The sequence below is a fragment of the Cotesia glomerata genome, linkage group LG5 (assembly GCF_020080835.1).
Source record: "Cotesia glomerata isolate CgM1 linkage group LG5, MPM_Cglom_v2.3, whole genome shotgun sequence".
Lineage (NCBI taxonomy): Eukaryota > Metazoa > Arthropoda > Insecta > Hymenoptera > Braconidae > Cotesia > Cotesia glomerata.
The window spans coordinates 12,599,023-12,668,011 of NC_058162.1; the positions used below are offsets into that span (position 1 = coordinate 12,599,023).

Genomic DNA, 68,989 nt, shown 5'->3' on the forward strand with positions numbered 1-68,989 from the left:
GAATGATAATACCTGCAGGTACTGCTGCTGCTTATCGGTGATGTGGTTTCTTACAAATTAAGATTCGACCATCGCGAACCACATCTCGGGAAGTTGTTGGGAGGCCACTACCGTCACCGCATTGCCTCCATTTAATTCCGCGCCGTTAACCATTTTAATTTTAATATATCGATTACAAATTTAAGAAAATTTAATCACACGCGCACAAAATATTCACTTAATTTCCACAACGCGAATCACCAGAAGAAAAGAAAATTACGCGATATAAATCTGATTTAAATTGAAATTTAAAAAACGCGAATTATTATTCAAAACTAGGAGTCACCTCTTTGAGAAGTAAGAGCGTTGATTATTTAAGTGAAGTGCACGGAGATATTTTTACAATACTTTATTTAAAGAACTTAAATTTACATGCGTGTACGAGGTTGCTAAAAATGCGGTATGAAGCTAAGGGGTCACTCGGTCGAACTGAATTTCTCAAAATGTTCTTGTAGCAAACGAAACTCTATCAGTTGTTTGGCATCACCAAGTAAATTATAATCCGGTATAATTTATGGTGATGCGACACAACTGAAACTTTTCTAACAAAATACCTTAATAGCGTTGTAGAAAATCTAAAACTCAAATAATAACTATAGTAATTAACTATTACTAATGAATAATATGAATAATTAACGAAATAATTATATAATAATAATAACAATGAAATAATATTAATAAACATAAATCATACTCATTAAATAATATAATAATACTAATGAAATAATATTAATAATTATAAATAATAATAATTAAATAATTATAAACAATTTAGTAATAATAATAATGAATAATTATAAATAATAATAATTAAATTACCCAGGAGTGGGTGGAAGATATGACCCCCACACATAAATCTTAATTTCTACTCTACTACAATTCCGACTTTTAATCTTATCATAATTCACAAAATCTTCAGCAAAACTCTTCACATATCATTCGGTTCTACTAAATTTAATCACTCATAATTTTCTTACAAACTAACTTCATTTCTCAAATCTTCTTAAATAAATTCTTACACGATTATTCTTAATTAAACTCAATTTCCAGATTAACTAAATTTACTAAATTAACCGAACCTTCTTATCGAATTTCTCTAATAAATTATCCTTAATTTTGATCAATTTCTTAATAAATTCATTTAGCACTTTTCTAAATTAATGTAGACCGTAAAGGATTCCTTTCAGGAATGTGGAACGCTTCACGTAATAATTACCGTAACTCCTATTCTTTCCCGCTTCACAGCATTATTTATATTTGTAAAAAATGCTTGCCGTAAGATGGACGGTGTGGCTTAATGTATATAGAATAAGCGAAAAGGAAATTTAGTATAGACCGGATAGCTCAAATGGTAGAGTAGCCGACATGTCTTCGGAAGGTTCTGGGTTCGAATCCCAGTCCGAGCTATCTAATAATTTTTTCTCGCATATTCTATAAACTCACATTCAGATGATCCTTTCCACATTCTTTTCTCAATCCTTTCCTACCAATATCCTGTTACTTGAACGTGAAATGCTTCACGTAATAATTACCGTAACTCCTATTCTTTCCCGCTTCACATCATTATTTATATTTGTACATTTTTACAAATATAAATATAAATTTACAAATATAAATAATGCTGTGGAGTAGGAAAGAATAGGAGTTACGGTAATTATTACGTGAAGCGTTCCACATTCACGTAACAGGATATTGGTAGGAAAGGATTGAGAAAAGAATGTGGAAAAGATCATCTGAATGTGAGTTTATAGAATATGCGAGAAAAAATTATTAGATAGCTCGGATTGGGATTCGAACCCAGAACCTTCCGAAGACATGTCGGCTACTCTACCATTTGAGCTATCCGGTCTATACTAAATTTCCTTTTCGCTTATTCTATATACATTAAGCCACACCGTCCATCTGACGGCAAGCCTTTATTTACAAATATAAATAGTGCTTTGAAGAAGGAAAGAATAGGAGTTACGGTAATTATTACTTATAATTATCCACAGATTCGGTAGAATCTGGCGCCAAGTTCCGTTCAAATCCGTTGTAAACGGAGCGCCAGACTACCGAGTGTGTTTACTGTAAGCAGAACGGTATTTCGAGGTTGCAAAATTTTATTTAATTCGCCAGTACTTCTTGTTCCTAAATTTTATATTATAACAGTAATTCATACTTTATTTTACTGATATCAATTAATTATATTCAATTATAACCATTAATTTACTTGAAATTATTAAATTTTATCAGCACAAACTATAGCAAGCTCAAAAATTTCGATCCTGACTTTTTTTCAATGTAAAAAGTGACATGCCACAGACTAAGTAATTCGAGAATGCATGGTAATCCTCCAACAGATGGGAAACTACAGTTAAAAAAATAAATTTCACAGCTTGCATCTACACCCGCCAGGGTGCGCTGCAATTATTTTTACATAAACTGTAGCTTCAAGGGGATAGTTTGCTATAAAAAATGCAGCCAACTTGAGATTTAAGTTAGTACCAATTGCAAATTTTTATTTCTGCCCTCCGGCCGGAAAGTGGCAACTTTCTGGCCGCTGCGCTAAACAAAGTTGCCACATTCCGGCTACGTCGAGCAGAAAAATAGTATACACACATTGGCCAGTAAATAAGAAAGCCTCAGATCACATGTTTGCCAACCTCGGCTTCGCCTCGGCCAACAATTACATGTGATCTGAGACTTTTCTTATTTTACTGGCCTAGGTATGTAATATACTATTATCATTACAAAAAATACTGAAATCCGAACAAAAACAGTTTCACTGTAAAAAAAATCGCGCCAAGTCCACGTTCATAAGACTATTAAGAAAAAAAAAATTTTTTTTTTTTCTTTACAAAAAGATATAAAATAGAAAAATTAACAAATCCAAGTAACCGATATGATTGTATATGATTTTCGGAAATTAAAAAAAATTTTGTTTTAAATTTAAAAATTAAGAAAAAAATTTTAGAACGTACTTGGTGTGCGTCATTGTGTATTTAAATTTTTTTAAAGTCCTAGTAAATAGATTTTACGAATTTCATTAAAAGTAAAATATTTTGCAACCACGCACACTAAATATGTTCCAAAATTTTTTTTTTTAATTTTTAAATTTACAAAATTTTTTTTAATCTCCGAAAATCATATACAATCATATCGGTTACTTGGATTTTTTAATTTTTCTATTTTATATCTTTTTGTAAAGAAAAAAAAAAATTTTTTTTTTCTTAATAGTCTTATGAACGTGGACTTGGCGCGATTTTTTTACAGTGAAACTGTTTTTGTTCGGATTTTTATAATTTAGTAAACTGATATTTTATTATTCGTGATAAGAAATAATCATTTTAAGTATACAAACATTTTCGAAACATATTTATATTTACTTTTGATACCGGCGGTTTTCTCATATCGCTTATCTTGCTACTTATGTAGTCTTTAATTTTTTTTAACTCTACTTGAACTTTTTCAGGAGTTTTATTCAGTGACTCCAAATAGTGTTGGTAAATACCTTAAAAAATACAGTAACATTTATAGATTAGATTTTTAAAAAAATATCTTCACTTGAAAATCAATTATTACGACTAAAAAATATTTGTTAAATAAAAGTCAGATAAAATGTCAAAGTAGTTAACATACTTTTTACTACCAACAAACGGGTCGGATCTAAAGGTGGTTTTTGCGTCTCTTTCTTGTACCGATTTGATTTACCCCCACCTACACTGGAATCTAATAATTCCTGAGGGGAAAAAATCGGAATCAACATTTTCTTCACAAATTAAGATCCTGTCTTGGCTTTAAATTTTGCTGCGTCATAAGTAGCATTAGGAATATTAAAATATGGTGGATAAAACTTGTATCCCGGGTCAAAAAATTTAGTCTGTTTTATGATTAATAAAAATTTTTAATATTTTTCATTCAATTTAATTTTATTATGTGTATCTATTTTATATAAGAATTTAATCTGTTTTTGCCCGTACTATTCCCAATTCAGACCAATTTCAGATCATTTTTAATGTTATAATAAAATTATTTTCTATTGCTTCAAGACCAAAATCAGACTTTTTTTGTCATAATCATTTAACTGGTTTTGATCGCATCAAGGTCAAAAACAGACCAAAACGTTGCATAATTTTTAGTCAGTTTTTGATCTCCTGTAGACCAAAAACAGACCTTTTACGAATTAGATAGTAATAATAATAATAATAATATATTTATTTATTATTATTTCATTCATGTCCTCGAAGATCCTCTACAGGGCACAGCTTTTCATTCTCTGAAATTGAAATAGTGATTATTCACTATTTCGTAGTGCAATGTATATAAAGCGGTATTCTTTGCACTAACAAATAGTAAATACCGCTCATTAAATGATGCGTGAAAGTATAAAATTTAACATTAATCTTGTCATATCTTGTCAACATTTTAATCTTGTCGATGTATTCACATTGTAATAATTTTCCTGTAGTGACACGCAAAATCGTGAAGCGTTCCACATTTTTATAAATATAAATAATGCTGTGAAGCGGGAAAGAATAGAAGTTACGGTAATTATTACGTGAAGCGTTTCACATTCACGTAACAGGATATTGGTAGAAAAGGATTGAGAAAGGAATGTGGAGAGGATCATCTTAATGTGAGTTTATAGAATATGCGAGAAAAAATTATTAGATAGCTCGGACTGGGATTCGAACCCAGAACCTTCCGAAGACATGTCGGCTACTCTACCATTCGAGCTATCCGGTCTGTACTAAATTTCTTTTCGCTTATTCTATATACATTAAGCTACACCGCTGTACCCCAACTTGACGTCTATACAACGGCTTCTAAGTTATGTTAATTACTCTACTCGGCAAAACATCAACAAGTAGAGATCGTTACAAAAATTCTTAATCCTACAGTACCCTCATATGGAGCGTCTATACTGCAGTTTCTAACTAAGTCGCGCTGTCCACCGGACTCTCACGCTCTATCAAAATTCTTATTCCTGACGGTACCCTCTTATGGAGCGTCTATACCGCAGTTTCTAACTAAGTCGTGCTGTCCACCGGACCCTCACGCTCTATCAAAATTCTTAATCCTGACGGTACCCTCTTATGGAGCGTCTATACCGCAGTTTCTAACTAAGTCACGCTGTCCACCGGACCCTCACGCTCTATCAAAATTCTTAATCCTGACGGTACCCTCTTATGGAGCGTCTATACCGCAGTTTCTAACTAAGTCGCGCTGTCCACCGGACCCTCACGCTCTTAGACTGTCTGAACTACTCTACTCGGCAAAACATCAACAAGTAGAGAATGTACACACTCACACACACATATCTCGCACGATCTTCACACACATAACCCGCTCACACTCACACACACTGGCTCTACTTAACTTTTATTTTTGATTTATAAAATTAAACTCCAAAAATTACAACATTAATTTTTACTAAAATTTTCAGTCATTAGCTCGCAAATAAATCGTAAACCATTTTCACAACTAATAATTTAATTCTCAAAAAATCTACACTAAAAACCGATGCTTGAATTTATTCCAAATTATCCACGAGTTTAATACTCAACATTAAATAAATTTTTAGGAACAATATCGACGCAAAATTTTATTCCAATTTCAACTCGTAATTTTATTTCTTAAATCTTGAATGAATTCTTAAGAATATTTCTTAATAATATTCTGACTAATTTTTTGGGACTTAATCCACGCCGTTAAATATTTTTATAAATAATTCCAATAAAATAATAATTTTAGTCTTCAATAGTTCAATGTATAAATGACCACGTGGAATTTTTCGATTTATAAATAATTAATAAAACAAATTATCTCAATGTAAAATAAATTCACGAAAAATTATCCACGGGTATCCAATCTTATTTGCGTCGAAGTTCAGTAGCCAATTCTCAATAAATTATATTAAATAAATAATACTTTCTTGTAAGAATTAATATTAAATAATAATAATTCAATTGTTCTTACTAATAAATTATCACGTGAAATAATTGCCAGGAATTTGCGCGCTCAAAATGGACGCCGATGTTCGTTAGTGCGTAGCAAGCCTTGACCTCGGGTATACGAGCGGCGCTTGCCCGATTGTGAGCTGCCGATTGGAATTATTCTCGGTGTTCAGAAATTAATTAATATTTTATTAATAAAAAATGAATTTATTTAAGCCAATCTAGGATGTTAATGATTATTAACTGGCCGAATCAATAATTTAATTTCTCACGACTCCTAAACCCAAGAGGTCTAGAACATTTCTCGGGTATAAAATCCCCCAAGAGGAATGCTCACAATGCTAACGAATCAAATCAGTTAAAATAATTAATTATTATTGAGCAAATTATTATAAAAAATTGAATTATCAAAATTTAATTAATAATGAGAAGTAGTAAAATTGATGAGCCGGGTATACGACCCCCTTGGTTCATCAAAAATGTAAAAGTCTCAATACCTGGTTAAATTTGTGCTGAGGAAACTCTTTGTTCAAAACTGACTTCCTTCTTGAACTTTTTGGCTGCTGATGTTGTTGAACTGAGCACTGCACTACTTCTAACTCACCGCAGCTACGCGATCAGCCAAGAAACCTCAGACTTACCCCCACTTAACGCTAATGGGTCCCGAAGACCGAGACGCGCCAGTGCTGCGTCGAATAATTATCATGCGTGATCGGTTTTACCGATACAGGGTAAATTACCCTGTTACAATGTTTAGAAAAATAATTTGTTAACTAACAATTTTCTTCAATAAACAGTACCGAAAATTAATTTGTTTCATTAAATTCATTAAAACAAAAAAATTTATAAATATAATAATTGTAATTAATTTCTGTTTATTGTAAACTTTTTCTTTTATTATTTTGAAATAATGTTAAACTCAAAAATTTTTGGTGAATAATGAGGTATATTGAGTTAAATCATTGATAAGTTGAAATAATAAATTTTGTTCTATTATTAATTAATTAATTATTTTTTTCCTCCTATTCGGCCCTCTGTAACTTCATTTCTGTTGAGTTTAAAAAAAAAATAGATATCTACAATTTTGTAGAGAATTAAATATTCTGTAATATAGTTGAGACCGAAATTAAAAATAAATTTTATTTATGTAGTTATTTTAAAAATAAAAAAAAAGAAATTTCACAATGTTATTTAAATGGGAAAGGAGACCCTTACCCTCCTTGCGCCTACTCAATTTTTAAGATATTAAGCTTAAACTTTAGGAGAATTTTTTTTTATATTGAAGAAACTTTTAAGATATCAATACTGTCATTCTAATACGTCGTATCCCACATTTAGAAAATTTTACAGCAGACGGTAAAAACGATTCATTTTTAGCATTGATTAAATGGGATTCGACTGACGAAAATATTCATTATCAAACTATTTGACCTTTAATAGTAGATTACACTCCTAGGGAAGTAAAGTAAGAAATGTCTCAGATCACATGTAATTGTTCGCTGAGGCGAAACCGAATTAGAATGGCATCATTGACATGTTTAATAGAAAAAAAAAAAAAAAAAGTTATTTTGACACAGTCTAATATACATTTTGGTATTGAGAAGGATTCAGAAAAATTCACGAACTCGAATTCATATTAATTAATCTCAAGTCAACGCATAATCGGAAATGTGAAACGTTTTTGGTATTGAGAAGGATTCAGAAAGATTGAAAACTCTCAATTCATTTAAATCTTTTTCAATCCTACTCGTAACCCGAAAATGTGGAACTTTCTTGTTATTGAAAAGGATTCAAAAAGATTAAAAATATCAATTCATTTGAATCTTTTTCAATTCATGAGGAATTCAAAAATTCTTATATTATTTTAAGCGTTATGTAAAGATTTTTTCTTTACACATTTAATTAATTATATTAAAAAATTGATAATAATTTTCTTTTATTTTTAATTGTTATGTCCGAATTAATTATAATTAAATAATTATTGGTAGAGTGGGCCTTGAGGAGGCTCGGACACATTTTCAAATAGAGTTTCTCTTGTAGACAAGCTACAAGAGTTTTATTTTTATTGTGGGTTTCGAACGCCTCCCGGTAACCAGGAGTTCCAACGGCGAACTTAAAGGGAAGTCGATAACAAATACTGAACTCACAGTCGTCCTTTATGAATTTTTCACCTGATTTGAATTTAAATTGTCTGATCGGTAAGTCCTGGATTGGCTTCTCCTCCTTCTCTCGTGGTGGAGATCGGAGTAGTGGAAGAGGTTCAGGATCTTAATTTAGAATGAAGTGAAGCACGAAGTTCTGGTTTTTATAATTTATTAAATTTCAGTAGAACCTCGTTAAGTCGAACCTCGACAAGTCGAAAACCTCCTTAACTCGAAGAAATGTTTCATCCCCTTCCCTCCAAGCCCCAAAACCTCCGTTGCTCGAAATTTTTAACCTCTATAAGTCGAAATGATTAGTGAGTCCCTACAATTTATTTATGTACATATTTTCCCTCCATAACTCGAAAAATAAAATTTTACCTCTGTATCTCGAACATAGCAATGTTTTATTTTATAACATCTACAACTTGATTGTTTGAGACTTTTAATACCTTTAAGAATTTGCCGACAGTGTAAGTATACACTGATAAAAAAATTAATTTGACTCAAGAGCCACGTTACCTCAAAATTTATAAAAATGAATCTCAACCTCTTTATGTCGAATCAAAATCTGCCTAAGTCGAAACCCTCTATAACTCGAAAACTCTATAACTCGAATTTTTTTGCCTCTCCCTTGGAGTTCGAGTTATAGAGGTTCTACTGTATTTGCCCTATGGGCGAGATGCACTCAATGTACACTATTTCACTTATGTACACTATGCACACTCAATGTACCCGTACTGAAAAAAAATATACGCCGCATATACGGGGGCAAAAAATAGTATGTGACGCATATATTTTATATGTGCGACGTATATGTATTTTTGTCAGCATATATGCGCAAATATATTTTTTCACTGTGGGTACACTATTTCACTTAAACTATACACTTATAATTATGTTTTAACAGTTTTGAATGTTTATTAATAAATGAGTTCGTGACCGGAGTGACGACTCCGGCAGACACTTAAATTCGCCGTTAATTAAGTAATAGATCGAAAGTTTATAATTTGGATAAATGTATCACTGCGGACAACGGGGCCCTCGATACGGCTCGTAAATCACACTGTCGTTGTTCGTAGAAGATATAAATTAAAAATCGAATTGAGATCAATTTAGATTTTGTATACGTGACCGAGTGCTGTATACTGCTTCATACGTAACACGGTACGAAGACACACACGGGTTCTACGAGGATACTTTCCCTCGTATTCTTTGATAAAAGACTGAACATTTGATCCGTGGTGTTTGGTGGTTTTTATACACCCGGATCGTGATTTTTGGAGGGGAGTTAAATTTTGTTATTGGTCTAAAATTGCAAATTTGACCAATAACGTGGGTAGTGTGCTCATTTCTTAATCAAGGTGTTGTCCGAGTGATTGCCAAAATTTATAAAGTGCAAGAGTTGCACTTTTCGTCGACAGGGGAGAGACCCTGTGTGTTATATGAGGCAATGCCGGATGTAACATAATTATAGTATAAATTTTTCGAGTGTGAAAATTGTCTCTCGTTTGGCTCTTTGTAAGAGGCCCGGGGAAATTCCCGCAATAAGTTTAGGGCCCAGATACATTAAAGGCATTAGAATCCAAATAGATAGAAAAAAAAATTAGGAAAACGGTTGACCCTGAAGGCCATCCCTGCAACTTCCCGCCAACTCTATACCTAAACGCTTGAAATTGCACTTATGACGTTTTTGAGCTCTTCGAGCTCATAAATACAATTTGTGTGTTATTTTGAGCTCTCCGAGCTCAAAAAATAGCTTTTGTATGCTTTTGAGCTCTTCGAGCTCAGAAGTTTAATAGAGGTTTGATAAAATACTATTTTTTGAATTTTCAAATCGCAATAACTTATGAATGAATGAACCGGTTTTCACGCGGTTGGTAGCATTCAACGCAGTTTCTTAAGTTTCATGAAGAATCTTTAAGTTTAAATTGATCGAACAAAAAATTTCGGAGTAATTCCGAAAAAACACTTTTTTCGGTTTTCTTTCGTTCACGCTATCTCTCGAACGAATCAACTGAATTTGACCAGATTAGCGATGATCAATATGGTTTTTCAAGTTCAAAGGCGGATTAGTTTTTGGAGTTGATCGATGAAGCCGTTTACAAGTTATTCCAAAAAAACCACTTTCAAAAAAAAATTTTTTCCGATTTTTTTTTAGATTTCTCATAATTTCTCAAAATCTATCGGTCCGAATCGATTCAAATTCATAGAAAATCTAAGTTTGAGGGAACTCTTTAGACCACCGTTTGGTAGATTCCGATCGGTTCAATCGTTCAAAAGTTATAAGCGATTCACATACTTACACACACACACACACACACACACACACACACACACACGCACACGAGCGGAGATATGGGCAGACTTATTAAAGCAGAAGACCTACCGGCGAAAGATCGCAGCAGTACAGCGGCGAGGCGCTCTCAGGGTTGCCTGTGCCTACCGCACAGTTTCCGAAGCGGCTGTATTGGTCATTGCAGGAGCCGCGCCCATCGACCTATTAGCGTTCGAAAGAGCAAAACTCTATGACGCTAAAGACAGTGATGATAACATGAAGGACGCAAGAACGAGGATAAAGGCGGAAACGCAGCAAGAGTGGCAGGACCGATGGACATCGGGAGAGACGGGCAGATGGACGGCGCGCCTGATCCCAAACATCAACGTCTGGCTCTCTCGGAAGCACGGGGGTACGGACTTCTTCCTGACCCAGCTATTGACGGGACATGGGCAGTTTAATGCCTATCTTTTCAAGATGGGTTTGCACAGCACACCAACGTGTAAATACTGCCCGGATAAAATCGACGACGCCGAACACACATTCTTCGAGTGTGCTCGATGGAAGGACTACAGAAGAAGCACCGAAGAGATCATAGGCACCAGGCTCTCCCCCTCAAGCCTGGTGACCTATATGATCAAACAAGAGGAAAACTGGTCAGCTGTTGCAGTTTATGCACAGCACCTCCTGAAAGACAAAATCGCAGAAAGGGACCAGTAGCCAGGAGTAGGCGTCGTGAGACGCAGCACGACTGGATTGAAGTAATGCTAACGCGGTTCCAATCCAGTCCTCCCCGTACCATCTAGGGATGTTTTTTTTAGTGGGTAAAAATCTCCACACTACCGACTATCGATATCTGCCGGAAGATGGGCGGCAGAGTTAACGATACCGGTGTCTTTTGAAGATCTTTCTTTGTACGTCTTTACAAAAAAAAAAAAAAAAAAAAAAAAAAACACACGCACACACACACACACACACACACACACACACACACACACACACACACACACACACGCCCGTCGGAAGAAGCCAAACGCCCACCGGGCGCGTCCCCAGGTAGCGGATATGGGGGGTCCTAACCGGTCGTAAGATCGGCAGATTGGGGCGAAATAAAATAGCCCTCGCGGACCAAATCAGGCATCGGAGCTGAAGAGTAACAGCCACCGTCCGTGTATCCTTGTGAGTCGGAGAAAGCTCGCTGTTTTTCGGAGCAGAGGGTAAGAGCGAAATAAAATAGCTCTCGCGGTAAAAAACGAAAGCTCCCCTTTCAGCAGCAAAGGTTGGTCACACCATCTGACCTAGGGTCACGTACGCAAGCGGATACGGTGACGCTGCTCGAAAGAGATGTGCGAAATGATCCTTATAGCGCGGTGTACGTGGTAACTCCCGGCATCTACGTGCCGCACCCACGGGAGCAAGAGGAAGCCGATGAAGGAAGCAGGTGCAGGGTCGAAGCGGTTGAGATTTCCCGCTTCAATGACCGAAAGCTCTTATAGCAATGGAGGTAGCTGTAAGAGTGATCACCCCTCCTCTTCCGGAAGCATCGCGTTCGGAGACGACCTTTTGTTTTGGAGTATCACTCAAAATCATGGAAGAAACAAAAAAACAAGAAAAGGACAGGAGTAATAGTGGGCCTCACGCCCAAGAAGCAGCGATTACAGCAAGCGCTGAGATGAAGCGGACGCAAGCTCTGGAATGCCTCGAAAAGCTGACCAGCGAACTGCATGAGTTTGTCCAATCAAAGGTCAATATCCATAAAGAGGTAAAGGCCAAGGCAACCGGGGTAGTTAACGCCCTTCGAAGGTTTAAAAAACTGGACGAAGAATGGCAGTCACCTCGACGACTCACTCCTCGTCTTACGCCGGAAAAGAGCAGTCAACTTACTGTGGAGATCGAAGAATCAATGGACACCGGAGGTGATGGTGATGGTGAATATGATGCTAAAGACGAAGGTCATACTTCCAACAAGTCTAACAAGAGGAAGGACCGAAACTCCCCAGATGGAATAGATGGGCGATTGACGAAGAGAAAGGACTTGAAACCAAGTCCTCCGAAAAACGTGATGAAGCAGAACGCCGAAAAAAAAGACGCGACTGATTGGAAAGATGTTCACACAAGGAAAGAGAAATGGAGGCTAGCCAAAGAACAACTTCCAAAGGAGCCTTCAAAGAAGCCCAGGCCGGAGCCTAAGCACAAAAAACCGCTCAAATGGATCAGACCCGACGCACTGATCATCCGCCCGGCCGAGAAAGCAAAGTACGCCGAGATTCTACGTCGCATAAAGAAGGACATCCCTAATGAGCAGGTTCACACAACGGTGGACAAGATCAACAAGACCAGAAGCGGGGACTTGCTGATTACGATTTCACGGAAGAGCGTGGACAAAGGCCAAGGCCTGCAACAGACCATCGCAAACATTCTTAAGGAGGAGGCCAAAGTGATCTGCAAAGGACCAGAAGAAGACATCGAGATCCGAGACCTAGATGACACCACAACAAAGGAGGATATTCAGGCTGTCCTGCATACGGTAACCAAGGATCTCTGCGAAATACCACCAGAGACAATTAAGATCCGCAAAGCCTACAGAGGTACCTAAACCGCTGTCGTGACACCACCGGCTGCAGCAGCTCAGAAGATATTAGAAGGAAGCGGTAAAATCCGAATTGGCTGGGTCAACTGCCGAATTAGAGCCACGAGGAAACCTACCCAATGTTACAAATGCTGGCATTTCGGGCACCACGGATCCCAGTGGAGAAGTAAGACAGATCGATCCAAGCTATGCATCAGATGCGGCCAAAAAGGACACAAGATTGCGGACTGTAAAAACCCAGCGAAGTGTGTATTATGCGCGGAAAATAAGAGCGCAGAGAACATTGCCCGTCACGCTGGCACATACAGGTGCCCGGTATACAAAGAGGCACTCCAGAGAATGACAAGCAAGCAAACATGAGGATATTACAGCTTAACCTCAATCACTGTGAAGCCGCGCATGACCTGCTCGTGCAGACCGTGCGTGAATTAGAGCTTGATTTAGTAATAATAGCAGAGCCATACAGACACCTGAATAACCAACCTTGGGAAACTGACAGCAACACCAAGGCTGTCATCTGGTCCTGTGGCAAACTTACTTTCCAGATCATAGTGAGCAATGGACGTGGTCCTTCTCAACATCGGTGAGACACCAACATATACCAAGGGAGAGGCTAGTTCGATAATAGACCTCACATTCGTCAGCAGCAGCTTATTGAAAGGAAACTATTTTTGGGAAGTCTTAAACACCTACACCGCCAGCGACCATAGTGCAATACTTTGGGAAATATCGGCCAGAAGTAACGGACGCCATTGTAGCATCTGATGAAAAAAATAATTCTGAGACGAAAAGTCCTTAGCCATTTTTTAATTAGACGCATAAATAATTAATTATTAATTAAAGTAACGTCGCTTTATGCGTTAGAGAGAGAGCGTCAGTGTCCAGTAAAGTATGTGGCGAACAAAGACACAACTAACTGTATTCCAGTAGCTGTGTCTGATATCGGAGAAAAAAGGGCAGCTCACAAGGAAATGGAGCATAGTCTCTTTTTCCATCTGCTGGCAAAACTGGCAGTGCTTTAGGGGTCTTAATTTGTGCAATGAGCGATCTAAAAAAATTTGGCAGGCGTATTTGCTGGCGAGGTGCAACTGTACCAGAGGTTTAAGTAGATGGTGAGGTGTGGACTCTAATTCTCGCAGAACTTTGTATAGAGGATAATCCAAAACAAATTGACAGGCACTCGAGCGTTTGTAGCGGAGGAGATCTAGATCTTTATGATAGTTTTTGTACTTGCTTAGAAGATATTATTTTCGGGTTTTCCAGTGTGTGGCATCAAGGTTGCTTAACATTGAGGATTCTTGTATGCAATCGAGAACGTCCTTTATTTGCTGGACCCAGTTGTGGTGGCTGGAGTTGAAAGTGTCTTTTAGTGTATTTAAGCGATGAAAACATATTATCGGAAGTCTGGAGTTGTCCATCTCAAGGATTTTTATCACCCATTTTAATGCTAGATTAAAGATGTCCACCGCGACATGTTGGATATTTAGTTCGAGTCTGATAGCATAGTTTGGAGTAACCGGTCACGGTTTCTTTAGAGAATACAAATTCAAGTATGGACATACGGATAGTAAATTCTGCGACGAGTGTAGGGAGAATGGATTAGGAGAAAGGGTCGACAACGTGGAGCACTTAATGCTCAAATACCATGAGTACGAGCCTCAACGCGAGGTGCTCAAGGACATATTGGGTGGGAACGCGGAGTGGGCGAGCGTTGCACGTGCGATTGCCACATCCCAAAGTAACTTCAAGCTTTTAAAAGGTTTCAGTAAAGTACTAATGTGCTGCAAACTCCAAACCCAACTAGCTAACGACAACGCGACTAGGGACGAGACTCAATAGACATCCACCTAGGTAGAGTCGGAGCGCCTAGGCACAAGTGATATGCTCCACACAATTGTGAGGACAGTATAAAGCTTTGGATGACTACCGTAGAATAAGTTAGGGAAATGACCACAAACAACACAAGTGCCCGGGCACCTCACACACGCAAACACTTACACGTAGAATCATATTTTACACCCAACACATTATACAAACAACATGGTCTTCTATCAACTCCGCCTCCCCGTGGTCCCCGCTGGATACTACTCATATTCTGTGGGTACATCTCGATGTGCCCACAGGGAATGAATTGCCAGAGGAGTCGATGAGAGTTGCACACACAATTGTACGCAACTCTTGCAGCTGTTCAATGAATGTGTATAAACACAAGAGAGCAGCGGTTTTTCCTTGTCCGCGATCTTGGCTGTGTTTTCGTTATGGTGAGGGTAGAACAAATATACGTGCGTGTATAGCTCTTTTGAGCCCAGGAAACGGCCTCTTCGGGGGTAGGCGAAAGCCTCGCCATATATTCTTCTATATAGATTGGAAGTGACGAACCCAGTCTTCGATCAAAATATTGCACTTTCTGGGTGAGAATCTCCGGGCCGAGTTCACTGCAGACCAGAAGTCTGAATAGTTAGGGAGCCAGTGGGAATTTAGGTATGTGATCTGCTTATTGCTGCCGATTATACAGAATGAAGTTTACGTCGATACTAGTAAAGGACTTCATCAATCTAGATAGCTCTGCGTTTGTGAAGAGTCGAATTTCTAAATTACAAAAAAAAAGAGCTCTTGTAAACAATGTGTTCACATCTGCAAATTGTAACACGTAAACTTCAAATGAATTTTAAGTCACTCATACAAGTTGCAGACATTGGAATTTTTAGGTAGATTTCTAAAGAAATCTAACTATTGCATTAGTCCTCAAGGTGAAATTTTCACCTGATTTTACTATCATATGTTATAATTAGTCGAGTAGGTTCCAAAAATACAATTGGTTGAAAAATTTATATATATATATATACTAGCAGCCACCCGCCCGCTTCGCTGGGCACACTATTAATTTTAATCTTTATTTCTTATATTAACTAAAATATGTATATTTTCTTATCGATAAATGAAGTGAATTTTCAAAATTTTTAGTCAGGAAAAATAGTACCAGTCAATGCATTTGTCATACACAGATTTCCGCATCACCCATGAGGTACTGTGTATTGGGATGCGTCCCCGTTATTTAACGTGGCGGAATCCCCAGGAGGCCTACACCACAAAAAAAAACTCAGCTTTTACTTTTTACAAAAATTTATTTCTCGTAATGAACACAAATGTAACAATCACTCAATACTTATCAATGAATAAAATTAACAGTTTTATACAGTTACTAACTTAAAACTTCCTTGTAAACAATGTTTTTCGTCTTTTTTTCTGGTTGAAGAATAATCAAGTTGTCCGGTGAACTGACTCTTGAGCATGCCACGTAAAACTGACCATGAGAAAAACAATCATGTCTCAAATCTACACCAGCTAATTTTAAACTCTGCCCCTGCGCTTTATTGATAGTCATAGCATAGCAAACCCTAACAGGAAATTGTAGACGTTTGAAGTTGAAATGGAAGTCAGATGGAACCAAAGGAATTCTTGGAATAAATACGACTTCTCCTTTATGTTTACCTGTTAAAATTGTAGCTTCAATAATATTTTTATGTAAATTTTTCACTTGTAGTCTGGTACCGTTACATAGTTTTGGAGGATTCAAATTGCGCAGTAACATTATTGGTGCTCCAATTTTAAGATTGAGAATATGAGATGGTATTCCAGGTGGATTGAGTGTATGTAAGAACTCGACAGGATAATGGACAGCATCATCAACTTCTACGACTGTATCAATAGATTTATACTTCATTTGATTAGTTGATAGCTTTTCCAGAAGAAAGTTGTTAATGCTATTTGCTGAATCATTCGTTGGAGTCAGAATAGCTCTTTCTTTTAGCCATGAAGAGTGATTAACTCCAATTTTATTGATATCTGGGTATATTTTATCAGTTAATGTAGTTAAATCATCAACAATATCACCTAGGTTATCCGGAATACTTATTCGTCCGTCAACTTCTGAAATTTGTCCATTCCCTATATCAATGAGTAACTTTGAAAATTCTTCTGCTCTCAAATCATGTTGCGTATGAACGCGCATATTAATTTTCAAAGACAGTACGTTAACATGAGGCCATAAAACTGAGGATTTGAGACAGGCTTTGACTTCATCTGCACGTGTACCTCGTGGTACAACAGGTAAAGTTTGTCTGAAGTCACCAGCTAAAACAACAGTTATTCCACCCATTATTCGGTCACTATTTCTTATATCCTTAAGAGTTCTGTTGAGAGCTTCAATAGCATTTTTGTGAGCCATAGTGCATTCATCCCATACTATCAGTTTTGCTTCTCTGATAACGTGAGCCATATCACTCTGCTTAGAAATATTGCATAGAATATTATCAGAATGATTCATTTCAAGAGGTAATTTAAATGTCGAGTGAGCTGTTTTGCCTCCGTCAATTAAAGTAGCCGCAATTCCTGAAGAAGCAACAGCAATAGCAATACTTTTTTCACTTCTAATTTTCGCAAGCAACAAATTAATCAAGAATGTTTTTCCCGTTCCACCAGGAGCATCAAGGAAGAACAATCGTCCAGAATCAGAAACGACACTATTCAATATAGATTCATATGCTTCTTTCTGTTCTTTATTCAGTATCGGAACACTTTTTATCACTTCTTCGGTTAACTTAGCAGTGTCATAAGCTAATTCATTTGAATATTGTTGATTAATAATAACAGATTCTTGTTCTCGAGATGGTGAAGTGAGTCCAAATTATAAAAGAGTCTTACCTTACATAGCAATGACCATATCTTCAAGATTAATCAAACATTGATTGTAAACAATATCAAGATCTAACTCAGAGTTTTCACGATTCCTACTCATTCGTTTTTTAATGTCGTCCGTAAAATTATCTCGATATTTATCCCATAATTTAATCGGATCTCCAACTTGGCAAAAAACTAACATAACAGCAAACAATTCACGTATTTTGTACGATGAATTAGAAATTGAGACTTCTGCTAAAGTTTGATCCCAATGAGCATCGTCTTCGAGCAATCCCATTACTCTGCAAGCTTCTTGAAATGTAGGATAGATTACATCTTTTATAGTTCTTAAAGCCGTAAATGACTCTGGACCGCGAACTTTATGCAAAAGAAGACGGAGATAATAACATTCAGTATTGGTAGAATGGAAAGTATACACTCTGCCTAAAACATGATCTTTTTTTATACCTAAATAACCTGGCACAATTTTTCCTTGTTTTCTTCTGTGAAACTGGTATTTTCTCCAGACATAATAAGCTGGAACTTCACAATATAATAATTTTTTCGCAAAATTGTCCACTTTACAGAGTCAAAAAAAGCCATAAGTGTTGTTTTGGAATTGTTGATCTGATTGAGTATATTATTTTCGTGAGTATATTATTGTTGACGTTTTGAGGTCCTAGGAAGTCTCCCCGAATGTTTCCGCGGTGATGTCCATATATCTTTATGTATGTGTGTGTGTGTGTGTGTGTGGTCGTATGTAAACCTCTTATAACTTTTGAACGGCTCGATCGATTTGATCGCGGTTGGTGCCATCCGAAAGGGCTCGACTAAACTAAGATTTTAAATACAATTTAGACCGATTCGAACCGGTATATTTTGAGAAATCTCAAAAATACTACAAAAAAAATTTTTTAAATGTGGTTTTTATAGAATTACTTTTAAACGACTACTGATCAATTCCAAAAACTCATCAGCTCTCAACATCAAGAAACCACGTCGATCGCCGCTAGCCCGGTCACAATCTATTCATTCTTTTTAACTTCCCGCTAAAAATCTCAGATTTTCAAAAATCGGGAAGTTATTGTTTTCACCCCGTTTTGCAAAAATCGAGTTTTCATCAGATCTCGACGTTTGAAGGTCACAGGAAGCTTCCCTGACTATCCCCGCGAGGTTGTCACTATGTCTGTATGTATGTGTGTGTGTGTGTGTGTGTGTGTGTGTGTGTGTGTGTGTGTGTGTGTGTGTGTGTGTGTGTGTGTGTGTGTGTGTAAGTATGTGAATCACTTATAACTTTTGAACGGTTGAACCGATTTCATCGCGGTTGGTGCCATTCGAAAGGGCTTCGCCAAACTTAGATTTCCTGAGAATTTGAACCGATTCGGACCGATAGATTTTGAGAAATTTTGAAAAATCTCAAAAAAAATTAGAAAAAAATCATTTTTGAAAGTGGTTTTTTTGGAATATCTTTTAAACGGCTCGATCGATCAATTTCAAAAACTGATTAGCTCTTAACGTCAAAAAACCACGCCGATCGGCGCTAATCCGGTCAAAATCGGTTGATTCGTTCGAGAGATAGCGTGAACGAAATAAAACCGAAAAAAACCGAAAAAACTGTTTTTTTCACATAACTTCGTCATTTCTCCTCGGATCGTTTTTGATGATATAGAATAATTTCAGAGGTTAAAAAACCGCGTCGATTGCCGCCAAAAACGTGGAAATCGGTTGATTAGTTCGAGAGATATCCTCGACGAAATATTTGGAAATAAGGATTTTTTCAACATAACTTCGACATTTTTTGGAATAACTTTCAAACAGCTCTACCGATCGATTCCAAAAACTAATCAGCTCTTAACATCATAAAACCACGTCGATTGCCACCAAGCTGGTCAAAATCGGTTGATTCGTTCGAGAGATATCGTGAACGAAAGAAAACCGAGAAAAGTGTTTTTTCAGAGTTACTCCGAAATTTCTAGTTTGACCAATTGAAACTTAAAAATTATTTATAAGGCTTAAAAAACTACGTAGAATGCCGCCAACCGCGTAAAAATCGGTTCATTCATTCAAAAGTTATTGCGGTATGAACTTTCAAAAAATAGTGTTCCATGAAACTTCTATCAGACTTTTGAGCTCAAAGAGCTCAAAAGCATAGAAAAGGTATCTTTTTGAGCTCGGAGAGCTTAAAACAACACACAGATTGTACTTTTGAGCTCGAAGAGCTCAAAAAAGCGGCCAGGTATTAACGGAATCAGCGGGAAGTTGCAGGGATCGCCTTTAGGGTCAACCGTTTTCCTAATTTTTTTTTTAGTTATCGTTGTCGAAAAAAAAACAGAAAAAAATGTTTTTTCGGAATTACATCGAAATTCCTACTTCGATCGATTAAAACTCAAAGACTCTTTATGAGGCCTAAAAAACTGCGTTGAATGCCACCAACCGCGTAAAAATCGATTAATTCATTCAAAAGTATTTTGGTTTTAAAATTTAAGAAATAATGTTATATTAAACTTTTACCAGATTTTTGAGCTCGGAGTAAGTACAATTTTGAGCGCTTAAATATAAAATTAACGGGAAGTTGCAGGGATAGCCTAGAGGGCCAACCGTTTTTCTATTTTTTTTCATAATATTACTTTTTTAAACCATTTTAGAATCTTACAATTATGGGTTAATTTTGACCTATAACTTTCAGAAGAAAAATGATTAACTAACCAATAGTTTAGACTGAATCGACCTGGTAGAAAATTTGAAATCAAAATATATTTGCCTAACATTATATAGAATAATACTGTAGATGATTTATAGAATATTAGTATTTAATAACTTTCTACTTTTATTCTAATGATTCTTCTGAATTTAATTGACAACTGAATTTGTTATTACAATTTATTCATTTTGACAGTTATTATAGCATCGGTTACCATGGTAATGGTAACCATAGTAACGGTAACCATGGTAACGATAACCATGGTAACGGTAACCATGGTAACGGTAACCATGGCAACGGTAACCATGGTAACGATAACCATGGTAACGGTAACCATGGTAACGGTAACCATGGCAACGGTAACCATGGCAACGGTAACCATGGCAACGGTAACCATGACAACGATTACCATGGCAACGGTTGTGGGGGAGGATACAGTGGGGTTGAGTTCTATAATTGATAGTTGCCACTGATGGTTTCTTAGATTGGAGAATCAAAATGATATTTTTCCCCAAAAAAAAAAGAGAGTGAGATAGGGAAGGAGGAAGAAGGCACGGGAGGGGAGGGCAAGAATGAGAGGGAGGGGAGGGGGTAGCATACGTGATGGTTGACGAAAAATCAAATTTGGCTAGGAATTGCGCAAAATCCCTTCTTATCTCTCGTCTACGGTGAAAAAGGAGTACCTATGCCAAATTTCAAATGAATCGGTCCAATAGTTTCGGAGATCTGGTGATGAGTCAGTGGTATTTCGCTTATATGTATATATATATATATATATACTAGCTGATACCCACCCGCTTCGCTGGGCATACAATAAAATTTTATGTTGTAACCTAGATGAAAAATATAAACAAAATGATTAATTTCAAAAAGATAATTAATATAAATTTTGAATTAGAGAAAAGTGATTGTTTATGATAACCGGTGTTAGCGAGTATTAAATATATGAGAAAAGTATTTTATTATTAATAATCAATCAATCAATGGGTCAGTTAGTCAGTAAATCTGTCATTAGACAGATTTCCGCATCACCCATGACGTACTGTGTAGTGAGATGCGTTCCCATTATAATAATGTTATCCTAAACATTTAGTCTAGACCGGATAGGTCAAATGGTAGAGTAGCCGACATGTCACCGGAAGGTTCTGGGTTCGAATCCCTGTCCGAGCTATCTGAATTTTTTCTCGCATATTCTGTAAACTCTTATTAAGAAGGTCCTTCCTATTTCTTTCTCAATCTCTTCCTCCTCCATTATTCTGTTACGTGAATGTTGGAACGATTCACGTAATAATTATCCGTAACTCCTATTCTTTTCCGCTTTATAGTATTATTTAATTTTAAAAATGTCAATAACTTTTTTAATTTTAAAGAAATGTTAATAATAAAATACTTTTCTCATATATTTAATACTCGCTAACACCGGTCATCACAAACAATCACTTTTCTCTAATTCAAAATTTATATTCATTATCTTTTTGAAATTAACCATTTTGTTTATATTTTTCATCTAGGTTACACCATAAAATTTATTGTATTCCTATCGAAGCGGGCGGGTATCAGCTAGTTATTAATAAATTCATAACAAATTAAGTGGTATTAAAAAATATATTTATTATTACTCATTTTATTAGAAATTATCTTAAATCGACCGTTTTTTATAATAATTTAACGATATCGTTGTAAAATTTTAGAGAAGACGCATCAGACACAATTTACCATTTTAATTTTAATCATTAAAATCAGTATAATCATTTAACAATATCAACTTGATAATATTTATGTTTAATTTATCTGTGTTATGATATAATCGAGTTCATCCTTCATGATTATTCCAATACATATAAGTTATTTCAGTTATTAATGATTTAGCTATTCTTTCTTAAAAAACGTATGATTATGAATTCCTACTGTCCCAACAGTCAATCGATAAAATTTAAAATCAATCATTTTGACAGTTATTATAGCAACGGTAACCATGATAACGGTAACCATGGTAACGGCAACCATGGTAACGGTAACCATGGCAACGGTAACCACGGCAACGGTAACCATGGCAACGGTAACCACGGCAACGGTAACCATAGCAACGGTAACCATGGCAACGATAACCATGACAATGGTAACCATGGCAAAGGTTGATTAGCGTGGGTGGTTGTAGGGGGGTTGAGTTCGATAATTTACGGGTGCCACTGATGGTTTCTTAGATTAGAGGGTCAAAATGATATTTCGCTCCCAAAAAAAGAGAGAGATATAGGGAAGGGGAAAGATTATAGGGCACGGGAGGGGAGGAGAAGAATGAGAGGGAGGGGAGGGGAGGGCATATGTGATGGTAGACGAAAAATTCATTTTGGCTAGGAATTGCGTAAAATCCGTTCTTAGTGAGCGTCTACATCACGAATGGAGTAACTATGCTAAATTTCAAGTCAATCGGGCGAATAGTTTCGGAGATCTCGTGATGAGTGAGTGGTATTTCGCTTATATATATATAGATTTAGCTATTCTTTCTTAAAAAACGTATGATTATGAATTCCTACTGTCCCAACAGTCAATCGATAAAATTTAAAATCAATCATTTTGACAGTTATTATAGCAACGGTAACCATGATAACGGTAACCATGGTAACGGCAACCATGGTAACGGTAACCATGGCAACGGTAACCACGGCAACGGTAACCATAGCAACGGTAACCATGGCAACGATAACCATGACAATGGTAACCATGGCAAAGGTTGATTAGCGTGGGTGGTTGTAGGGGGGTTGAGTTCGATAATTTACGGGTGCCACTGATGGTTTCTTAGATTAGAGGGTCAAAATGATATTTCGCTCCCAAAAAAAGAGAGAGATATAGGGAAGGGGAAAGATTATAGGGCACGGGAGGGGAGGAGAAGAATGAGAGGGGGGGAGGGGAGGGCATATGTGATGGTAGACGAAAAATTCATTTTGGCTAGGAATTGCGTAAAATCCGTTCTTAGTGAGCGTCTACATCACGAATGGAGTAACTATGCTAAATTTCAAGTCAATCGGGCGAATAGTTTCGGAGATCTCGTGATGAGTGAGTGGTATTTCGCTTATATATATAGATAGATATATATATATATATATATATATATATATATATGTAATATAACCAGCCTTGTCATCAGGATATCTCAAAAAGATTTCAACCGATCTTGATGAAACTTGGTACACATATTCTTTGGGTAATTACCGAGGTCGAGTTTGAAGATGAGCAAAATCGGTCAATTAGTTTATAAATGGCGGCCATTTAAAATTTTCAAAATTTTGTAAATTTTAAGTTTTGTAACTTTAACCATGAATAACTTTTGACTGACAGAAAAGAGCTCATTTCTGAAAATTTTATGGTGAAGATTATTATATCACCTTCAATTTGATCTATAACACTTATACTTTATGAAGATTTTTATTAATTTTATGGGCCATTCAAAAATTTTAGAATGAAAACTTTTTTTCAGGTTTCGTTTTTTTAGAATGACTTTTAAACAGCTTTACCGACCGATTTTAAAAACTAATCAGCTCTTAACATAAAAAAACTACGTCGATCGCCGCTGGACCGGTCAAAATCGCTTGATTCGATTATGAGATATCGTTGACGAAAAAAATCGAAAAAAGCGTTTTTTTCAAACAAATTCCGAAATTTTTTATCTGATCGATTCACGGTTCGAAATTCATCATAGAATTCAAAAAAACTGCATCGACTGTAGTCAACTACGTGATAATCGGTTAACTCGTTTAAAAGTTATAGCGGATTGAAAATTTAAAAATCACATAAACATTTATTATTCAACAAATTAAATAACATAGGGTAAAAGACCCCATTAGTGGCGGGGACCCCATTACTGACACTTGCTTTGATTTTGGTACTTATTCAATTAATTAAATCATTAATTTCAATAATGAATAAATTATTTATAATCTTTAAGACTTTTAGATCAAAAAAATTTTTAATTTTTATTCCAAGTAGTGCATTTTTTCATTTAAAGAAAAAGTGCCCCTAATATGGGTTAAAGATGCCACTGATGGGGTCTTTTACCTTAAATAAATAAAATCTTATATCACATGAAATCTACCTTCCATTTTGGGTGAGGCCGAATGGCATTTTTTTTTTTTTTATTATTTAGAATTTCTTACAAAAAAAAAAAAAAATAATGAATTAAATAATGTGCTCATCCATATAGTTTTTTCTATGTCATCGTTATGATGGTTAATGACTATAAATGAAGTTTGCAGACATTTTGATGCTGGGTTTTCAACTTAGTGCTAAGAAAGTCGAGAATTTTCAAAACCAGGAAGTTATTGGTTTTACCCCGTTGTGCAAAAATTGAGTTTTCATTAATCTGTACGTCTGTACGTCGGTATGTGTGTGTGTGTGTGTGTGTGTGTGTGTGTGTATACGTGAGTGTGTGTATGCGTGAGTGTGTGAGTGTTTGTGTGTGTGTGGGGGGGGGGGGGTATGTATGTATGGATGTATGTAAACTTCTCATAACTTTTGAACGGTTTGACCGTTTTTATCGTGGTTGGTGTCATTCAAAAGGGTATGACTGAACTTAGATTTTGAATATACTTTGGACTGATTCGGACTAGTAGAAATCTAGTAGAAATCTCAAAAAAACTACGAAAAAAAAATTTTTCAAATGTTTTTTTGAAATAACTTTTAAACGACTTTACCGATCGATTCCAAAACTAATCAGCTTTTAGCATTAAAAAACCACGTCGAACGCCACCAAGTCGGTCAAAATTGGTTGATTTGTTCGTGAATTATCATTGACGAAAAAATACCGAAAAAAGTATTTATTCGGAATAACTCCAAAGTTCCTAGTTCAATCAAATTCAACTTGAAGATTATTTGCGAAGCTTAAAAAATTGCGTCGAATACCGCTAACTGCGTAAAAATTGGTTCATTCATTCAGAAGTTAGTGCAGTTTAAAAATTAGAAAAATAGTGTTTTATTAAGCTTCTATCAGACTTTTGAGGTCGAAGAGCTTATAACCATAGAAAAGCTATCTTTTTGAGCTCGGAGAGCTCAAAATAACATAAATTGTATTTTTGAGCTCAAAGAACTTAAAAACTTAATAAGTGCAATTTTGAGCGCTAAAGTATAGAATGAGCGGGGATGGCTTTTTGGGTCGACCGTTTTCACAATTTTTTTTTCTTAGTATATAAAGCAATATAAATTGCATTATAAAATTAATTAGAGATAATAATTTAATTCATATTGGTTACTCAATTAAAAAATTAACAGCTTAATTTGCAAAATGATTATAGTGTCAAAAATGTCAAAGTGTCAAAAATCAATTATCATGATTCCCTTAAACTGTAAACAAAATAAAGACTAATAGAAAAATTTCAAATTAAATTCTCAGATTAATAAATAAAACTTGTTACTGACTTATGGACTATCTTATAAACAAATTATGGTACAAATTCCGGTTTATTTTAGATTTTTACTACCAATAAAACGATTGGTACTTAGTAAAGATGTTTATTATTGATTTTATAGTCAACAAGAAAGTTACAAATAATTGTTTTTGATAATATTGTTGAAATAGGAATTTTGACATTTAAAAATTCTATAGAAATGATTTTTAACTTCCTGCTAAGAAAATCGAAGATTTTTAAAAATCGGGAAGCTATCGGTTTTACCCCGTTTTGCAAAAATCGAGTTTTCATCAGATCTCGATATTTTGAGGTCACAAGAAGCTTCCCTGACTATTCCCGCGATGGTGTCCGTGCGGCTGTATGTGTGTGTGTGTGTGTGTGTGTGTGTGTGTGTGTGTGTGTGTGTGTGTATATGTATGTAAACTTCATAACTTTTGAACGGCTCGGCCGATCGCATTGAAATAGGTGGTGATCCAAAGAGTATCATTGCCATTAAATTTCGTGAGAATTTGAATTGATTCAGTTCGCTAGACTTTGAGAAATCTCAAAAATAAAATTTTCAAAAAATCGTTTTCTTAGAATAATTTCAAAATGGCTCATCGATCACTTCCAAAAGCTATTCCGCTTTTAAGTTTAAAAAACCACGTCGATTACCACCAGTGTGTGCCTTTAGGGATGGCCTTTAGGGTAAACCGTTTTCCATATTTTTTTGAAAAAAACAAAACGACTTTTGATTGATTCATCTTTTAATCTTTCTTTTTTTCCTCTACTTCAACGTCTTCCATACAAGAGGGGTCAGCAAATTCAATACTCCAAGAAAAACCCGACATAACGCCGTTAAAATCTCGTGTCGTAACTGCACACAATACTCCGCGTTCCCTCCGCTAAAACACCGCCTAAACTCCGTCGGTATCCCGAGAAAACTCTATGACGGAGTATACTCTGCAGAAACACTGTATTTTATCCGAGTTTTCACAGGGTCATCAATACCGTTAGAGTACAGAGAATTGCGTAGGACCATATTAAATACTCTATCCATAAAATTAACCCAATAATTAATTAGATGCAATAAATATATAATTAAATATTGTTATATATAATTATACATAATTATATATGATTAGATATGATTATATTTGGCCATTTTTCATATATAATCATATATAACCAATTTATATATAATTATACATAAATATTTTTTCTCGGGGAAAGATTTAAAATCTTTTCAAATGCTTGAAGATCAGTAATTTAAAATCAAATAAAATAAATAGAACATAATATACGCGCGCGCACGGCTGAATACAATGTAAAATTACATATTTTTTTACGCTTATGATATATTTGACCGATCACAATACGAATAAATTGATGCCACATACATTTTATCTCAATTTTAGGATTAGGTGATCAAAAATTAAGAATATTTAAAAAGATTTATAAGGATTACAAATCGAATACTTTCAATATTCCAAATCGTCCTTGTAATAAGTGCTTTGTGTGTTTTGAATGGTTCAATGACTTATGGTTGATTTGAAAACGTAGTCTTAACCTTTTGTCGGTTGCGTAGATTTTTCAGCGGAGTTAAGTTAGGTAGTGAGCGTCACACTGCTGTGTTATTTAAATGGGACAGCAGCGACATATAGTCGTAAAAGATAATAGTCCCTAATATTGACAGGGCCCCATTAATGAGACCCTGTTTAAGTTTATTATTTAATTATTAAAATCTGTTAATAATCACAATTGTTGATATTTCATGGCAATTTTACATATTTTCAAAATTAAAACTTTGAATTTTTGCGCTGTCAATAATACATTCGACCTGTTGGTTTTAAGTTGGTATGATAATTATTAAATTTATTGCTATTTAGCCGGTCCCATGGCTAAGCAGTAAGGTGCTTGCTTGGGACCGGTAAGGCGTGGGTTCGATTTCCACGCCGGGCTGTACAGGCTTGGGTTATTCGATGGTTTCCCCAATCCCTGTGCAACCGGTGGGGCATAGGCAAATGCGTGCAGTTTCCCCAAAGTCGGGCCATCGCCGCATTACTCTCCAGGCTGAAAAAGTATGTAATACCGCCAAACTTACTCTGTCAAATTTAATGTATCGATAAGCCTGGAGTCCCCCTTCCGGTCTTGGCCGGACCTCCATCGAGACAAAGTCTGAAAAGCAGGGTTAAAAAAAAAAATTATTGCTTTTTAAATTAATTAATTAAATTATTTAAGTGAAAACGGTAATTAAAGTATCCTATAAAAAAAAAAAGTTCACAATATTAATTTGAAACACGATAAAAAAATTCAAATATTCATGATCACTCTTAGTGTCAATAATGGAGTCTTTTACCTTAGCAGAATTTCAAAAAGTCCTTATCGCTCACTCACGTCACGGGGCGCCGCGCTCGCAGCTCGACCGACAGAGGGTAAAATGTAAAAAGATCGACCGTGTAGGCATCTTGAATAATTCATATTGTTTATCATCTAATCATAATAATTTATATGAAGTTTCTAATTTCCTAAATGAAAAACATTTTTTCTAGCTTGCGAAATTATTTATTTTCCGAGCTTGTATCTGTACTAATTAAGCTTTTTTTTTTATAGAGAAGGAGGATCCTGTGGACGGATATAATTGTCGATAAGTAAAACTAGCAAAAATATCGAAAGAAACTGGAAGAAAGAAGACGATAACAATGAATAAGAAGGAAAGGAGTAAAATAAAAACGAAATAAAAAAAAAATTTTATTAAAATTGTTAAGTGAATAATCAATGTAAATATAACAAACGTTTTCAGAATGTAAATTTGATAACGATTGAGTAATCACAATAAATGTCTTATAGAGCTATGAAATTTTCTATGACCTGCCCCTATAAATGACTAAAATAGTGCTTTATACAGATTAATAATGTTCCAAATGCAAGGTTTTTGACATATAAATTAAAAATTCAATTAATGTAATTGCTCCTCTTTGACAAGATTATTCTACTAGAAAATAATTGTAGATTCAATTCGTTGACCAAATGTTATATTTACTTTATACATTTTTCACATTACATTAATTTTGTCCTAATTGACTTATTACCCAATTTACAAAAATCTCTAGGATTCTTAATGATATTCCAATAATTAATTGAGAGCCAGAAGAGGATATTATAATACTTGATTGATCAAAGAAGCTACTCCTACGTGACTGTTTGGATCCTTTATAGAGTAGAAAAAATATGGAAAACGGTTGACCCCAAAGGCCATCTCTGCAATTTCCCACTAATTCCATATCTAACCGCTTAAAATTGCACTTATGACGTTTTTGAGCTCTTCGAGCTCAAAATTATAATTTGTATGTTATTTCGAGCGCTCTGAGCTCAAAGATTTCGCTGTTCTAAGCTAGTCTGATAGAAGTTTAATAAAACAGTATTTTTTGAATTTTTAAACTGCAATAATTTATAAATGAATGAATCGATTTTTACGCAGTTAGCAGTATTCCACGCAGTTTTTCAAATTCTATTATATAATTTTGAACACAACCTGATCAAACCGAAAATTTTTGAGAAATTTGAAAAATTCACTTTTCCGAATTTTATCGACAACGATAACTCACGAACCAATCAACCGATTTTCACGTTCTAGGTGGCGATCGACGTGGTTTTTTGGGATCTAATGATTATTTAATTTCATCAAAAACGATCCAAAAAGAAATGTTGAAGTTATGTGAAAAAAACACTTTTTTCGAAATTTCGTTTTTCGTTTTTGATAACTCTCGATCGAATCAACCGATTTTGACGGGACTGGTGGAAATCGATGTGGTTCTTTAAATTTAACAGCGGATTAGTTTTTGGGATTGATCAGTGGAGCCGTTTAGAAGTTATTCCAAAAAAACGATTTTTTGAAAATTTTTTACGAAATTTAATAGCAATGATACTCTTTGGATCGCCACCTATTTCGATCCGATCGGTCAAGCCATTAAAAAGTTATAAGAAGTTAACATACACACACACACACACACACACACACACACACACACACACACACACACACACACACACACACACACACACACATACATACAGCCGCAGGGACACCGTCGCGGGAATAGTCAGGACAGCTTCCTAGGACCTCAAAAAGTCGAGATCTGATGAAAACTCAATTTTTGCAAAACGGGGTAGAACCAATAACTTCCCGATTTTAGAAAATCTTTGATTTTCTTAGCGAAAAGTAGAAAATTATGCTAATCGCTTTTATTATCAGCATGTAATTATTGTAATTACCACACCCCCAAACATTTACCAAAAATGTATCATATCTTACCCCTAACTATTAATTTTCGATTAATTATCCCTTTCACACATATAAACACCTTTTAACTCTCGATGACGACTCAAATTCTTCACAAAGTGCAACAATAATTTAATCATTACCCACTTTTTTATGCTAATTCACACACACACACACACACACACACACACACACACACACACACACACACACACACACACACACACACACACACACACACACAATGGTCAGGGAATTTTTGAATATTACTTAAATCTACAATTGCTCATTTATAATCATCAATAGTATTTTTGAATAGTATTTATCAATAGTATTTTTGATATGACTGTGGTTATAATAAAGTCCGCGATAGAATAATTAAATACTTCATTTCTCTCATTTTAAATTATTATTTGACAACGATTTCAATTATTATTTTTATTCTGATACCCAGGCAACATATGCTTGAGCAAGATTTAGGTGCCAGTGTCTTGAGCAAAACCCCTAGTTGCTAGTGTCTTTTTCTACATATGGGTCTTGCTCGAGTTCATGTAGAAAGAACTGGTTCAAGTTTTATATATAACTATCTCAAGACATCTTGTGCAAAAATATGAGATAAGTCTAATGTAAGGGGCATTGAAAAACTTTCTGACGCATTCTTTGAATCAGAAACTCACAACAGACACTTACCCATGACTTGCTGAAGATTTGCTCAAGATCCGTAATTCTCAGTAATTTGATCATTTATAAAGTGTAACGAGGGTGGTTAGCCCTGTCTAATTGTTCACCCCTTTCCTCTTTGAAAAGGGCGCCACTGGAATTTTAGACAAGGTGTCCCAGAAACTGGGGAAGCATGAGAGGGAAATGACAGAGAGGGAAGTTCGAGAGGGCTTCGTTGATGATCTGATGATCGTTGATGTAACTGATAAGGTGATCTAGCATAATTCTCTCCTGGACAGACATAGCGCACAATATTGAGATGGGCTGCATGTCCGATGGGGATTGAGGGTTGCGTACCTTTGGTATTGGAGTGACAAGCGATGATTTCCAGAGTCTGGGGAAGGTGCTGTGGTTGATCGATTTGCTGATAAGATCAGTAAAAGTTGGAGCTAGCAGATGCTTGAATGTCTTCAGCGCTAGAGTTGGTAAGCCATCAATACCCGAGGCGTTTGAGGATAGGTTACTCAGGTGCTTGACCACTTGTGGAACGGTTGCCTGCATGAATCTAAACGTCGGTCCATTTTGCGCCTGATTTAGTGTTTTAAGTATCGTCTCAAGGGCAGGGAGCTTTGTACCATGTGCCACCGTGCTGTAATAATCATTGAGTATAGTGAGGTCGAATTTGACTGGGTCTTTCGACTTTGTTGATGATACCGTGAGCCCAAGTTTATCTATTTGATTCCAGAATTGTTTAGACATACTTGATTTATTGAAAACTCTTTCCAGGTAATCTACTTGTTCCTTTTTCCACAGCAGTTGCGCTTGTCTACGTAAGATTATGTAGCTTTGCCATGCTAGAGAGTGTCCACCTCTTTTAAATCTTTTATAGGCTTTGTTTCTCTCCCTCCTGATGTCTCTTAACTGCTGCGTAATCCACGGCGCGGGGCTGTGCTTTGCGTAGAATTCCCGAGTGGGGACACACCGATCGACAAGCTCTTCAATAAGATTATTTAGCTTGTGTAAGTGTACATCAGATGCATTAACTTCATCAGGGTCGCCGCTGAGCTCATCCATCCGCGAATTCACGACCTCGACTGCTAATTCATCATTAATTTCATTCTATGCCAGATAACGAACATATCGCCTTGTAGGTTTAGGGGATTTATACTTAAGACTGATGTAGATAAGGTCATGAGATAACAGGAACGGCTGTCGTGACTGACCCCACGCATCAAGCTGCAGCATTTGGCTGACTGCACATAAGTCAATCCAAGTGTTGGCCTCTGCTGTGTGGTTGGTGGGCTGCATCGGGACAATATGAAGTCCAATTCGTGTAAAGAAGTTCTTCAGTCTGATGACTTTATCATTGTTAGCCTGTAGATCAGTATTAAAGTCCCCTAGAACACAAGCAAATTTGTAATTGACTAGTCTAGCTGAATAATCATCTTCGAATATATGCATAAAACCTGATTTAGGAGGAAGATAGACGACAGCAACTAGAATTTTATATTGTGAAGGGCCCCAGACCTCAGCGATAAGGTATTCTGGAAGTATAGTGTCTCCAGTAGCCACAGATGAGCTGATTAGTTATGCACAGAGTTCTTTCTTAAAGTAGATCGCAACGCCTCCACCACGTTTATTGTGACGATCAACTCTGAGGAGAGAGTACCCAGGCGGTTCAATTTGTCGATTTCCAATTGGGTTGGTTAGCGAGGTTTCAACCACGCCAATGACGTGATATGGGTTCAGCATATATTTCATATATCTAAGTGTGTTCTTGTATTGGCAATTGGAGTAAGAAACCTAGGTAATTATAATGAGAGTTGCTGCAAATCAGTGGAAGGTAGTACCCGGATCGGCCGATCTACTTGCGATTTCCGGATGTATACCGCTGAGTTTGGGATTCACACGTACTTACGGTCAACACGAGCGAATGTCTTTAGGAGTTTATCCCTGAGTTGATGCAGTTGCGCTGGCTGGCACCGGTTAATGAAGAGTTTAGTGTCCGGAAATGCAGCATTAACTTGCTTGGCAGTAATGTTGGGTTTGTTCTTCTTGGCATCAATGACCGCTGAACAAGTGTCAGGTGTCTTCAGTCCAACAACAATCGAACGTGACCCACCTGACATATTGCCGTGACGTACAGGACCACTCGATGGTTGAGCTCTTCCGATTCTTCACGCAAAGACAATTTCAGAGTTACTATGCTGAACTCCTAATGCATTGAGGGTAGATCTTACTAGGGTTCTAGTGTTCTCATTCTCATTTTCCGGCAATCCATTCATTATTAACTGATTAGTCATCTGGTCGCATGCTGCGCGAAGTAGCACAAGTTCGTCGGCTGATGATAGTTGCGTTCGTGCTTCATGTATCCTTGCTTCAACATCAGTGAGGCGGTCATGAAGATCAGCGAGCTTGGTATCTGTAATGGACTGTGTAGCTTTCAGTTCTGCACACTGGGTGCGGACTGTTGCAAGATCTTCGGCAATTTGGTCTATTTTGTCGATAGCACTCTTCACTCTTCATTCCATCAAGTTTGTTATTCATTTTAATGAGCAAACCTATTACATTCATGTCTGTGACCTCACAGGTTACGCATTTGGTACGAATAGCATTCTCAATCTCCTTATTCGTATCCAGCTGTAATCGCGTTGCTGCACAGCAATAGTGATAAGAGTGTTTACATTAAGCTCCTGTGGCAACAATCTCTTTAACACTCTTGAACTTGGTAAAACAGAGTGCACATAATGAATCAGACATTTTAAATACGGAGAAGGTTCTCAGAGTGGGCACAAGATGTCAGCGAGTGCTGATGTGATAAGTCAGGACCCGTATAATTTGTTATGCTGCGAAATTAAGGTTAGGTAAAACCCTATCAAAACACCACAATAAAAACGTAATTTTCCTGGACTAAATCAATTTTGCCCGACTGATTTTAATTGTTTAGAATATGCAGCAGCTCTTAATACGTAGTTCGGTTAATTATTGTACACTGTAGGTCTATATTTTACCACTAAGTCAACACGAAAGTAAGCGATCAAAAAAAAAACGCGTGCAGTATGTACTAGCATAATAATAATAATAACATATAACACTTATTTAAATAATAAAATAAATAATAATTTTACTATTAGGTAGTAACAGAGCAGACCAAAACATCTCATAGAAAATATAACAAATTTTGTATTTCAGAATTATTTAAACGTAATTAAAAACATCAATTTATACTTTTTGTGATTACCAAAAAAAAAATTTTTTTTTTAAGAAAAAGTTTTTTTATATGTAAATTATATATAAGCATATATAATTATATATGGGACTATATATAATCATGTATGATTATGTATAATTATATATGTAACTATATATAATTATATATACTTATATATAATTGTATATGGAACTATATATAATCCAGCATGGCTGTATATTGCTCCATATATAGTCATATATAATTATATATAATCTTATATACAATTCCATATATAATCATGTATGATTATATATAATTGTATGTTATTATGATTATATATAATTATATATGATTATATAGAAAAATTTTTTCTCGGGTAACCAAAAACTAACAGCAAATATTGAAGCGTGACTTACTCAAGATTTTTTCAAGATGCATGATGCATTATATATTTTATAGAACTTTTTCCTCTCCACTACTTGAAGATGTATTAATTCAGTGGTGCTCATTTTAAAATAATTTTGTCTTGATCGATAAAACAGTAGGTCTATACTCTAAAAGGTTAAGCTGAATGAGATCCACTGATCCTATAGAAAATATAGGAGGGTTAGAATGATGCAAACGGTCATTCGAAAACATTTGCCTTTGAGCAAGTCTTGCACAAGTATATTCAGCATGCTTCTGTGTCAGTCTTTCTCAATAGTTGATATAGTTAGTTTATCGATAAGCATTTTCAGATTTTCTCAATTTTTTTACACGATTTTTGAGCTATAATCTAGCCCAAAGTTCTTGTACAAAGCAAGTTCAGTAGATGCTGAACTGCTTGCTTAAGCACGTTTGCTTCTACATACAAAGACCTGTAAGTAGAAAAAAACACTAACAACTATCGAGATTAAGACCAGACTTGCTCAAGCCTTGAAAAAGATTACACCGGCACACAAAAAAAAAAAAGTTGTCTGTACTTGGGACGCGCCACATATATTCCCATGTAATTTGACCCGCTGAACCCGAATTTGAGGTCCGTTTGGCCCCTACACCCTAGGATTTTGAGAAAACTGTAAAAAACCGAAAAAAAACGGGAAAATTGGGGGTTTTGGTGATTGAAAAATTTTTTTAGATTCTAACTATGCATGATTTTCATGTATTTCGATCTGCTTTATACTTATCTGAAGTGTACTCAGACCAGCAGCCATTAAAAGTCTAAGTAAATCCCGAAAAACCCATGAAAATTGCGAAAAAAACAAAAATTCCCAATATTGTGATAAAAAATGTATTGAGCTAAATATATGATGATTTTCATGTAGGTTTATCGACGACATATAAATCTCCAACTTTTATAACTCAGACGTCTCGAAAACATCAAACAAATGTGCAAAACCCCGAAAATTGGAAAAAAAATCATATGTAATATAATAAAAATCGAGTTATTATTCAAAATAAATAAAAAAATCATATCATTCGATCTGTGGTGCATAAAAAGTATTTCGTCCTAAGACTTAAAAAAATTAATTTTTTCGGAAAATATCATCAAAACCCTTTGGATTTGAATTTTAATTCGTTCTCCGCTTATATCTCACCCTTTTATCTTCAAACGTCCTGCATAAAGGGTTTCTCTTTCGTTTCCTCTCTTCTTCGGGTAAATCTCTCTTCAGAGTCCAACAATGATCTGCCATCATATTTACATCCCACGTTCCTTGATATCGTTTTTCCATCACACTAATGTCTTGATGGAATCTCTCACCTTGCTCTTCACTAAAATCACCAAGATTTTCAGGAAAGTGTGAAAGATGAGAATGTAAATAGTGCAATTTTGTATTCATTAAGCAACCTAAAGTATTATAGTTGTATAACAACTCGTCAACTAAAGTTGCGTAGTTATCACTTTTCGTATTCCCTAAAAATTGCTGTGATACTTCCTTAAAACTTCCCCAAGCTGCTCTCTCAATCTCGTTCATCTCATATTCAAGATTAGCATCCTGGAATAGAGTCCGAATTTGGGGTCCATCAAAAATTCCTTCTTTTAATTTAGCGTCACTTATAGCTGGAAATTTTTCGCCCAAGTACTTAAAACAGTTTCCATCTTTATCCAGAGCTTTGACAAATTGCTTCATAAGGCCAAGCTTGATATGAAGTGGGGGCAGCAAGTACTTGGAAGGATCAATTAGAGATTGTCGCGTAACATTGTGAGAACCAGGATTCAAATTTGTTCTTGTTGGCCATTCTTTTTGAATGTAATGATTCTTTCGGTCTCGGCTATCCCACAAACATAAGAAGCAGGGGTACTTTGTGAACCCTGATTGTTGGCCTAGCAATATTGTTGCAATTTTCAGATCACCACAAACCTTCCATTGATGTTCTGAATAGTTTATTTTATCTAATACAACCTGTAAATTGTCATAAGTCTCCTTTAGTTTAGTCGAATGAGCTACTGGAATCGGTGCCAATAAGTTTCCATTATGAAGAAGCACAGCTTTAAGACTTCGCCTAGAGGAGTCAATAAAAAGCCTCCATTCTTCGTCTTTGTAAGTGTTTGGCTTCAACTCATCGATCAGTCCTTTTACATCTGAACAGTACACAAATGAATTTTCGCTGTCTTTTGTAAAATACTTCCGGAACTCTTTTCCCTATCACGATAAAAATAAGCTGTTGTATTTTTAGCTAATAAATTTTTTCCTTAAAGCTGAGGCTAAATGTTCAGCTTTTACCTTAGATAGTCCTAAGTCTCGTACAAGGTCATTCAATTCAAGTTGATCGAAGACTTCAGGGTCTTTACTTCTAGGAACACCACTCGGGATGTATTCTTCATCCTCAGAATGGATCTCTTCGGGTTCAGGATCGATTTCTTCAAAGTTATCTTCAACTTCCATCTCTTCATGTTCATTCACTGGTTCAGGAGCTGCAGGTTCTTCGACATTCAAAACTTTTTCTGCTGGCACAACTGATGTTACGTTGGCATATTGAATTTTATGTTTGGTTGTCGAAGAAAAACCTGAAACTTCCGTCGTGCAAAAATAGCAGTTTTTGACTCGTTGGTGCAGACCAAATCACAGGTTTTGAAAATTTCAAGCACTGTTTACTTTTCGTCTGCTCCCAACGAGTAAGCATCGTGTGACACCGATTGCAAAGTGAATGTGGTACCCAAGTTGCTTCCCAGTTCGTAATCTGGATACCGAAGCAGGTTTCGTAGACATTTTTCAATTTGTTTGAAAAAGATCTACGACTTTCGTTACTTCAAATTCTCCACATATGTAACAGAAGCAATTGGAGTTTTGTTACATATGTGAGAGACACTTCTTGTCATATTAAACGCTTCAGAAGCCAAGTCACCCACTAATGAAGAGCTGCAGTCACTTGATGACGACGCCTGCGAGCCTGCTTTCTCACTCTGACCAGACGCCGATACTGGGATTCCGGGTCCCTGCATCGTAAAACACTTATTACTTGTGCCTGCCATGACGGCATTCAAGCCGTTAACCCAGGGACTATGCCAGACGGTCCTGTTGCCCGCCGTCACCACGTGGAGGTGCCCTGGTTACAGGCACAAGCATTTAAGCAAGAAATCGATTCTGAGCCCAAAAGTTCCTAGAAGTGAAAACCCTGAAACATCAGCTTAAAGAAAAAAAATTTATTAACTAAAAATACAACAGCTTATTTTTATCGTGATAGGGAAAAAAAAATCTGATAACATTTTTAAAACGGCGAAAATTCATTAGTGGACTGTTCAGATGTAAGAAGTTTGATTGATGAGTTAAAGCCGAACACTTTCAGGACGAGGAGTGAAAGTTTTTCATTGCTTTGTCTAAGCGAAGTCTCAAAGCACCGACTCCAGTAGCTCATTTGACCAAAAATCATTGAAAAGTTTGTGGTGATCTGAAAATTGCTACACTAGTTAAGCCAACAATCTGGTTCACAATATATCCCTTCTTGTATGTTTGTAGGATAGTCACGATCGGAAAATTCCCTACAGTAGAAAAAGAACGGCCAACAAGAAAGAATTTGAATCATGGTTCTCACAACGTTATGCGAGAATCTCTCATTAATCCTTACAAGTACTTGCTGCCACCACTTTATATCAAGCTTGACCTTATGAAGCATTTTGTCAAAGCTCTCGATAAAAATGGCAACTGTGTTAAGTACTTGGACGAAAAATTTCCAGCTATAAGTGACAATAAATTGAAAGAAGGAATTTTTTATGTACCCCAAATTCGGACTCAATTCCAGGATGCTAATCTTGAGTATGAGATGCACAAGATTGAGAGAGCAGCTTGGGGAAGTTTTAAGGAAGTATCTCGAAATTTTTTAGGGAATGTGAATACAAAATTGCACTATTTACAATCTCATCTTTCACACTTTCCTGAAAATCTTGGTAATTTCAGTGAAGAAAGAGAAGAAACATTCCATCAAAACATGAGTGGATGTCAATATGATGGTAGATCATTGTTGGACTCTGAAGAGAGATTTACCCGAAGAAGAGAGGAAACGAAAGAGAAACCCTTTATGCAGGACGTTTGAAGATAAAAGGGTGAGATATAAGCGGAGAACGAATTAAAATTCAAATCCAAAGGGTTTTGATGATATTTTCCGAAAAAATTATTTTTTTTAAGTCTTAAGACGAAATACTTTTTTTTATGCACCACAGATCGAATGATATGATTTTTTATTTATTTTGAATAATAACTCGATTTTTATTATATTACATTTGATTTTTTCCAATTTTCGGGGTTTTTGCACATTTGTTTGATGTTTTCGAGACGTCTGAGTTATAAAAGTTGGAGATTTATATGTCGTCGATAAACCTACATGAAAATCATCATATATTTAGCTCAATACATTTTTTATCACAATATTGGGAATTTTTGTTTTTTCGCAATTTTCATGGGTTTTCGGGATTTACTTAGACTTTTAATGGCTGCTGGTCTGAGTACACTTCAGATAAGTATAAAGCAGATCGAAATACATGAAAATCATGCATAGTTAGAATCTAAAAAAATTTTTCAATCACCAAAACCCCCAATTTTCCCGTTTTTTTTCGGTTTTTTACAGTTTTCTCAAAATCCTAGGGTGTAGGGGCCAAACGGACCTCAAATTCGGGTTCAGCGGGTCAAATTACATGGGAATATATGTGGCGCGTCCCAAGTACAGACAACTTTTTTTTTTTTGTGTGCCGGTGTTATTATATGGGTGATTATTTCTCTAATTGTAACTTATGATTAAACTCTTCACCCTTACCTATAAATTTAAGGGGGTATTCTGGTTTAGAAATTCGAAAAAATTGATTTTTTTTTTCATATTTTCATAGTATAACCCTTCAAGGAAATGTCCCTAAAAGGATTTTTCGAAATTCGAATTATTTTCGGAGTTACAGCTCATTTTGTGACGCGCCGACAAAACCGTTTCGCAGCCGGGTCGCGCGAGCGAACAATAGACGATTGGCTAACTCTGGCGCTCTGGCTGCCAAGGTCTTTTGTACTCGATGTATTTTCTTCACTCGATGTATATTTCTCAGAATTCACAATTCGGAAACCGGGTGATCGTTTTAATCAATTTAGTTCAAATATATTTATACTAAGTGCTCAGTTAAGTTCATTTTTGTTTCGACTATCTCGCTGTACAAACGTAAGTATTATGAAATCAGTGACGTGAAAAAATATATTTTTAGTGTAAAATTTAATTAATTGGTGCGAAATGGATAGAAAATATAGTCGAGGTACGAGTCTTCGTGCATGTAGAACGAGGAAACGTAAACCTCCATGTAATCTGGGTCGTCGGAAGTCGGATACTAGCTTTGCAAGTGCCTCTGCAGCTAAGCTACACAAGGCAACGACAGAAGATGTTATAATTGAAAATACATACGGGTATTGTATCTTGGAATTTTTTTCAGTGTTTACGGCTTTATCTTCAGTGATTGTGTGTAGTACATGCAAGAAAAGTATAAATTTTTCGCGAACTGCAGCACGTGGATTGGGATTCCAGATCACATTGAAGTGTAGTTGTCCAAATGAACATTATATCAATTCATCACCATTTATCAATAAAGCTTTTGAAATTAATCGTAGAATTGTTGCTGTAATGAGGCTTTTAGGGGTTGGGAGAGAAGGTATAAATATCTTTTGTAGCATGATGGATATTTGCCACGGGGTATCAGTAAGTATGTATTACCTTTGTATGGACCAACTGTATAAGGCAGCATCTTCAGTATACGAATCTGTCATTTCCAAAGCTGTTGAGGAAGAAAAAGAATTGATGCAAAAGCATGAACCTGATACTGACTCCACGCATCTTACTGTGTCAGGTGACGGGACGTGGAAGAAGCGCGGTTTCAACTCACTGTTTGGAGTTACTACTCTAGTGGGAAAATACAGTAAAAAGGTTATTGATACTGTAGTAAAATCAAGCTTCTGCCAAGGATGTAATTTATGGAAAGGTAAAAAAAATTCAGACATTGAGGCTTATAATGATTGGTACGAAGAGCATCAAGATACGTGTACTATCAATCATAAAGGAAGTTCCGGTAAAATGGAGGTGGACTCGGTCGTTGAAATGTTTAGTCGTTCGGAGGATAAACATGGGGTAAAGCTTGTCAAATACATCGGTGACGGTGACTCTAAAACTTTTAAAGGGATTCTTGATATAAACCCATACGATGGTGATCCTGTAGTCATAAAAAAAGAGTGTGTAGGTCATGTCCAGAAGAGGATGGGATCCCGTTTGCGGAAAGCAAAAAAAAATAATACCGGTATTGGTGGTAAAGGTCCTGGAAAGCTAACTGATAAAGTTATAAATGAGCTAAGTCTCTATTATGGTTTAGCCATTCGAAGAAATCCAGAGTCCGTAGAAAATATGAAAAATGAGGTATGGGCTACTTATTTTCATAAAATTTCTACGGACTCTAATCCACAACATCACTTTTGTCCGCAGGGTTCATCGAGTTGGTGTAAGTGGCAGGTCGCTGAAGCTGAAGAAACTTTGGATGAATTTCAGCATAATAATCCTCCTTTAACTGAAGCAGTTCAGAAAGTTATTAAGCCAATATACGAAGATTTGTCTTCAGAAAGCTTGCTGGAAAGATGCTTGGGCTCAGAAACTCAGAATAATAACGAGTCTTTAAATTCACTTATCTGGACCTTCGCACCCAAGCATATTCATGCTGGTACCCATACAATTGAAATTGCTAATTTCATTGCGGTATGTATATTTAATGAAGGATTTTTACCAGTTTTAAAGATTTTATCATCAATGGGAAAAACAATTGGGCCAGAATCTCACGCATTCGTGAACAAACGTGATCAAGTCCGAATTAACAGGTCCGAGGTACGAGCTACTGAGGCTTCCAAGGAAACTAGAACTGCTAAATCATCTGAAAGAGCTTCACTAAACATGACATTTGAATTCGAAGAAGGTACTTTGTACGGAGCAGGGATAGCTGATTAATAACAAGTAAGTATAAAACGTCAGTAAACGACTCCGACTGCGCGCGATTAGTCCTCAAACTTTAAACTCGTTTTTCTCGTAACTACTTTTCTGGAAACGGTGTGCATGATATCTTTAATTCTACTCAACCGATTCACTTGAAATTTTACACAGAGCTTCTTTATACATTATAGTATCGCACTACGAAGAGTTTTCAAAAAAATTTTTTTTTTTGTATTTTTAAAAAATTCCGAACGACAAGAAAACAGGGAAAATACGAAACTTTTTTTTCAAACCACCGCCATTTTGTGAAAAAAAATTTTTTTTTTCAAAAACATTTCGTAGTGCGATAACTACACCCTTCCTCTTTACGAATTATTCATGGATTTCCATTTCAGGTCATGGGAAGGATTTATATCCTGCGCACCAGCACAAGCCATTTTTCCATCAGTCCCTACTTCGCCGACCTGCAGTTTTTTGAAATTCAATTTTTTTTCTTATATTATTAATGTTTTGTATTCTTAAAATATCAATAAAAAGCTTATAAAAAATTGGATACTAAAAATAATTTTTGTTTTTTTTTTATCGCGTCCGAAAAAATACCTAAAATTCGGGCTTCTAAACCAGAATACCCCCTTAAAGTATCATTCACTTATCACGTAGTCTAAGAATCAATTACTTAATTCCAATGACTGAAATGGAAAGAAACCTGGCAGTAACCGAGATTTCTTTGCACCTGGTGAATCACCTGGCTTTAATAAAGATGAACATAAAAACGACAATATGATTGAGTACCTGGACATTAGGGTGCTTCATTTGAGACGACTATTTTTTTTTCTCACTCCATTGAGGAAATATTGTTCTTTACATAGAAAAAAAAATTTTCACCGAAGGAGAGTTCTTAATTTCAATTTTAAGCACTCGCTGGATGAATTTAAAGTTTTCTCATGTAATTAACCCGTTAAAATCATTTTTTTTGCTTAAATTATCTATAGCATAGCGACATTTCATGATATTCATTTGACCATGGGCGAAAGTTTTAGAGGGATCCTTCCTCTTTAAAGGCTCTGACAGCTTATTTCCAATTTATGAGCTATCTCGCCAGTAAAAAATTATATATTCGATTTTTGCTCAAAAGTCGTGGTTTTTTTATTTTTTCTACTAAACTATTGATCTGACACCAAAATTGCAAATGACCTTTTTTGTAAAGAATTTAATTTTCTACAAGATAAATTGATAGCTTAACCCTTTCAATGAATTGCCTCTGAGATAAATTTAATTAATAATAAGAAAACAATAAATGACACTATTTTATCGTAATTTTTATACTTTTTAATAAAACAACAGTTCATAAAAAAAATTATAACATTGTATATTTTTATAATCAACCATTGTGATATCGTTATAATGCCTAAATTTTTAAAATTTCGAATCATCTTACAAATATTCTAATAAATATAGTTGTTGCATAGAATATGTCCAAAATATATAGTCATTAGGGTGGTTCATTTCCGAAAATTTTTTTTTTTTTGCTGCTCATGCAAAATATTAATCTACATATAGAAAAAAAAATTCTCACCAAGTTTGAGCTCTTAATATTAGTTTTAAGTACTTACAATTAAAAGTTAAAATTTTACCATTCAAAATGCATGTAAAAAAATCTATTTTTTTTAATAAATTTCTAATGCTTACCCGGCTTTTACAATATTGCAAATCGGTTTAGTGGACCTTGTGGGGAATTTCACGTTCTTCAAAATAGCCTTAGAGTTTTTTTGTGTAACTCACACTGGTTCACCAGTAGGAGTCGTCAAAGTACAGTTTTTGAAAAGAATATATTTTCTTCTAATTTTTCGAGCAAACTGCCAAAAGTAAGAAGAAAAGAAGGACCGACTCTTAAAAAAAAAAAAAATTTAGGAAAACGGTTGACCCTAAAGGCCATCCCTGCAACTTCCCACTCATTTCATACTTAAGCGCACAAAACTGCATTTATTACGTTTTTGAGCTCTTCGAGCTTAAAAATCTTTTAGAAGTTGAATAAAACACCATGTTTCGAATTTTTAAACCGCAATAACTTTTGAATAAATAAACCGATTTTTACGTGGTTGATGGAATTCAACACAGTTTTTGAAGCCTCATGAAGAACCTTTAAGTTTAAATTGATCAAACAAGGAATTTCAAAGTAATTCCTAAAAAACGATTTTTTCGATTTTTTTCGTTAACGATAACTCACGAACGAATTAACCGATTTTGACCGGGCTGGCGGCAATTGGGCTGGCGGTTGAGAGCTGATTATCACGGAAACATTCGGGGAGGCTTCCTAGGACCTCAAAACATCAACATCCGTTGAAAACTCGATTTTCGAAAAACGGGGTGAAACCAATAACTTCCCGATTTTTGAAAATTTTCAATTTGGGGAATGGGTTGATACAGTTAACTGAGTACAAGGACAGATTGACATTAAATTCAACTCAATTCACATCTGTCCTATGATAGCGTAAATGCTTGAGGGCAGGGTTTTTCCTTGCCCGAAAACTTGGCTGTGTATTTCCTACGTGAGGGTAGGACAGATATACGTGCGTGTATAGCTCTTTTGAGCCCAGAAAACGGCCTCTTCGGAGGTAGGCGAAAGCCTCGCCATATATTCTTCGTTCGTGAGTTACCGTTGTCGAAAGAAAACCGAAAAAAGTGTTTTTTCGGAATTACTTCGAAATTCCTGGCTCGATCGATTGAAATTTGAAGATTCTCCATTGAGCTTCGAAAATTGCGTCGAATGCCGCCAATCGCGTAAAAATTGGTTTATTCATTCAAAAGTTATTGGCGTTTGAAAATTCAAAAAATTGTGTTTTATTAAGGGGGGAAATACGTGTAGATGGCCGTTTTCGAGCAGATTTTAATCAATTATTTAAAGGTATAAAAAATTAATATTATTTATTCAAACTTTTGGGTTATTTTATACATATATTGAAGAGTAAAAATTTACATTTACAAGAACAAAACTTAAAAAGTAGTAAAGATATCAGCTGATACATCTCGTAGGTTGTCGTCCGACTTCGTAACTGTGTACATCCCGTGTAAAAAAAAATCGTCTTAAAATTGTCGTTCGTTTAAGATCTTAAACGTGACACAAACCAAGACTATTTTAAGACTCTTTTAAGACGCCAAAAAAAAATTCCGAGAGTTAAAAAATTATCATCCGACAATTTTAAGACTTTTTTAAGACGTTCCGTTTTAATGTTCCGGGGCTCTGTCGCTGTTAGCTCATCTTAAAATAGTCTCTAAATTTTTTTTTAACATTTTTTTAAGACTAATTTAAGATCATTTTAAGACAATTTAAAGACGCTCCATAATAATTTTTCGGAGCTGTCATTGTGACATCTTAAAATAGCCTGGAAATTTTTTAATAATTTTTTTTAAAACTATTTTAAGATTTTTTCAAGACGATTTTAAGACTATTTTAAGATTTTTTAAAGTCTTAAAATTGTCGAATAATTTTTTACCAATTTTGAATTCCATTTAAAATCATCTTACTCAAAAATATTTCGGTTAGAAAGTCGTAAAATCGTCTAAAAAATGTCTAAAAATTAATTTTCACAACAAATTCGAGAACCAAAATTTCAAAAATCTGCTCTCGGAATTATTTTTTTTGGCGTCTTAAAAGAGTCTTAAAATAGTCTTGGTTTGTGTCACGTTTAAGATCTTAAACGAACGACAATTTTAAGACGATTTTTTTTTACACGGGATCATGGAGGCCATAATTTTTATCTGAAATCAATGCATCAAAATTATAACTTTTTTTAGACATGTATCTTCTATATGAACCTCATTTTAAAGAAAAAAAAAAAAAATTTTCATTTTTTTGACGGCTGTGAAAGTAAGTCATGTTTTTTTACCTTTTTTTTGTTTATTGTTTAGTATAAAAAATTAGTTAAAATGAAAAAATTGCTTCTGATTGAGGTTCATATTCAGCACAATTATGTAAAGAAATAATATACTAAATTTGAAGATGATTTGTTAAAAACTTTTAAGCTAGAGTGTACACTAGTTCGAAAAAACTAGTTTCGAGAAAAACGCGTTTAAAAATAAGTGATGAAAAAAGTTAAGGTGACCGTCTCTTTTTCTCATGCAATAATTTCTCGCGACATAAATTATCAGCAATAATTTCTTGTTCGATATTTTCACAAAGGCAATATTTCTCATTGTCAAAATTTATTTGGTATTATTAATTATTATTAAAATTAATATTTATTTAATTATGAATTTTTAATGATAAAGTGAAAATAAAATATTTGAGAAACTTTTAAATGATAATTTTTGCTCTGTGAGAATTTTTTAATCAAGAAATTTTTGAGTGAGAATTTTTGCATGTGAGAAATTTTTGTATGATAAATTTTTTATGAAAAATTTTTGTTTCGATAAATTGTTACTGGTAAATAAAGCCACGGTGCCAAAAGGTTAATATAAAGTTGTATTAAACGAATTGAAACAACTTACCAATTAATCAGCTATTCCAGCACCATATTGTAAGCCTTCTTCAGCTTCATATGCTTCATTTTGAGCTTGTAGCTTTTCTTTTCGTGCTTTTCGGGCTTCTTTACTGTCCAAGGAGCTGCGTCGATTCTGACGGGTTACGCGCTGACTGTCGGATTGTTGTGCGTGATTGAAGCTATTGTTCCCAACGATGAGACCTAACTCGTTCATGACTAATAAAATACTTGAACTGCCTTCATTAAATAAGCAAGCAGCCAAGTATGCAGCAATTTCAATAGTTTTTAAACCACTATGCAAATGTTTAGGGGCCATACGCCAAATAGTTGAATTAAAACTTTCATTAGCATTTTGAGTATGGCCTCCTAAACATCTCTCCAATAAATCGACCCGGGATAAATCCTGATAAATTGGAAAAATCGCTTTTTGAACGTCAGGATGCAAAGGTGTCGGATGTTTTGGAGGTTCTGTCCCCAGAGCTTTAGCTTCGTTCCACTTACACCAGCTATCTACACCCTTTGGACATTTGTCATGTTGTGGATTATCATCTGTTGATATCATATGGAAATAAGTTGCCAATATCTCATTTTTCATGTCTTCAACGCTATTTACATTTCTCCTAATTGCTAGTCCATAGTAAGTGCTTAATTTTTTTATTAAAACTTCTGTCAACTTGGAAGTATATGAATGACTACCTACTCGACCCTAACCGACCGCTCCGTTCAGGTAATTATGTTCTCGGGCGCTGTACCGAGCGCACTTACTAAATCGCTTGTAACTTTTGAACGAATAATAATTTTTACCTGAAATTTTAACTGTATATTTTTCAATAGTTTTACAAGCGATTTATGAAAAAAAAAAATTTTGAATTTCTTCAAGCCTCTACACGTATTTCCCCCCTTAAACTGCTATTAGAGTTTTGAGCTCAAAGACTTCAAAATGACACAAAAATCATATTTGTGAGCTCGAAGAGCTCAAAAACGTAATGTGTAATTTTGAGCGCTTAAGTACAAAATGAGCAGGAAGTTGCAGGGATGGCCTTTAGGGTCAACCGTCGTCCTAATTTTTTCATTGTCAACTTTATTCACGCTAACTTTGTATAAGTAGAAATCATTCTTTGAAAAATTACACCAAGCAGTCCCGAGATGGCATATTCTAACATTGCTCTAGTTAATGAGCATGATATTACCGTCTCTATTGTCTATGTAGACGGGTTTGATACTTTATGGCATACCTAACCTCAAAATAATTTTCTCATTGTTTGTTGCATTAAGTGATTAGTCCAAAAATCAAGCGACAGTAATACTAAGACAGAACAAGCCAATATTTTATTAAACTATATTCAAATTATTATTTTAATATCAATTTTTCGCTGTCACTTACGTTTAAGGGCTTATCGTTAACGGTGTAATCGTTAATCGTTAATCGAGTTTATCGTTAACGAGTTTGGTACATATGATGAAGATCAGAAACATTATTTATTATTAATAGTTCAACGATGTAGAAAAGAATTTCCAACGTGTGCCAAAAAGCTATATTCACCTTCAAAATCTTGATGTGTTTTCAATCATATGAGTAATTATTTGAAATTTATTATTGCTCGAAAAATTAGAAGAAAATATTGAAACGGGGATCCACCGCTCTCTTGGTTACTCCTAAATTTATTTAGGGCGCCACTGGATTTTTCCCACAGTATCCAGAAACTGGACCAGAACATGGAGTGGTAACTCAGGGTCGTGAGATATCATTAGGAAGGATACAGAAATTATTAAAAGAAATTCATTTTTACAATTTATTTTATTTAACCAACCCTAATTACAAAAGAAAAACCTCTTACAAAATATCAAATAAACTTAATCCCGACGATACCCTCTTATGGAGCGTCTATATCGCGGTTTCTATCATAGTTTCTATTCCCGACAGTACCCTCATATGGAGCGTCTATACCGCGGTTTCTAGCTTACTACCGTTGTACCCCAAATCCGGCGTCTATACAACGGCTTCTAAGTGCGCCCAGAAAGCAGAGGAGGATACCATGAATCCCTAGGCTACACTCCAATAATATTTCCACATACACCCACAATATTTAATTATCAACTTACGCTTATTGCACCCCCACCTGGGCGTCTATGCAAAGGACTCTAAGTATGCCCAGGAAGCAGAGGAGGATACCATGAATCCCTAGGCAACACTACAATACTTAATACTACCCACCCACACTATTATTTAATTTTCCAAACACACTAAATATTTCCTCGTGATTTTACAAGTTAAAATTTATATATTTATTTCCCAAAATTACTATTCCATTCATCCCAACTTGATTATAAATCCTAATTCCAAATTTCAAATTAAAATTATTAACTAATTTATTGCCGTGGTCTTAATAATACAACAATAAATATTTAATTACAAGAGGTCTTCGTATCTTGAATTAATAGATTAAAATCTATTGACAGAGAGAAGGTCTTCATAATCTGCCAACAATGTTTGGTTACTTCCGAGATTTTACCAATTAATTTTTCCAAGTTTTAACATTAAATTTACTTAATTTATTTCACCAGAATTTATTAAATATTTTATTAGGTCGTTGTTAATTTAGTCCAAATTATTTTCCCAGAATTTATGAGTTAATTTTATTTAATTAAGAACTTAATTTTTATGAACTAAAAATTTATCAATTGATTTTATTTGATTTATTTTGACTAAACTATTTTACTTGTCCTTGAATGACCGAGTTTTATTTTCCCTAAATTATTTCCTTTTTCTTTCTATTGTGTTTGCTTGTAAAACTTAGCATTTATTTTATTTTATTTTATTTTAACTGAGGATTATATTCTGCCTAGCAACACCGTAAGATTTTAGTCTCGACCTTGAGTGTCCTCTACTCAGCGCTTCGCGCGGGACCAGATGGCTGATGCTCTCGCTCGGTCTTGCGTCTCTGTCGTAAGTTTTTGGTGTAATTTTTTCTCTGAAGAATTTTTACAAGTTTTATTTTCTACTTTCAATTAAATAATTTACATTAACAATTTTAGTGATTTTTACTGATTCTAATTTTATTACAAATAAATTTTATTTTAAACAATTAAATTTTTACCATAATTTATTTAACTGATTTAAATTAATTTAACTTCAAATGATTTTACTAAAACTTCTCTAAAACGTTTTACTGGTTTTACCTTATGCAATTAATTAAATAAATTCAGTTAACTCAATTACCAAAGACAATTTGTTTTACATGGCACCGAAGTCATGAATTGACCAACCGAAAGTATTCCTAGTAAAGTCAATCCAAACTCTGCCTACGTAGTAAATTAATGAACCGAAATAATTCCTGGTTTCATTAATTAAATATTTAGTACTTTTATTTCTGACTTGTTCTTAAATTCATTCTTAATTTTATTCTGATTTTGCTTCTGGACTTGTCTCGATTATTCTTAAATTTATTCTGAATATGATCTATACTAATAAATGGAGAGCCGGTTTTTTTGTCCGGTTATACTACGAAAACTACTGAACCGATCAGAATAATACTTATACCATAAGATGCAGCGTGTTTCGGAGAAGGTTTTAGTATATGTTACACAGAGTATAGTACAGAGCGGACGTTATTTTTTCTATCTGATTGCTGGTGGCTTTTTGTCTACTATTTTGCTTATTGTCTGACTTTGGGTTGTTTATTGTTGAAGTGTGGATTATTGTGAGTATTTTGTGATATTAATCTCTACAGTGGAGAGTGTAGTTCTTTAGTTTTAATTAAAACATTTATTCCGTTTTTGGATTGAGGTTGTGTTTTCTGCGGGGCACGTTTTCTCTTGCTGCTTATTGACTGCATTGTGCTGCCATCTAGCGGTGTCTGTTGCAATGACTGCTTATTGTGTGATCTGTGTTCGCGGTATTACCGACGTGTCAGCTTTGATTCAAACTAAGGCTGAATGTAAGCATTATTATCATGACTCTTGTGTAAAAGTTTGTTGTAATTTGCCGAGTAAGTCGCTAGCTGCTGCGAAGATTGTAAACAAGTGTCCGGTCTGTGTTCCGGATGTCTCTGACATTTTGAATAAGATTAATGAGCGACTGAGCAGTGTTGAGAAGATTGACGTGATAAGCAAGAAGCTTGAGGGTATCAATGTTGATGAGATCAATGAGATCAGTGCTAAGCTCGAGCAAATTGGTAAGATTGGCGACATCGGCATGAAAGTGGATGGGATGGTGGCTAAGGTTGATGGTTTCGTGAAGTCTATCGCGTCAGTCGAGGGAAAGATTGATCACTTGAGTCTTGAGTGTAACTCGCTGAAGATTACAGTTAAAGAGCTTCAGGAGCGCTTGATTGAAGTTGAAAAGGGCCAGCCTGGTCTCTCTGCTGACCTTGCTGAAGAGATTAAGGGTGCTGCGCAGAGGGTGTGCGATGGTAGTCTCGAGTTGAGAACGCTGCAGCTTGAATCTCAATTACTAGCTGATGAGATTACAATTGGTGGGCTTCCAGAGGGGCGCGGTGAAAGACTTATGGACACATTTACGTTATTTACCACTGCTATTGGAGTTCAGGTTGCTGAGAGAGATGTGGTTAAACTGGAGCGGCTTGGAAGGGCTGGTGCTATGAATCGCAATGTACGCGTTAAGTTCGGCAGTCAGAGGTTTGTTGATGAGGTTATGAAGAGTGTAAGGAGTAATCCTGTGAAGCTGGGTGCTGTAATGCCTAAAGCGCAAGTTCCTGATGCTCCTGTGTATGTTCATAGGCGTTATCCCTCTTCTCTTTACAAGCTTCGTGCTGATGTGCGTAAGGCTTATCCTAGGATCCAGGCTAGGAGTGTCTGGATTTCTTTTGCGTGTGTTAACGTCCGGTATGCGGAAGATAAGCCTCCAGTGAAGCTGTTACCTTCAACGGGAGTAGGTCCTTTGCGGGGTCTGCTTGATTAGCAGCGAGTTCCTCCCTCGGTATCATCATCATCATCACCTGGAGGCGTGTCTGACATTGTGGTTGGCACTCTGCGACCTCTGTTCAATAAAAAGTGTTTGAGAGTGTGTCATGTTAACGCTCAATCGTTAAGGAATGAGCGTCATTTAGAGATTTTTAAAGAATATTTTCGTGGGAATAAGTATGATGTCATTGCTGTGTCTGAGACTTGGTTAAATCATCTAATATCTGATGATATGGTGTACCTGCCGTCGTTTGTGCTTCATCGTCATGACCGGTGCCTGCGGAGCGGTGGTGGAGTTGCTCTCTATGTCAAGGATGACCTGATGTCTAAGTGTGTATTGTCCTCTACGAATCTAGTAGATAAGCATCCAGAGTATTTGTTTGTTGAAGTTTCAGGATCATCTAAGGAGCGAATCTTGGTAGGAGTTGTTTACAAGCCCCCTAATACTGGTCATCTTGATGATTTGGAGGATGATCTTGAAGCTGCTGTTGCGACCTACAGAAATATAATTATTATGGGCGACTTCAACTCTGATTTGAGCTCCAGGAACTTCTACGGTGATCAGCTGCGTAGACTATGTGTTAGTTTTAATCTGAATATCGTTCCATATGAGACGACGCATCACCTTCAGAACTCTGATACGTGGCTTGATGTCTGTGTTGTTGATGATGCTGCTAAGATCCTGTCTACTGAGCAATCTGCCCAGCCGTTTTTGTCTGATCATGATTTAATATCTATTGAGTATAACTATAAGGTAGAGCAGCAGAAATTGAGGAGCTTTACATATCGGAGCTGGCATAGTATTGATGATGAACTACTGGAACGGCTGTTTAATGAGGTTAACATTGAGGATATGGAACTGCAAGCGTCTGTTGAGGATATGAATGTATGGTTTCATCGGCAGCTTCGTGATATTATTGATGCTGTTGCTCCTGAGAGAATGATCAGCCCTCGTCGCCCCCCAGCGCCGTGGTTTATTAGCTACATCAGGGATCTTCAGGCTCGTCGTGACAAGCTGTATAGGATCTTCAGGAGAACTGGCTATGCCTATAAGGAGTATACTGATGTGCGGCGTTTGGTGAAGCAGCGAATAAGTGAAGCTAAAAAGCGCTATTTTGATAGTCAATTAAGTTCTGTGAAAAGTGCACAAGCCATGTGGAACGATCTGCGTAGGCTTGGTCTGATAAAGCGTAAGGGTGCTCGGTCTGCTATTGGAGTGGATTTGAATGAGTTAAATGACTATTTTGTACAGTCGTCTGGTTGTTCTGTGCTTAAGGTTGATGAGTCTGATATTACAACTCACTACGGTGGCAATGATAATGTATGTTTTAGTTTCTCAGAGCTTGATGATAATGTTGTTAAGAGGGCAATAATGCGGCTTACTTCCAACTCTGTTGGCCCCGATAATTTTCCAATTAAAGCCTATAAATGTTTGCTTTCATTTGTGTTGCCATTTGTGACACTACTTTTTAATAGTTCGTTAAATTCAGGCGTATTTCCGAAAGAGTGGAAGTTATCGCGTATTGTCCCGATACCAAAGAGGTTGAATGCGGAGGTGTGTGCAGATTTTCGGCCAATATCGCTGACAAGTAACTTGTCAAAGGCACTTGAGCGCTGTGTGCATGATCAAATTGTTAAGTATGTTACTGAGAATAATTATATAGATGAGTATCAGATGGCCTTTAGGAAGGGTTTGAATATGCAGACTGCGGTCATCAAGCTCTGCGATGACATTCGGTCGGCTATAAATGAGTCTAAAGTCACTGTGGCTGTTTTCTTTGATCTGAGTAAGGCTTTTGATTCTGTTAATCATATAAGACTACTACGTAAATTAATATCAATGAACTTTTCTGATGATGCAATTGTGTGGATCAGGTCTTACTTGACTCAGAGAAAGCAGCAGGTGTTCGCAGATGGGTGTGCGTCCTCTTGGAGGAATGTGCTTAATGGTGTGCCGCAAGGGAGTGTGCTAGGCCCTTTATTGTTCTCACTCTATATTTCGGATCTCTCTCAACGACTGCGCTGTCGATACTTGCTTTATGCTGATGATTTAGCGATATACTTGTCTTGTGATTTGGAACATGTTAATGATTGTGTTGCTGCGCTAAATGCAGAGATATTTGACATTGTTGAGTGGTGCAATATTAATTATCTTAAGTTGAATGCGTCAAAGACCAAAGCTATAATTTTTGGTAGTAATTTTAAAATCAATAGTAATAGCTGTAAGTATGCTGATTGCATTCGAGTAGATAACTGTATTATTCGCTACGACACAGTTGTTAAATATCTTGGCGTTTTGATTGATTGTACTCTTTCGTGGGATTGTCAGGTTACAGAAGTGTGCAATCGGGCGATGCGGGTGCTAGCGCAGTTGAAGGTAAATAATGAAGTCTTCAATGAGAAATTGCGTATAAAGCTTGTCACCACGCTGATATTTCCGGTGTTTGACTACTGTTGTGTAGGTTACTGTAATATTAGCAATAGTTTGCAGGTGCGGCTGCAGCGTAAAATGAACTCCTGTGTTCGCTATATTTTTAGGGTTTCAAGGGCTGAGCATATTACGCCGTACTTTAAGAGGCTGGGATGGTTGAAGTTGAGTGACAGGAGAAATTATTTCATGGCATGCCTTTTTATAAAGAAATATGTATGGGCTACCGACAATTGTTCAGATGTAATTTGGAGTTTTTGCCGGTAGCTTTGCGGAGGGGTGATGTAAGGGAGGATTATTTACGCCTGCCTAGATCTAATTGTCGGATATTTGAGAACTCTTTTCTTATCCGCGGGATACGCATTTGGAATGCGCTACCCCCAGAAGTAACTAAAGCTGAAAATTATGAACTGTTCCGTAGTGCGTGCTATAATTATTATTTGCAAAAGTATTAATTTATGATATTGAGCTTTGATTGTCATTATTGTATGCTGCTGTGCCTTGAGTGATATTGAATGATATTAGTTTTGCTTAACTGTGCTATTACCAGGTTTTCTGGCAACTTGTCTCATATCTACCACGATTATAATTTATAATTTATAATTCACGTTATTATTTCATTATAATATGTTTATATTTTATTATTTTCAATTTATGTAATTACATGCTCTGTATTTTACACTGATTATAATGTATAATTATGATGGTCCTGAGGGAGCTAAGGCTCTAGGGTCAATAAAGTTTATTATCTATCTATTATCTATCTATATGATATGGTGATTACTTATCCGGAACCTATATTTTTTTGACTTACAAATAATGAATTTTTATTGTAACTAAATTTATTCTATTCGATTGTCATTTGTTTAAAATAAATTTTTTAATTATATTGGTTATGTTTATACACTCGACAGATTTCTTCACTTATGAGACCTGCAATTGCTTTAACTGAAACTTTCAATGCTCATAACAAATTTTTTTTTTTATATCAATTATTATTCATTTTTGTAAGGAAGACACATGAATATTATAATGATTGCACATGTAAAGTTATAATGAATATTAGCTAGAATAATTACATGGATAAAAGGTGGATGCCAATTCGATAGAATTAGGAATCTGTGCAAGTCAAAACAATACTCTAATTAAATTTCAAGTCTAGATCTAAAAATGCAATTCTATAAAGCACCCAGCGGAGCAGGCGAGTAACAGCTAGTTTTAAATAAATTCTTAATCATTTTCTGAATAACATTCTAAATATTTCTGATAAATAAATTCTAAATAAATAAATTCCAAATAATATTTTAAGTAAATTATAGTGACTAAATTCTTATAGACATTCTAAAGAATATCCTAGATATTATTCTTGATAATATTTTAAGTACATTCTAGTGACTAAATTCTTAAACTAATGATTGTGACCGAACGCGAAATGGCAATCACCTTCAGCCGACTCTCAAGTCTGGGTGCCTGGCTGACGCCGCATCACCGAGAGATTATTTAGACATAATATTTGTACCTGGAGTTTTTATAATTTTAATTGCGCACTCCCTTGATGAGCTGTAACTCGTTGTCTTGATGCTGGTACAGAAACCTCCCCTCAGCGAGGTACTTGATCTGGCGGCAGACTTGGTCACCGCGTCGCGTCACGTACTCCCCAGCAAATATTTTACCTGTAACTGCAAATCGGCATTAGTACTTATTACAAATTAAATTAACTAATGCAAGCTGACAGAAAGGCCTAGCAAGCAATAATTAATAAAGTTTTCATCGCTTCGTTCCACAGAAGACGAGAGAAATAAAATAATTACCTAGGATAGCTGTTTATTACTTTTTTGCGTGTCTACTTGGCTTGACTGTTGGGTCACAATGAATCTTTCGAATCTTGTTGATGCGTTTCTTTCTTCACTCCGTTCTCCCCACTCTCACTACGACGACACCTCCACCTTGGGGACTCACTTACAAGTCTCAAACTATCTCTACGAGGGCTTCAGATCACAGCACTCTGTGATGCGTCGATAACTTAATGAGTGCCGATAAAACGGCTTATAACGAGTAACGATCACTCCGTTACAATATATTTTTTTTTAAAAACTGTACTTTGAAGACTCCTACTGGTGAACCAGTGTGAGTTACACAAAAAAACTCTAAGGCTATTTTAAAGAGCATGAAATTCCCCACAAGGTCCATTAAACCGATTTGCAATATTGTAAAAGCTAGGTAAGCATTAGAAATTTAAAAAAAAAAAGAATTTTTTACATGCATTTTGAATGGTAAAACTTTAAATTTGAATTGTAAGTACTTAAAACTAATATTAAGAGCTCAAACTTGGTGAGAATTTTTTTTTCTATTTGTAGATTAATATTTTGCATGAGTAGCGAAAAAAAAAACTTTGCGGAAATGAACTGCCCTAATAGTCATACATAACTCCGGCTCACAAAAAAAAAGTGGTATGTACTTTGGACCGGACCTACCTACTGAAACGAATATTGACCCACTGAATCCGAATTTCGAGTCCGTTTGACCCGGTCACCCTCCAATTTTGAGCATAATGCAAAAAATCCCAAAAAATTGTAAAAAACTGCAGTCACAGCGATCAAAAAATTCTTGTGGACCCGGATCAAGTATGATTCTTGTGTATTTCAATTTACTGAATCTGAATCTGAACGTTAATCAGCCTAGTGCCACGTTAAAGTTTTAAAATTAAAAAAATCTCAAAAAACCAAAAAAATCAGGAAAATTGCAGTTACAAATATGGAAAAACAATCTATAAAACATGATTAAATACTTTTCTTGTATTTTTTTAACGCATGAAATACAAGAGATAATAAAAAACGAAAGAAAAATTTACTGCGTAGATCGTTTGAGAACAAAAGAGTTCGATACCAATGAAGAACAGTTTGAAATTCGAGAAAATTGTTCTCTTTACTCTAGTTATACGTCATTTTTTATAGATATTAAAATTTTTTATATTTTCAGATTCTTAATTTGTATTTTATGCGCGAAAAAATACAAGAAAAGTATTTAATTATGTTTTATATATTTTTTCTCATATTTTGTAACGGAGTACACGGGGCCTTTATCCAAAGAAGGTCTCCGATCCGTGCTAGTTATTTATAGATTCCCCAGAGCGCTGTGCTCCGAAGTACTCGCGCCTCTAGCTGTAAGTTAGTGATTAAGTCCCCAAGGGAGAAACGCCGATGCGAAGACTGAGTGGGGAAGACGGAGTGAAGAAAGAAACGCACCAACAAGATTCGGAGGATTCATTGTGACCGAACAGTCAAGCCAAGTAGACACGCAAAAAAGTAATAAACAGCTATCCTAGGTAATTATTTTATTTCTCTCGTCTTCTGTGGAACGAAGCGATGAAAACTTTATTAATTATTGCTTGCTGGGCATTTCTATCAGCTTGCATTAGTTAATTTAATTTGTAATAAGTACTAATGCCAATTTGCAGTTACAGGTAAAATATTTGCTGGAGAGTACGTGACGCGACGCGGTGACCAAGTCTGCCGCCAGATCAAGTAACTCACCGAGAAGATTTTTGTACCAGCATCGAGACGAGGAGTTTGCAGCTCATCGTGGGAGTGCGCAATTAAAATTATAAAAACTCCAGGTACAAATATTATGTCTAAATAATCTCTCGGTGGTGCGGCGTCAGCCAGGCACTCAAGTCGGCTGAAGGTCATCGCCATTTCGCGTTCAGTCACAATCATTAGTTTAAGAATTTAGTCGTATAATTTACTTAAAATATTAGATGGAATTTATTTATTAGAATTTACTTAAAATATTATATAGAATTTATTTATCAGAAGATATTTAAGAATTTATTTAAAATAATATTCGGAATAAATTTAAGAACAATCGAGAAAAGTCCAGAGTAAAAATCAGAATAAAATTAAGAATGAATTTAAGAACGAGTTAGAAATGAATTACTAAACATTTAATTAATAAAACCAGGAATTATTTCGGTTCATTAATTTACTACGTAGGCAGAGTCTGGGTTGTACTGTACTAGGAATAATTTCGGTTGGTCAATTCACGACTTTGGTGCCACGTAAAACAAATTGTCTTTGGTAATCGAGTTGAGTAGATGTATTTAATCAATTGCGCATTTTAAAACCAGTAAAATATTTTGTTAAAATTTTAGTAAAATCATTGGAAGTTAAATTAATTAAAATCAGTAAAATCATTTATAATAAATTTTTGGTTGTCAAAATAAAATTGTTTAAAATAGAATTCGAGTTAGGAAATATTTGTTAAAATTGTTAGTCTGCATTGTTTAATTAAAATATAAAATATTTCACTTGAAAATTTTGTTCGAAAATTCAACTTAGCGAGTTGTGCGATAGAGACGCAAGACCGAGCGAGAGAGTCAGCCATCTTGTCCCGCGCAAAAACGCTGAGTAGAGGACACTCAAGGTCGAGACTAAAATCTTACTGTGTTGCTTGGCAGAATATAATCCCCTGTTGAAATAAAATAAAATAAATGCTAAGTTTTTCAAGCAAACACAATAGAAAGTAAAATGAAATAATTTAGATAAAATAAAACTCGGTTATTCGAGGACAACTAAAATTGTTTAGTTAAAATGAATCAAACAAAATCAATTGATGAATTCTTAGTTAAAACGAGAATGAGTTCTTAATTAAATGAAAGAATTTAAAAATAATCTGGACATAATTCTAAATAAATTAAAAACGATCTGATAAAGTACTTAATAAATTCTGGTAAAATCAATTAGACAAAGTAAAATAATTTAACGAATTAATTTACAAAAATAAATTAAGTAAATTCAGTAATAATAAATTTGTAAAACCTCGGACGCAACGAATATATTGTTGGCAGATTATTAAGACCTCTGTCAATAGATTTTAATCTATCAATTCAAGATATGAATGGTATCCTCCTCTGCTTCTTGGGCACACTTAGAGTCCTTTGCATAGACGCCCGGGTTGGGGGTGCAATAGGAGTAAGGTAGAAACCTTTGCATAGACCCCCAGGTGGAGGTGCAATAGGGATTAAGATGAAAAAATAAATAAATTGTGGGTGTGTGTGGAAATATTATTGCAGTGTAGCCTAGGGATTCATGGTATCCTCCTCTGTTTCCTAGGCGTACTTAGAAGCCGTTGGTATAGACGCCGGATTTGGGGTACAGTGGTAGTAAGCTAGAAACCGCGGTATAGACGCTCCATATGAGGGTACTGTCGGGAATAGGAACTATGATAGAAACCGCAGTATAGACGCTCCATATGAGGGTACTGTCGGGAATAGGAACTATGATAGAAACCGCGATATAGACGCTCCATAAGAGGGTATCGTCGGGAATAAGCCTATTTGATTATTTTGTAAGGGATTTCATTATGTATTTAAGGATTGGTTAAATAAAATAAATTGTGAAAATGAATTTCTTTGAATAATTTCTGTATCCTTCCTAATAATCTCTCACGACCCTGAGTTATCACTCCATGTTCTCCATGTTGGTCCAGTTTCTGGATACTGTGTGAAAAATCCAGTGGCGCCCTAAATAAATTTTAGGAGCGACCAACAGAGTGGTGGATCCCCGTTTCAATTTATAGCTGCAATTTTCCCGATTTTTTGGGTTTTTTGAGATTTTTTTTAATTTTAAAACGTTAACGGGGCAAGAAAACTTCAGATTCAAATTCAGTGGAACAAAATAGATGAAAATCATACTCAATTTGAGTCGAAAAAAATTTTTATCTCGATAACTTCAATTTTTCATGATTTATTGCAATTTTTTTGGGTTTTTCATTCATTTTTCATTTTTTGGGTTTTTCAATTTTTTCATTGCTGTGACTGCAGTTTTTTACAATTTTTTGGGGTTTTTCGCATTATGCTCAAAATTGGAGGGTGACCGGGTCAAACGGACTTGAAATTCGGATTTAGTGGGTCAATATTCATTTCAATAGGTAGGTCCAGTCTAAAGTACATACCACTTTTTTTTTTGTGAGCTGGAGTCATGTATGACTATATATTTTGGATATATTCTATGTAACAACTATATTTATTAGAATATTTGTTAGATAATTCAAAATTTCAAAAATTTAGGCATTATGACGATATCACAATGGTTGATTATAAAAATATACAATGTTATAATTTTTTTTATGAACTGTTGTTTTATTAAAAAGTATAAAAATTACGATAATATAGTGTCATTTATTGTTTTCTTGTAATTAATTAAATTTATCTCAGAGGCAATTCATTGAAAGGGTTCAGCTATCAATCTATCTTGTAGAAAATTAAATTATTTACAAAAAAGTTCATTTGCAATTTTGGTGACAGATCAATAGTTTAGGGGAAAAATAAAAAAACCACGACTTTTGAGCAAAAATCGAATATACAATTTTTTACTGGCGAGATAGCTCATAAATTGGAAATAAGCTATCAGAGCTTTTAAAGAGGAAGGATCCCTCTAAAACTTCCGCCCATGGTCAAATGAATATCATGAAAGGTCGCTATGCTATAGATAATTTAAGCAAAAAAAATGATTTTAACGGGTTAATTACATGAGAAAATTTTAAATTCATCCAGCGAGTACTTAAAATTGAAATTAAGAACTATCCTTTGGTGATAATTTTTTTTTCTATGTAAAGAACAATACTTCGTCAATGGAGTGAGAAAAAAAAATAGTCGTCTCAAATGAAGCAACCTACTGGACATCTGTTGTATCGAATAGACGAATTCAGCACGGAAAAAAGTAAACGGTCATAAATAACACCGGTACACAAAAAAAAAAGTTGTCTGTACTTTGGATCGGACCAACCTACATACATGTATTTTGACCCGCTGAAACTGAATTTGAAGTACGTTTGGCCCGGTCACCCTCCAGCTTTGAGTAAAATTCAAAAAACCTTAAAAAAGGCAAAAAATTGTGAAAAACTACAGTCACAACGATGAAAAAATTTTTGTGGACTCGGATCAAGCATGATTTTACGTATTTTAAATTACCCTGGCGGTTTCGGCGACACGGTGAAAGCACGTTCGAATGACGGTTGTTTCACGGTCGTTTCACCGTATAAAGTTCGTTCTTACCGAGCGATCTGTCAGTCAGCATCGGATACCGTTGTGAACGATATCTACTATAAATTTATTGAATATTTACGGTGCATACGCAAGTGAATCTACGACGTTATGACCGACACTGTACGCTCAATATACTGTCCAAATACGGTGATTTTACGCTACTATCACGGACAATAAAATAAAAAAAAAATTTTGCGGACAGTCCTAGACCGAGACTCGAACCCGATTCATCTGGTCGCGCGCCCAAGACTCTACCAGCTAGGCTATCTAAGACACTGCACGAAACATTTGATTCAGTCACATCATAAGGTGTCAAAACCAAGTCATTTTTAACTTCCCGCTAAGAAAATCGAAGATTTTCAAAAATCGGGAAGTTATTGTTTTCACCCCGTTTTGCAAAAATCGAGTTTTCATCAGATCTCGACGTTTGAAGGTCACAGGAAGCTTCCCTGACTATCCCCGCGAGGTTGTCACGGTGTCTGTATGTATGTGTGTGTGTGTGTGTGTGTGTGTGTGTGTGTGTGTGTGTGTGTGTGTGTGTGTGTGTGTGTGTGTGTGAAAGTAAGTGAACCGCTTATAACTTTTGAACGGCTTGACCGATTTCATCGCGGTTGGTGCCATTCAAAAGGGCTTGACCAAACTTAGATTTTGAAAACTATTTGGACCGATTCAGATCAATAGATTTTGAGAAATCTTGAAAAAACTGAAAAAAAAAATTTTTTTCAAATGTGGTTTTTTTGGAATAACTTTTATACGGCTTGATGGTTCAATTCCAAAAACTAATCAGCTTTTGACCTTAAAAAACCACGTCGATCGCCACCAGTCCTGTCAAAATCAGTTGATTCGTTCGAGAGATATCGTGAACGAAAGAAAACCGAAAAAAGTGTTTTTTCGGAGTAACTCCGAAATTCCTAGCGCGATCAATTCAAAATTTAAGATTCTTTGTGAGGCTTGAAAAACTGCGTCGAATGCTGCCAACCGCGTGAAAATCGGTTTATTCATTCAAAAGTTATTGCGGTTTAAAAGTTCAAAAAATAGTGTTTTATCAAATCCCTATCAGACTTTTGAGCTCGAAGAGCTCAAAAGCATAGGAAAGCAATCTCTTTGAGCTCGGAGAGCTCAAAATAACCCATAAATTGTATTTTCAATCTCGAAGAGCTCAAAAACGTCATTGGTTCAATTTTAAGCGCCTAAGTATGGAATTAGTGGGAAGTTGCAGGGATGGCCTTCAGGGTCAACCGTTTTTCTAATTTTTTTTTCATTGCACAGATAAAAATAGCTTAAATAAAGTTATATTTTTTCCATGACTTCAAAATAATAATCGTAATAAATTATTTAAATTTTTGATGATTACGAAATTCTTAATTTCGAAATTATGGTGAAATTATTAACTGTATGAAAAAAGATCTGGAAAAGAAATTGCTAAAAATTGAATTGTTAAAAAAAAATATCTCATAATAATTTTTCTTGATAACAAACAATTTTTCCGTAATTTTGAAATTAAAGTTTTCGTCTCTAAAAAAAAAAAAAAAAAAAAACAATATTGATTATTATATTTTTCATAATCAAAAGGTATTATAGTTTCTCAATTAAGACTATAAAAAAAATTCAACACTTGTAAGCCATAAACTCTTCTGAAAAGTATTGAAATGATGGATCTCTGTTGATTGCCTGTAATCTGATTAATTTTTTATAATTTTACTTTGAAATAAACAAAATTACAATAATTTAATATTTTTTTCAAATTTTTCATCCCGATTAGTTACTGAAAATTTCTCATTTACCTATCTTTTTATACACTTTGAGTATTTTTAATGAAATAAAAAAAAAAAAAATATAATCAGCACTTTTTCCCTGATAGCCAGGCTTTCTATTAAAGTTCTTGTAGTTAGTCGGCTTATCGACAAGTTATCGCCAAGTTTTCGACAAGTCTAAACTATAAGACTTTTATCGGTAATATGCATGAAAGATACACAGTAAGTTGACGGAAAGGTAGTGCCGCATCATATGTACAAGTTGCAGTAATGTCGTAGTATACATAATTTTAACCATAAGATGTCATTATTTTCTCATCGGAAGTTATTGTTAACTTGACTAAAAACTTTTTTACAGTGAATTCTTTACTATAAGTTACTTATTACACTCTAATCTCATATTTAACGTAATGAAATTATGAATAATTGCATTATATATTGTGGCTAAATGTTTATAACGGGAGCTTCACTTAAATTTAAATAAAATCGAAGCCAATATTTTTCTAAAGAAATTTTTTAAATAATTGATAACGCTAAATTTTGAGCATCATATAAAACTATTTTTAATTATTCATTCAAGAAGGGTATAAGTAAATAACAAAAAATAAATATAATAATTCACTAATAGAAATTGATTGTTAATAAATTTCCCTTATGAATTTTTTTTTAATTTTCGAAAAATCAACAGTTTTATCGTAATTAACAGTTTTATCTATTGTTTTTTAGAAGTAATTTATCGATTACTCCTAAAGCTAGTTATTCGAAGCAAACTTTATCCAATAACTATAAAAAGCTTAAAAATCGGAAGAAAAATTGCCAAAACGAATGCAATAAAAAAATTTCGTTGAAATTGCCCTAAGATGGACATATTTAGCCGCGAAATATATGTAAAAATGTCAATTAAAGCTTTTTTTCTTAGCTTTCAGTTGCATTTTACAGAAATCAACTGTCTCGATGCGTTCATAAGTTATTTCAAGAAGCATTGGAAATACGCTAATTTTCGAATTTTCAAAATAAAAAAATTATAATTGTGGTAACAGTACGCGCCTTAAATTTTTTTAGAAGGTATGTAATTGCTCTATCTTCACATTAGTCAGTACTCGACTACTCGAATAGTATTAACAATGAGGTTTTGTACATATTAAAATAACAGATTATATTAATAAGCAGAAGATCGTATAGTTTTATAACATTTTATTATAATTATTATTAAAGTTATAATTATAATTATTATTATTATTATTATTATTATTATTATTATTATTATTATTATTATTACTCAATATTTCCGAGACAAAGTAATAATTCGTAAACAAACTTTCAAAAAATTATGTTATAAGTTATAATTGCATAGTACGGAGTGTCATTAAAGAGGTTTTATTGCTGTATACAAATAAAATTTTGTTTTGAGTATTTAAACATACCTCTGAAAAATATCAACTATAGAAAAGATGGACTTTATTATGAATTTATTTTTAAAATATTCATTCTAAATAAAGTATCATTAATAAATTCAGAGCAATAAATCATGAATAACGATAATTAAACATTACAAATTTTATCCGTGTCAATTGTGATAAAATATTCAAGAAAATATCAATTTTATGAAAATATTAAAAATTAAAATTGATAATTTACATATAATTTAAGAAAAAATTAGCGATGAAACCTCTTCAATAAATTACATTGAGTTTTAATTAATTTATATTTATATTTTATAAATGTTATCGATACGGCGGCGTTAATTTGTATCAAAGAAATGAATAAGCTCAAAAAATGGCTGCGTGATAATGATATGGATTCAGATTGTGTTTGTATTTAATCATCGAATATAATTGGCAACTAAATACCGTGATTAATTTTAAGTTATAATAATAAATAGAGAAAAAAAATATTGAGCTTAATTTTAAGCAGATTGAAAAATTAGCCATAAATATTCAAATTAAAAAATTAATTATAATAATAGTCAATTAATCTATTGTTTATAGTGAAATCATCATTTAACGTGACGATCGTTAAATTTTAATTTACAGTAGAGAAGCTTAAATTCAACGTCGTCGACTTGCTTAGGGTCCGAACAATTACCGAGAAGTTTTAAGTGATTTGTCATGTCTATCGAGCCTTGGATCAAGTGTATCGACACGTGTAGTCGATTAAATTGCCGAAGAGTATTAGCACTGAGATGTAACCAAGTAGCCTGAATATTACAAATTGCATTCCTAATGCAAATGATCTTTCTTGCTCGCCAACTGATCTGTAATTAATATTTTAAATTAAATGAAATATTATTATTGTTTATATTTTTATCAATATCAATTTACCTATTCGTAATACAATCATTAATAGCGGTATTTGCGTAATTGATACAAGGAACGGAAATATTGCTTTATATCGTGATGTACAAAGTCCAGATGTTGCAACAGATATTACTGTTATTTCGGCCAGTATCCTTGGCATTGGTAAATTCCCGTGAATACCTTTTGTATTTAAATTAACAAATATTAATTATTTCATTAGATAACATTATAATATTTAATTGATTTTTAAAAACTAAAATACATACGAGCACAATTAGTTCACTAATTGCAAATTTCATAACTAGTTCGTTAACAGTGAATGTAAAACAAAAAACTGATGGAACTATTATTTTAATTAATGTAAAGTTAAAAAGTTATATACCTATTTATGCACTATAACGTAGCTACGACGAAGACATTGTTCAGCTGTTCATCATTGACATTTCGATTTATAAATGGTTTATTGACCCACAATGGCATACGAAAAGAAATTAAAATTTTTTTCCCACTAAAATTCCACAAAATTATTATTATTATTTATTTAAATTTCATTCATAGCTTAATTTGTTATGTAACGTCATCTAGTGGTAAATACGTAACAGGAAAATTTATTGATAACTTACCTACAAGTTCTAGTAAATTACCAACTGACTCGGATAAATGGATTTTTTCGCAAGGTCAGCCATATTGACTTCGAATATCTTCAAGTTATGGTAAAGTTATCGCCAAGTTGACATTCAAGTTCTTTTAGTTAAGTTGATGGATATTTCCGGAACTACCTTGTAAACAAGTTTACCAGTAAACTTGTCGTTAACTTATAGTATGCAATGGCTATCAGGGCAGTAAAATAGATTTTACGAATTTCATTAAAAGTAAAATATTTTGCAACCACGCACCTAAATACGTTCTAAAATTTATAAATTCGAGGCAGAGTTCAATTTATCGACTTAGTCGGCTCATTTTATCATCCGTGGTTAAAGTAGAATTTAAATGATAATCGGAGCTGCAGTTTTTCCCCCATAAGAAAATATATATATATTTCGAAATATGTAAAAACATATTTAAAATATATTAAAAATGAAAATGTATAAACAATATATAAATATATAAAAATATGCGAAAAAATTTTTATAATAACTAACTTCTCGCCGATTTTTACATATATTTTAGATATATTTTAAAATACATAAAAAAATATAGCTGAAATATATTATTTTAACGTATCTAAAATATATTTTAAATGTATAAAATATATATGGAAATCGGCCAAAAGTTAGTTATTAAAAATATATTTACTATACACAATTTATATATTTTTATAGATTTATAATATATTAAAAAATATTTTTATATATTTCGGAACATATATTTATAAAATTTATTTTTCATGGGGGTATTGTGTATTTCATATGTATAGATTCATATTAGACAATTATGCATTTGGAGATAGCAGAAATGAAATCATAATTTATGGAAAAAAAAATTTTTTAAATAATGGAAATAAACGTACACCTGCTATTGCATGCGGTTGATTCGGTGCGTAAAAGTGGCCCTTTATGGACAAATTATACATACCCTCACGAAGGTAATATTCATTTTTTGAAAATGCTTGTCAATGGTCCTAAAGGTGTTGACCTTCAAATTGTTAAAAAATCGATTAATATAAACAGTTTGAAAACGGAATTCGATGAAAATATTAAAATAACAAATAGAAATGTGAAAACCTTTTGTGAAAATCTTTTTTCTACTACTGAAGAGTCTTTAACGGGTACTATGTGTAATGGTGTACTTTATAATCAAGCCGACTGCGTATCATCAAAAAGTACTTTAAATAAAAAATATTATAATAAATGTGTTCATAAAAAAATTATCTACACAACTATGTTCTATAAAAAAAGCATCAAATGGGATGATAGTTATATACAACTTAAAAGCGGTGAATTCGCTCAAATTCAAGAAATATTTTTAGCGATAATAAAAATTTATTAACTGTCAAATTAATAGACGCTGAACAAATAAATATTAACGGTATAAACATGACTCATTTATGGAAAGTAAAAGTACAACGAACTAATGCCGTACCAATGTCTTTAGAGAACGTTCTTAGAAAAATCATTTATATTAAAGGTGAAAATGTTGATTTTATAACATTACAACCTAGTAATTATAACGTTAATTAATTATTTCAAAGTTTAAAATAACATTAATTAATTATTTAAATTGTATAGTAAAAATGTAACATAATTATAACTGTAGAATATAATGAAATGATTGTATTTATTTATTTACTTGCCGCAGACATTTTTTGTCTAGTTTATATTTATAATAAGTTACTTTTAATTGTATAGTTATGAACAAAGTGTGTATTATTATTTATAAAAATTATCTATTAATAAATTAAATATTTTAAATAACATTTTACTGTAATGATTTAAATAGGACCCTGAATAAAAACATTTATTAAAATTTAATTATTTGACATCTACAAATTTTTGCAATTTTTTTATTGAAAAAATTATTGAAAAAAATTTTTTTTTTAATTTTCATTCATAAAAAATTAGAAAAACTGTAAATGCAATGTAAAAAAAAATTTTTTTTGTTCTAATTTAATGAACCAAAAATAGACAAAAAAATTATAAACGTCGGCTAATTTTAGTATCATAAAATTTTTAAATATTTAAAATTATTTTGTAATATTTAAATACATAATTAATATATATTATTTATAAGAAAATTTACTTTTCAATAATAATAACATCTAACTGTATTATCAGTGTCGTTGAATAAAGTAGAAAATGTTAATTTAGTTGCCGGTATAGAAGAACTTTTAGAAGTTGGTAAAATTTTTACTATAGTTATCGAACACTGACGGATCGAATTGAATCGTATTAAGACGGATTGAAAACCGAAGATTTCAGAAATTGGATTGAATCGTGTTAAAGCGGATAGGATGTTGAATCCGACTCAATCCGACCCATTGCTGCCAGAATTCTTGTTTGAATTTTAATAGGTATTTTAATATTTATGTTTGATCTAATTTTAAAATGAAAACTAATGATAAAGTATCATAAATTCCAGAAACATCCAGTCATAAATTTCTAAATGTAAATAATAGAGATTGTATTGTTCAAACAAATTACAATATTGAAAGTATCCGACACCTCGCGTCACACTTTTGGTTTCCGACACATGGTTTACTTCAGTTTTATACGTTCAAGTTTTTTTATGTTATTTATTTCATTTTTGCTCATTTATTTATTCGGGTTTGGTGTTTTTAGTAATCATGGCTCATCTATAAAGTCGTTTACATTTTACAGCACTATGCTTAAAGTATCCGAACAAAAACAGGTTTCACTGGCAAAAAAAGCGCCAACTCCACGTTCATAAGACTATTAAGAAAAATTTTTCCCTTTTCAATTTATTTCATACGTATTTCAAATACGCTTTTCTTCCTAAACTATTAGAGTACAGGAAAATTGTTGGGGAATAGATTTTTGTAGAAAAGTAAATTTCCACACTGCTATATACATTTTTTCTTCTGTCTCCAATAGAGATATAAACTACAGCAGCTTATATAAGAAAAACAGATGGTAAGCGTGAATACGGGGTGTATGTTATCTTATTTTGGGTTTTCTATACCTGAACTGTTGACTATATAATAATCTTGTATACGATATCTTTTGTAGATAAAAAAAAATTTCCAACAATTTTGTCCTGAAAAAACTTTCTTGTATCGGTACTAGGATAAACAATACCGTAACGTAAAGAAGAAAAAAAAGTGAATTTGTGGATTAATTTACTTTAAACTAAATTGACGATTTCTTATGATACGGTTGGAGTTATCGGAAAACTGTCAGAAATCATTTTTCTTGCAGAGTAAATTTCCTAAAACTTTAAAGGAAGGATATTTTCCTTTTCCTCCTATACAATGAGAAAACTACAGTTGTTCGTAATAAGGAAACAATTTTTCCCTTTTCAATTTATTTCCATACGACTTTCAATTTTTCTACTAAACTATCAAAGTACAGGAAAATTGCTACAAATAGATTTTGTAGAAAAGTGAATTTCCCGCAATTTTTTTCTTACATTTTTTTTTTTGTCTTCAATAGAATACAAACTATCGGTATTAGGATGAAAAATACTTTAGCGCGAAGAAGAAAAAAAATTTTATAGAAAAGACAATTTCCTGCAATTTCATAACTCATTTGGTTTAAACTCAAAGCACAATTGGAAGTTCAAGATTCCGTAAATTTCATTCACTAAATTCATAGCTTTGAAGATCAAACTCAAACCACCACACGACATGTATGGGCAATATATACCCCACGCGACAATTTTTCAAAAAATTAATTAAATAACTATACATTCGAAAAAACGAGTGCATGAGATAGGCTTATTGAGGGTGTAAGAATTGCTATATATACCACATTTTACACCCTCAAAAATTTGGTCGGCGAGATGCCCAAATTAAGACAAGCATTTATATATATATATATATATATATATATATATAACACTATATATAACAACATATATATATAACCAACAACCAGCAACCATATATATATTAAGGAGTGTTTCGAAAAAAAAAAAAATTTTTTTTTTTTGTTTTAATGGTGAAAAGTTGAAGAGTACATTTAAAAGCAAAAATCTTGGCACCTTTAGAGCCCTTAACTATTAATATTAAGGTTTGCCTCAGATCGTTTGTATTTTTTCTATTTAAATAACACGAGGAAAACTTTTTATATTTTGAATTTTAGTTACTTC

The 68,989-nt window shown here is 34.4% G+C and overlaps 3 protein-coding genes and 1 long non-coding RNA gene across 8 annotated transcripts; 1 reads left to right on the forward strand and 3 right to left on the reverse strand.

The window, feature by feature from the left end:
• Positions 1–16,189: 16,189 nt before the first annotated feature.
• Positions 16,190–17,965, reverse strand: LOC123265508 (ATP-dependent DNA helicase RRM3-like). The gene is made up of 2 exons (XM_044729303.1): positions 17,731–17,965; positions 16,190–17,604 (listed from the first exon to the last, which is right to left on the reverse strand). Exons 1-2 carry the CDS (start codon positions 17,963–17,965, stop codon positions 16,190–16,192), a joined length of 1,650 nt encoding a protein of 549 aa, XP_044585238.1.
• A 22,601-nt stretch (positions 17,966–40,566) lies between these two features.
• Positions 40,567–41,764, forward strand: LOC123264734. Of its 3 annotated transcripts, none has more exons than XM_044728177.1 (3): positions 40,567–41,031; positions 41,098–41,318; positions 41,690–41,764. In XM_044728177.1, the coding sequence occupies exons 1-2, from the start codon at positions 40,578–40,580 to the stop codon at positions 41,310–41,312; spliced, it is 669 nt and encodes a 222-aa protein (XP_044584112.1). In that variant the 5' UTR covers positions 40,567–40,577; the 3' UTR covers positions 41,313–41,318; positions 41,690–41,764. The 3 variants fall into 3 exon arrangements, with proteins under 3 accessions (XP_044584112.1, XP_044584113.1, XP_044584111.1); XM_044728178.1 differs by having other exon boundaries at positions 40,567–40,733; positions 40,800–41,318; XM_044728176.1 differs by having other exon boundaries at positions 40,567–41,318.
• Positions 41,765–45,029: 3,265 nt separating this feature from the next.
• On the reverse strand, positions 45,030–46,569 carry LOC123264737. 2 transcript variants are annotated; one of them, XM_044728181.1, is made up of 2 exons: positions 45,783–46,569; positions 45,030–45,053 (listed from the first exon to the last, which is right to left on the reverse strand). In XM_044728181.1, exon 1 carries the CDS (start codon positions 46,368–46,370, stop codon positions 45,786–45,788), a length of 585 nt encoding a protein of 194 aa, XP_044584116.1. In that variant the 5' UTR covers positions 46,371–46,569; the 3' UTR covers positions 45,030–45,053; positions 45,783–45,785. The 2 variants fall into 2 exon arrangements, with proteins under 2 accessions (XP_044584116.1, XP_044584117.1); XM_044728182.1 differs by lacking the exon at positions 45,030–45,053 and adding an exon at positions 45,443–45,452 and having other exon boundaries at positions 45,779–46,569.
• A 17,020-nt stretch (positions 46,570–63,589) lies between these two features.
• On the reverse strand, positions 63,590–65,032 carry LOC123265083. 2 transcript variants are annotated; one of them, XR_006509501.1, is made up of 4 exons: positions 64,846–65,032; positions 64,605–64,730; positions 64,247–64,402; positions 63,590–64,179 (listed from the first exon to the last, which is right to left on the reverse strand). It is a non-coding gene; the product is annotated as an uncharacterized LOC123265083 (long non-coding RNA). The 2 variants fall into 2 exon arrangements; XR_006509500.1 differs by lacking the exon at positions 64,846–65,032 and having other exon boundaries at positions 64,605–64,762.
• Positions 65,033–68,989: the final 3,957 nt, after the last annotated feature.

Excerpts from the sequence above, each read along its gene's own strand:
- LOC123264737 (XM_044728181.1), bottom strand. The coding sequence starts at position 46,370 with ATGAAAAATGAGATATTGGCAACTTATTTCCATATGATATCAACAGAT.
- LOC123265508 (XM_044729303.1), bottom strand. The coding sequence starts at position 17,965 with ATGGGATTGCTCGAAGACGATGCTCATTGGGATCAAACTTTAGCAGAA. Across the intron at positions 17,605-17,730 it reads TGATATTGTTTACAATCAAT|CTTATGACACTGCTAAGTTA; the intron begins GTTTGATTAATC and ends CAAATGAATTAG.
- LOC123264734 (XM_044728176.1), top strand. The coding sequence starts at position 40,578 with ATGGGATCCCGTTTGCGGAAAGCAAAAAAAAATAATACCGGTATTGGT.